Raw genomic sequence first — 52,981 nt, forward strand, 5'->3', positions numbered from 1 at the left:
GAGTGTCTCTTACCTTATTTTAAATCGTGCAATATATATTCTAATTGCTTTTGATCAACGATGCTAGAATTTCGACAGCACTGTAAAATATACAATAAAATGGATGTACCTAATTTATAATCAAAGCACGACCGTTTTTGTGTGAATCAATTCATTCAGTGTGAAACAGTTTTATTTTTTTGCAAATTTTGTTCACTCGTGCGGCGTGCTAAAAAAAACCACCTGTTAAAAATATTTGTAATATTTTATCACCTTTTATTCAATATGATTGGTAAGTATCTTATTTATGTTCAAATTGGGAAAACAAATATTTTTTCGTAAGTTCATATTTTACATAACTGTTTTTCTGTAAACTCCCTATATAAAAAAAAAACAAAGAGTAAACAGCAAAATATTTTCCTTTAATCAAACTGAACTGTTCGAGGGCTTCGGTACAGAAATTAGGATTGATTCTATCTATAGTATTGTGACTTAGGGTCACAAGCTTTTAAGGTCGCGAGCCGGGAGCCGGGAGTCGGGAGCCGGGAGTCGGGAGCCGGGAGCCGGGAGCCGGGAGCCGGGAGCCGGGAGTCGGGAGCCGGGAGCCGGGAGTCGGGAGTCGGGACTTGGATATTTGAGTACACGACGTGTGTTTTTCCTTTTTGGAATCGCTAAAATTTCGAGTCCCAGCTATAACGCTCAGCATCGGTTGGCCTAAAGTTTTCAACGGTACATTTTAGCAGATTAACGAGATAAATAATTTTGAAAGGAAAATAAATAGAATTATCTCGCGCTCCAATATTTCAAGGACTAAGATGGTAATTTACTTCTCAGTTGATGAGTCTTATACACAGGATATGCTATAATTTATTGTAGTAACGTATATAAAAATGTCTTTTTTTTCGCGAATTAATTGATTTTCAAGAATTGAAAAAAAAAACAGTGTTTGAGTAGAGATGTTACTGGTACATAATGCAGAATTACGCATTAATAAAGTTAACTTTTTTTTGCATTATTCTATTTTTCGTTGGGTATGACAAGCAAGGGAGAGGGTGCTGACTGGTTACAAAGATAACATACGTTTGTAACAACTTTCACACTTTATACAGTATACTCACAACAATGTAGCATAGAGGATACATTATTTACAGAAACAGTGCGTTATTTAATTGTACATTACTTAACTGTACAATACTTAACTGTACATAACTTAACTGTACATAACTTAACTGTACATAACTTAACTGTACATAACTTAACTGTACATTACTTAACTGTACATAACTTAACTGTACATTACTTAACTGTACATAACTCAACTGTACAATACTTAACTGTACATAACTTAACTGTACATAACTCAACTGTACATAACTTAACTGTACATAACTCAACTGTACAATACTTAATTGTATATAACTTAGCGGTACAATACTTTACTGTACATAACTTAACTGTACATAACTTAACTGTACATTACTTAACTGTACATAACTTTACTGTACAATACTTGATTGTATATAACGTAACTGTACAATACTTAATTGTATATAACTTAGCTGTACAATACTTTACTGTACATAAATTCACTGTACATTATTGAAACGTACATAACTTATCTGCACATTACTTTACTGTATATTACTTACATAAACGTATATTTCTTAGATGTACTTACCTAATTGCACACGTGTAAATTTTAGATATCAGGAGTATATTTATTTTGGGTATATTCCTTTAACTATTTGCTGCCCTGCAGTAGGGCGTAAGAATTGTACCTGCTGCCCCCATTGCATGATCGTAAGAGGCGACTAAATTTGGGATCTTATCTTTTCTCTTCTTTTCTCTTTATTATATACATCAATGATATAACTGATAACATTGAAAGTCTTTCTAAACTATTTGCAGACGACACCTCCTTATTATGTTCTGATAATTCTCTTTTGGCTGTCGAAACAAAAATTAATAATGACCTAGCAAAATTTCAAAGTTGGGCAGAAAAATGGCTTGTTAAGTTTAATCCTTTAAAAACGGAAGCTCTACTCATTTCCAACACTGAACACGATTATGCTATAGATATTAATTTTAATGATGTAAGTGTTGATTTTGTGGATCATCACAAGCACCTAGGAGTAACGTTAGATGAAAATTGTAAATGGAGTAAACATATCGAAAATATAGGTAAAAGCGTTGCAAAACAGATAAGTGTACTTCGTAAATTAAAATATGTATTAAACAAGCAAACTTTATTAAAGATTTACAAAGCTTATTGTCTACCACTATTTGAATATTGTTGTGAAGTTTGGGATGGTTGTTCTCTCAGTGATGCAGACAAACTCGAAAAGCTACAGTTAGAAGCTTCCAGAATTATAACTGGGTTACCATCGTATGCCAGCAGAGAATCCCTCTATTCAGAAAGTGGATTGGAACCATTGTGTAACAGACGTTCCAGAAGAAAAATTCAACTATTTTATAAAATTAAAAATCACTTGGTTCCAAAGTACTTATCGTCACTATTACCTCCTCCTGTTTCAGAAAACTCTCAATACAATCTGCGCGATTCACACAACTTTTCTCTTCCAAACTTCCGTTTACAATTAACTAACTCCTCTTTCTTTCCATCCTCCATTCGACAGTGGAACCAACTTGATCTTGAAATCAGAAATAGCGTGTCTTATCCATCCTTTAAAAAATCTCTCACAAACAGTTCTGTGGTTCCAAATTATTATTCTTTCGGTGATTGAAAATTAAATATATTGCATGCTAGACTAAGAAACAAATTCAGCACACTTAACAATGACCTGTATAGAGTAAATTTGATTAATTACCGTCAGTGCCAATGTGGACATCCAATTGAAGATGCATATCACTTTTTCTTTGATTGTAATGATTATGTGAACCAGAGAATAGCATTGTTTCGTGATCTGAATGACTATATTCCACTAGATCTGCAGTTACTTTTACACGGAAGAAATGATTTATTGCAAGATGAAAATTTAAGAATTTGTCAAGTCACTCAGATATACATCGCTAACTCAAATAGATTCTGATTTCTCTCCTACACCCATTTTAGATTTATATTTCATGTATATATTTACATATGGTATGTTATGTTTTTGTGTATGTATACATAAGTATGGGTGTATATATATATTATCAATTGATTATACTTATTCTTTTCCGTTGCCGACAACAAAAGAGAAACGGATATTCAAGGAAGTAAGGAGTGAAAGGAGAACGAAACATTGGCATGGGAAGTGATGAACATTAGTACCAGCAGCAAGCTTTGGAAAGCGCTTTGTGTATACTTCTGTTGTCGGCATCGGATTAGCTCTTATCTAAATTACTTGGGTGGATATATATAGATCTCTCTCTCTCTCTCTCTCTCTCTCTCTCTCTCTCTCTCTCTCTCTCTCAATTTAAATATGTAAATATGTAAATATGCCATCTTGTTGTAATGATTATGTATAATTATATCGGGAAAGGGCTTTATATAAGTTGTATAACTTGTGCCCAATCCCTTGTAAAGTTCAGTTACAAATAAAAATATGTTTAAATCAAAAAAAAATCTTCTTTCTAAACAACTTTCTTCTTCCTAATGTCTCCCTTGACAATGCCTCACTTTTGGTCTTTAGTTGAGCGTTCGCCCCTGTGAGGAAGGCTTTGGGTTCTGTCCCCTGGCCGAGACATACCAGAGTCATTAAAAATGGTAGTTGCTACTCCTGCTTAGCGCTCAGCATATAAGGAGTGGGACGACTGGTTCGCCCGTTGTCAGTATAATGTGACCGGGTGGGTTGTGCTGCTGGGTGTCTTCGGCAGTATGCGTCAGTGAGGTAGCACTATAAATCGGCAAAAGTTCCGGCCTATCACAAGGAGACTTAACACGAACATACCGCAGCCTCCCAAAACACACATACGCACTCGCCACACGCATGCATGTCGCACGCACGGGAGGCCGTCCTTAAATGACCTTAGCTGTTAATAGGACGTTAAACAAAATAAACCAAACCAAACCTTTAACTATTTATCTACGTCATCCCTTATACGTTAAGAGACATTAGATGCACCGAGATATACAAAGTTTTATTGTACCTAAAAAGATTATTTTACGTCAATCAAAGATAAACATAGAATTATAAGCCGAATTCGAGACAGTCATTCATTAGATAAATCTATTTATAACATAACCACGCCCGTTTCACTGACAAGCCACGTCAAAAAAAAATCGTTACCGTGTGTTATAGTTTTTGTTGGCACACCGCGATGTGTCATCATGGCAACTGATAAAACATTTCGTGTTAACACACTTACAAATGTGAAATACACTCATTGTTCATCACTCAAGTTCTGTTATCGAAACTTCAGTTATAGTTTTTCTAACGTTGATTAAGGAATTATGGGTAGATTGAGACGAAGAGTGGAATTATGGGTAGATTGAGACATATATCTAAGAAGAGTGGAATTATTGGTAGATTGAGACAGATATCTAAGAAGAGTGGATTTATGGGTAAATTGAGACATATATCTAAGAAGAGTGGATTTACCACGTTACAATAATAATTCAGGTAAAACAACGTGTTTCATATCATTTACACCTGTATTTTGTCTGAAGATGGATTACCTTGAACTATTTTAGTTAAGGTGGGTCCGTCACTATACCGTGAAATATGGATAGAAACATAATCAACATGTTTACCGTAAAAGTATGTACATATTTTTCACCATTTAACACGATCATGTCTTTCCAAATCTCATTCCTCGTCTGAATTTTTCAAGTTTGGAAATAAGTGATTTTGTCCTTTTCTAGCTTCTATAGATGAATTAAAACTCCTTTTTATATGATTACTCCCAGACCCTGACAATTTGTAGAGCGCTTTAAACATACATCTCTCAGTCCTGTCACAGACAAAAGATCATATCGATATCATTGTAGTCTGATACTACTACCAATTCACATGGCGTGGGGACACGTACCTGTATATGTATCTAAAAATGTTTGTCTGGGGAATGCTTCCAGAAAGGTCGTCATTCTGGACTGCACCGTTCTTAGAGTTATGTCCCTTACATCGTAGCTAGACAATGTTAAATTTCTTATCATAATTAGATGAAAGTAAAAGAAGAGTAAGAGCACTTCAACGGGGAGCCTATGCATCCCAACGTGACCAACTTCATCGAGATATCATGAATTTCTCTCAGAGGCACAGTAAGCTATTTTACAAACTAGTTAGATCGTCATGCTCCGCTAATACTAAAGTAAACAACGTCAACAACATTCTCTATTCTGAACCTTTGGAAATCCTAGAACAATGGCACAAACATTTCCAACAATTAGCCACACCACCACCGGACATTAATAACGACTTAACAAGAGAGCAGTTATCAAAAATACAAAATGAGGCCATCGTGGAAATTGAACTCTCAAAAGGCACTACGATCAAGCCTATATCGGAAACAGAAGTGGGGATTATTATAAAAAGCCTCAACTCCGGAAAGGCCATGGACGCAAACGGCATATCAGCAGAACATCTGAAATATGCAGGGGACGAATTAGCAGCTACCCTATCAAACATCTTCAATAAGTTACTGCAAAATCTGGACATAACCCAGCCGATGAAAGAAGGGATATTAACACCTATACTCAAAATGGGAAAGGATAAAACAATACCATCCAACTATAGAGGTATCACAGTCGCAAAAACGTTCTCCAAAGTCTTCGAGGCCGTCGTGAAATCCAGAATAACAAGCAAAATCCACTACAGAGAGGGTTTACGTCAGGAGCACAAAAAACCTTTGACACGGTGAACCATGAGATACTCTTCAACAAGATTTACCATGCAGGAGTCACGGGACCTCTCTGGATCCTATTGAGGAACATGTACGGGAATTCCTACATCAAAGTCAAATGGGAAGACAACCACGATGTATATCTCAAACAGGGTACCAAAAAGGGAGCCAAGCTCTCAATCACGCTCTATAAAGTCTATAATAACACCATACTGGACAGCATAACTAGCACCGCCATTGGAGACATCAATGTAGCCTACCCTACATACTCAGCCCTCCTTGCCAACAGTCACCATTAAATACAAGCATTGCTAGAGCTAACTGACCACCACACCACGCTGGATCGAGTCACCATCAATCCTCCAAAATCAGATCTAATTATATGCGGGAACAGTAAAAACCAGGAAATATCTCTAAACATTGGACAATCCAAAATTACATCAACTGCAGAAACAACGCAGCTGGTCATTACCCGTTCCAATTCTAATAAGACAAACACCAAAGAAAGGATAAATTGTGCGAGAAACACCATCTATGCAATCCTGGGAGCTGGTCTTTATGCAAAGAATGGAATGTCGCCAACAGACATACAAACTATGGCGATCACATGTTGTTCCACGCCTCATATATAGACTTGAAGTAATGACGCTCACTGCAACAGATAAAGATAAAATAGTAATTATGCACAGGAAAATCCTCAAACAGCTTCAAGGTCTGACAACTGCAACAGCAAGCACAGCTGTCTACATTCTAATCGCCGCTGAGCCAATCAGTATCACATTGGAAAAGAACAGCATGACATTCCTTGTAAACATTGCAAGAAACAAGGATACCATTGAAAATGCCATTGTCCGTAGATTGCTCCTGATGAGTAGCTCAACTCTTGCGGCACGTGCTTCACGGCTACTCGAGAAATACAAACTCCCCTCGGTATGGTCGATTCTTGAAAATCCACCAAAAACAGGGCCATGGAAAAGTATGCTGAAATCAGCTACATATGAACACTGGGGGGAAAAAAACAAAGAAAATCAAGAAAGACAATCCTCACTGCGCTTTCTTCAGATACAAGACGAACGCCTATGCCAAGCCCATAATATATGGGATAGTGCAGGATCATCTGTCAGAGATGTCAAAGCAGCAGACATCAAAGCTTGTTTGGTTACAAGCACCTATAATCTCAAATCCAAAGAGTTCAAATTTAGCAACAACAATCACGATCAGACATGTTTTTTTATGTAAACACTCATGACAAGACAAGACAATTGCCTCAAAATTATTACAATAGCTTTTCATTTTCACACTTGTTTGTTTATTCTTTGTAACAGAATGAAAGTTTCCAAAAATCCATCATTGAGGAAGGGGCAACGCCAACTATACTGTACCTGTACAACGGTTATATCATTGTTCTATAAATAGAACAACAGATATGTTTGCCGCCCCCCCCCCCCCCCCCCCCCCCCCCCCCCCTTGCTTCTATTTAATGTAATGTCACGAGAGAAATGATTCCTTATTAATCTAATGTCACGAGAGAAATGATTCCTTATTAATCTAATGTCACGAGAGAAATGATTCCTATTTATGTAATGTCAGGAGGGAAATGATTCATATTTATGTAATGTCATGTCGGGAGAGAAATGACTCCTATTTAATGTAATGTCAGGAGGGAAATGATTCCTATTTAATGTAATGTCAGGAGAGAAATGATTCCTATTTAATGTAATGTCAGGAGAGAAATGATTCATATTTAATGTAATGTCAGGAGAGAAATGATTCCTATTTAATGTAATGTCAGGAGAGAAATGATTCATATTTAATGTAATGTCAGGAGAGAAATGACTCCTATTTAATGTAATGTCAGGAGAGAAATGATTCCTATTCAATGTAATGTAAGGAGAGAAATGACTCCTATTCAATGTAATGTCAGGAGAGAAATGATTCATATTTAATGTAATGTCAGGAGAGAAATTATTTATATTTAATGTAATGTCAGGAGAGAAATGATTCCTATTCAATGTAATGTAAGGAGAGAAATGATTCCTTATTAATGTAATGTCACGAGAGAAATGATTCCTTATTAATCTAATGTCACGAGAGAAATGATTCCTATTTTTTGAGACTCGAGTTTATCTTTTAAAACATCCGCTGACACCTTCCTTGCTGGTATAAAGAAAGATTCAGGAACATGATCTACATGCTTAAGTGTTTACGTTCAGTTTACCGTATTTATCAAAACTATACTATTCATGGATAAAATAACGGACCAAGGTAAGTATATACTTGCCCGGGTGTATCTATGTTCGTAATCAAATCAAGTGTGTGTGAATGTCAAATCAACAAGGTTAAGATTGAAACTGGATCCTTCGCGTGCATGGACGAATATACATGTGCCACTAGAATTGTTCCTCTTAGGATAAGCTTTACCTCCGAGTCACGATAACTAAAGAAACGTTTGAGATTCCCATCCCAATCCTTTCTTTAGAACGGAGAGACGAACACAAATATACCTCTGAAGAACACGTGAGGTCTTTACTAGGATTTAGCTGTTGATATTCCCGCCCTATTACACGGCATACACATTTGCTTAGAATGAAAAATCTGACGAATAGGGTTGTTTTCATAATTGTCCCGGGGGTACTCCCTGACCTCGGGGCTACTCCCGGACTCCATGAGGGGTATTATCTGACTCTCAAAGACTTACCTGTATATCTTAACAAGGAAACTGGTGGTATTCCCACCCTGTGCCAAGTTATGGCAAATATGATTTGGCGCATGTAAATTCAATTCATAATTCAAAACAACAGATGATGATAAAGAAATGCATTTCGTATTAGTGTCAGCGAGTTTTTAAGTATGTAACACATACACATAAAATATTTTAAAGTCAAGTTCATAATCGAAACATGTTAAAATCTTCCGCTGGGTCTAATAAAAGTTTGCTCTTATTTGAATGTATTACAGTTTGTATCTAAGGTCAGCTCATTTCCAAGCAGTACTAATCTCAACGTAATATGCACATTTAAATAAAAAAAAGTTTAGCACGAGCATTTGCACATAGAAGAGCTGATACGTAAATTCGGATACTCGTGTTAAGACCTCGATCTATCATCAATTTAAAATATACATTTTCAACTTCTATAATATTTATATAGACTCTATTTTTATTTTGGATATAATGTTGATGAAAATATCAAAGTTTGATGTATATGTATATATATTTATTTATTTTTCATTATTTTTTATAAGTTTGAGTACAATTACGTCCGAAAGGCTCATATTTTTTAATTCGAGTTATCTCCCTTACCACATGGTGAGGTTAAATTTCAAAGGTCAGAGGTTATCTTGTGAGTAATCTACGGAATCCCCGACCTGCCCAATGTTGATATAGCTCGTCAAGCTATGTAGGATTTATTTTATGTAAATATCTTGACGTTTATTTAGCTGGTCAGTATGTTCAATAGCATTAAAAATATCTCAATTCGATCGTCTTTTTCCGCACGGCACTAATTACTAGTATCTTGAAAGCATAAATAACGATTTGATGACATTTTCTGGATAGTTGTGCTAGAATTATCATACCATGTTAAATTAGAATCGTGTTTATATAATTTACTGACTTCAGGCTGATTTACCTGATTTTACCTGATTTACTAATGTATATCATTTACCTAAATTAACTGATTTAGTACTTTTAACTTTAATACTTGTTTTTTTTAACTCCCCTTGTCCATTTTACGGTTAACTGAGGAGAAGATTATCATACAATAAAAGTGTGTTTTCAAGCTTATTCATATTCGAAGTTTACACAATATTGAATGTGAACGATTTATTCCATTAAAGTTGATAGCTATAATGAAAACCGTATTGTTTATATAGTATTGTCACATATTTATGAAGTATGTTTTTATAATTAATTATGATAAGATATTATATGTACAATGTGTTAGCATGCATATAATTAATTATGATAATAAAGTATGTATAATAAATTATGATAATACATTATGTATATGTACAATGTGTTAGTATGCATATAATTAATTATGAAATTAAAGTATGTATAATTAGTTTTGATAATACATTATGTATATGTACAAATTGTTAGTATGCATATAATTAATTATGAAAATAAAGTATGTATAATTAATTATGATAATACATTATGTATATGTACAATGTGTTCAATGATGAATAGGTTACCAGGTGTAACATACAGTTTCAAATGTCACTCTCCTGTCCAACTATCTTTCACGTTATTCTTTCATAATATAACACAAAAGGGCTTTCGGATGATAGAGAATCGGAATTTAAAAAAAAAAAAATCTGAATCCCTCTGGACTAGCATGCGGATGTGTGTGGTGTAGTGGAATTGGACTTGACTGAACGCCAGTGGTCATAGGGCCCACATGTTAAGCCGTCCGCCTTGAGTTTGAAGGTCAAGGGTTCGAGTTCCGGCCTGGTCATTGTATTTTCCCTCTCCTATTACATAAAACAGTCATATGATGTAGTTGTATTCATTGTCCTGCATATATCACTCAATTAATATCTAAATGTTTTATTCACATACATGTCTATCATATGTGCAACATAGAAACTTAAATCGAAATAAATACTAAAGATACAAAGCTTATATATATAAAAAAAAAATCTATGATGACATTTAGTAAACCTCACACAGAACTTTCTCGTGAAATGGACAATACTCGGTGAAAATTCAGGCCGTACGGCTCTCCATACACGAAAAAGATCACAAAGTAGGTCAATCAGCTGAGGTGAACTTGATGTGGCACATGTTTTGTCCCAGTAAAGTTTACAGGTAAGTAAATCTTGTCAACTACGGATGTTAAATGCAAAAGGACAATATCTCACATCTTTTGTTTTCATTACAATTAATATAAGTTTAGATGTTTTAATATGTTTATAGCAAGATCAGCGTTTCGCTCAGATTATGACCCAGATTTTGGCTGCATCTTAAGATAAGGGACGTGTCTCGTACATATACATATACTTACACGCGTATTTGTGTTATCGAGGAGAAAATGGACCTTCGAGACTTTCCATGGTCACAGCCTACTTTCTGTAAATTGAATTCGGATAATGGCCGGACATGTCATAAACTTTATATGTATGTGAAATAGATATCAAATCATATGTGAGGGGCTCGTTTGAGCATATACATGTACTCTGTTTGAATATAATATTGACGATATACATGTATGCATGTATGTATGGAGGGCCTATCGTAGACACAATGACATTATTTTAATTCATACGTCATGAAACATTGAGATTTTTTTTCTGCTGTCTTCAATACCTGTTAATCTTATCTGATCCTTCAATTATCAGTTTTTTTTCCGTGTTGATTTCATTTCCATCTTTTTGAAGTAGTGGTCGAACTGTCTACCACCTTTTTGAAGTTGTGGTCGAACTGTCTACCACATTTTGTTTGTTTTCCCCCGACGTTTCGCCCCTTCAATAAAATAAACCGTTAATAACAAAATAAAATTATTGAAATAAAAACTACCAGGTCTTTCAAAATAGTGCCTGGATAAGTATTTCCTCCTATTTCATTATAGTTGCTGTTACTGCAGTTAAATACGGGTGAGATTCGTTTCCCAAAGGATGCAAATCATGTTTTTTCTCTAGATCTAACAAGTTTTTTGAGAAAAACTTGATTACATCGCATGAAATCGCGGAAAGTCCCGAAATCAATTATTAAAATAAAAACATAAATATATATTAATTATTGATTTGTCGAATTATGAATATTCCGTTTTAACAAGATTGCGAACATCGATCTCAATATTATATTGATCTGTCTTTATACTGATAAATTCAATATTTTGGAAAGCATATAGACATAGCTATGTAGCTCAAAGAAGTCATTACATAAATAGAATGACACGCGTGAGTAATGCTCTCTTGATGTAGGGTGCATTCGATAAAGTTTAGACTGTTGCACAGTCAAGAAATTTCAACCACACGATATGGATAGTTCGCGAAAATCAATGCCTGATATGCTTTTGATTTTTACTGCACTACAACCAAACCAAGTTATGTGAATGATTTACTTATAGTATACTGAATATGTAAAAATGATTCAATGTAATTTATAGCTTATAGTTTTTTTAACTACCTTTACGTAAACATATATAAATGTAAAATTTCAATTTATTTCTATCAGATACCATTTAAAGAGTCCCCCCCCCCCCCCCCCAAAAAAAAACAAAACAAAAAAACCCCAAACAAACAAACAAACAAACAAACAAACAAACAAACAAACAAACAAACAAAACAAAACAAAACAACATAAGAACAAAAACAAACACAAAAAAATGTGTCGAATCAGCGGGTTTCCGTGACCAGACATGAGGTGATTATATATAGGCTGCTCAGGACGAGATTTGGGAATGCATACCAAGGATTATAGCTCTGTTGAAGGGACCAGATAAGGAAAAAAACTCTGTAGACAGGGAGAAGCTGTTCCATTTAGTGACCTACAAGTGTTCATAAACAACTGGCCCATGCAGTGAAGGTTTACTGAAAAGAACCATAACGTTGTAAATCTAATATCGCCGAGTACAAATGTGTTTGATTAATACCTCGACAATAGATCGGCATCGGGATTTTCTGTTTTGCGAGTTGCAAATATTTCATACATTGGCTTACAAACCATTCTAATTAGATAACATTACTTAACAGAAATGCAGCAGTATTAAATATTGTTCATTAAAAATAATGAATTGTCATCGCAACATACAGGACGGGTGTCTAGGGGGACACGTATGAGGACGGGTGCCAATGGGGACACGTATGAGGACGGGTGTCTAGGGTACACGTATGAGGACGGATGTCTAGGGGGACACGTATGAGGACGGGTGTCTAGGGGGACACGTATGAGGACGGTTGTCTAGGGGACACGTATGAGGACGGGTCTAGGGGGACACGTATGAGGACGGGTGTCTAGGGGACACGTATGATGACGGGTGTCTAGGGGACACGTATGAGGACGGGGGACACGATTGAGGACGAATGTGTTGGGGGACACGTATGAGGACGGAGGACACGTATGAGGACGGAGGATACGTATGAGGACGTGTGTCTAGGGGACACGAATGAGGACGAATGTGTTGGGGGGACACGTATGAGGACGGAGGACACGTATGAGGACGGGTGTCTAGGGGACACGTATGAGGACTGAGGACACGTATGAGGACGGGTGTCCAGGGGACACGTATGAGGACGGGGGACACGTATGAGGATGAATGTGTTGGGGGGGGGGACACGTATGAGGACTGATGTTTGGGGGGACACGTATGAGGACGGATGTCTAGCGGTACATGTATGAGGGCGGGTAACTAGGGGGACACGTATGAGGACGGGTGTCTAGGGGAAGTATGAGGACGGGTGTCTAGGGGGACACGTATCAGGACGGGGGACACGAATGAGGACGAATGTATTGGGGGGACACGTATGAGGACGGGTGTCTAGGGGACACGTATGAGGACGGAGGACACGTATGAGGACGTGTGTCTAGGGGGACACTTATGAGGACGGAGGACACGTATGAAGACGGGTGTCTAGGGGGACACGTATGAGGACGGAGGACACGTATGAGGACGGGTGTCTAGGGGACACGTATGAGGACGGGGGACACGTATGAGGACGAATGTGTTGGAGGGGAGGACACGTATGAGTACGGGTGTCTAGCGGTACGTGTATGAGGGCGGGTAACTAGGGGGACACGTATGAGGACGGGTGTCTAGAGGAAGTATGAGGACGGGTGTCTAGGGGACACGTATGAGGACGGGTGTCTAGGGGACACGAATGAGGACGAATGTGTTGGGAAGGGACACGTATAAGGACGGGTGTCTAGGGGACACGTATGAGGATGGGTGTCTAGGGGACACGTATGAGGACGGGTGTCTAGGGGACACGTATGATGACGGGTGTCTAGGGAACACGTATGAGGACGGATGTCTAGAGGGACACGTATGAGGACGGGTGTCTAAGAGGACACGTATGAGGACGGGTGTCTAGGGGACACGTATGAGGACAGGTGGCTAGGGGGAAACGTATGAGGAAGGGTGTCTAGGGGACACGTATGCGAACGTATGTCTACGGGGACACGTATGAGGACGGGTGTGTTGGGGGAGGGGGGGCACGTATGAGGACGGGTGTCTAGGGGGACACGTATGAGGACAGGGGACACGAATGAGGACGAATGTGTTGGGGAGGGACACGTATGAGGACGGATGTGTTGGTGGGGACACGTATGAGGACGGGTGTCAAGGGGACACGTATGAGGACGGGTGTTTAGGGGACACGCATGAGAACGGGTGTCTAGGGGGACACGTATGAGGACAGATGTCTAGGGGACACGTATGATGACGGGTGTCTAGGGGACACGTATGAGGACGGGTGTGTAGGGGAACACGTATGAGGACGGGGGACACGAAGGAGGACGAATGTGTTTGGGGGACACGTATGAGGACAGATGACACGTATGAGGACGGGTGTCTAGGGGACACGTATGAGGACGGAGGACACGTATGAGGACGAATGTGTTGGGCGGGGGAGGACACGTATGAGGACTGATGTTTGGGGGAGACGTATGAGGACGGGTGTCTAGCGGTACATGTATGAGGGCGGGTAACTAGGACACGTATGAGGACTGGTGTCTAGGGGGACACGTATGAGGACGGGGGACACGAATGAGGACGAATGTGTTGGGGGGACACGTATGAGGACGGAGGACACGTATGAGGACGGGTGTCTAGGGGACACGTATGAGGACCGGTGTCTAGGGGACACGTATGATGACGGGTGTCTAGGGAGACACGTATGATGACGGGTGTCTAGGGTACACGTATGAGGACGGATGTGTAGGGGGACACATATGAGAACGGGTGTCTAGGGGGACACGTATGAGGACGGGTGTCTAGGGGGACACGTATGAGGACGGGTCTAGGGGGACACGTATGAGGACGGGTGTCTAGGGGGACACGTATGAGGACGGGTGTCTAGGGGACACGTATAAGGACGGGTGTCTAGGGGGACACGTATGAGGACGGGTCTAGGGGGACACGTATGAGGACGGGTGTCTAGGGGGACACGTATGAGGACGGGTGTCTAGGGGACACGTATGAGGACGGGTGTCTAGGGGGACACGTATGAGGACGGGTGTCTAGGGGACACGTATGAGGACGGGTGTCTAGGGGGACACGTATGAGGACGGGTGTCTAGGGGACACGTACGTGGACGGTTGTGTAGGGGACATGTATGATGACGTGTGTCTAGGGGACACGTATGAGGACGGGTGTCTAGGGGGACACGTATGAGGTCGGGTGTCTAGCGGGACACGTATGAGGACGGGTATCTAGGGGACACGTATGAGGACGGGTGTCTAGGGGGACACGTATGAGGACGGGTGTCTAGGGGGACACGTATGAGGACGGGTGTCTAGGGGACACGTATGAGGACGGGTCTAGGGGGACATGTATGAGGACGGGTGTCTAGGGGACACGTATGAGGACGGATGTCTAGAGGGACACGTATGAGGACGGATGTGTTGGGGGGACACGTATGAGGACGGATGTGTTGGTGGGACACGTATGAGGACGGGTGTCTAGGAGGACACGTATGAGGATGGGTGTCTAGGGGGACATGTGTGAGAACGAGGGTGTTGGGGGGCGGGGACACGTACGTGGACGGTTGTGTAGGGGACATGTATGATGACGTGTGTCTAGGGGACACGGATGAGGACGGGTGTGTAGGGGACACGTATGAGGACGGGTGTCTAGGGGACACGTATGAGGACAGGTGTCTAGGGGGACACGTATGAGGACTGGTGTATAGAGGGACTCATGCCACAAAATATCACATTAAGTGAATTTGGTAATACATTTGCACTTGTCACTAGTTTTATATACGTTGAGACAGTTTTTATTGGCCGCTTCAGTCAGAAATCGATTGTGACGTCATAATATAGACAGTGACGTGATATTAGGAATTGTGAATAGCTCAACAAAATGGCTGCCTCTGCTTGAGTATGTCCTCTTCGTTTTGAATTTGATATCTGTCAAAATGTACCTTGTTCCAGTTATGTGATAAAAGTTTCTCAAATCTGTTTTCAATTTCCTATGAAATTTTTAATTAAGTCAAGTCGTGCAAAATATAAAATAAAACTTAAAATAAAACTCGTTTCATACAATATCATGTACATGATATTGTATGAAACGAGTTTTATTTTAAGTTTTATTTTATATGTATGAGACGAATGAAAAAACCATTAGATATCCTATATATAATATAGCTGTACATTTGTGGTAAAATATGACCAGACTAAAACACATAGAGCGGTTAGGTAGATCTATACACAGTTCTCTGTGCCATTGCATAAATTACACATAAATACCTGATCAAACATCCATGAGTGTCCCAAGCGGAATTTAACATTGTGATTCCTTATTCATACTGCCGATGAAGTTGTTATCAAATGTCGTTAATTTAAGCTTTTCAACTGACAAACCATTCTTTATTTTTTTTTTTATTTATTTATTTCATTTAAGAAATCATTGTGCCCTTTTTGTGAGTCGGCGGTTTGTAAGTTGTTTAACACATACAAAATTGTACCCTACCAATGGATAGATATTTATATACAAATTGTACCCTGCCAATGGATAGATATTTATATACAAAATTGTACCCTGCCAATGGATAGATATTTATATACAAATTGTACCCTGCCAATGGATAGATTATATATACAAATTGTACCCTGCCAATGGATAGATATTTATATACAAATTGTACCCTGCCAATGGATAGATATTTATATACAAATTGTACCCTGCCAATGGATAGATATTTATATACAAATTATACCCTGCCAATGGATAGATATTTATATACAAATTGTACCCTACCAATGGATAGATATTTATATACAAATTGTACCCTGCCAATGGATAGATATTTATATACAAATTGTACCCTGCCAATGGATAGATATTTATATACAAATTGTACCCTACCAATGGATAGATATTTATATACAAATTGTACCCTACCAATGGATAGATATTTATATACAAATTGTACCCTACCAATGGATAGATTATATATAAAAATTGTACCCTGCAAATGGATAGATATTTATATACAAATTGTACCCTGCCAATTGATAGATATTTATATACAAATTGTACCCTACCAATGGATAGATATTTATATACAAATTGTACCCTACCAATGGGTAGATATTAATATACAAATTGTACCCTACCAATGGATAGATATTTATATAAAAATTGTACCCTGCCAATGGATAGATATTTATATACAAATTGTACCCTGCCAATGGATAGATATTTATATACAAATTGTACCCTACCAATGGATAGATATTTATATAAAAATTGTACCCTGCCAATGGATAGATATTTATATACAAATTGTACCCTGCCAATGGATAGATATTTAGATGTGATATGATAGAAACGAAGTCGAGAATTCACAATTAATTATCTGGACAGCAGAAATATTGAGTTCCCGAAATGTAACGTATATATGAGATTGTTTGAATATGTCATTACTTCCAATATTCTATGTCCTTGCAACAAGAAAACGAGTAGCGTGCCTCCATCGGGGTTCGAACCTGCGATCCTCGATTTGCGAGTCCGCCGCTCTAGATCTACCAATCGTCCTGAAGGGAACCCTTTAGGGGAAGCGGGCAGGCTAAATGTTTACGTTCCTAGAAAGGAAGAATTTAAACTGGAAGGAACTTATATTCTCGAGATGGCATTAGACATTTTTCTCCTCCTCCTCCTCCTCCTCCTCCTCCTCCTCCTCCTCCTCCTTCTTCTTCTTTTTCTTCTTCTTCTTCTTCTTCTTCTTCTTCTTCTTCGCTGTTTCTGAGAATGTAAATATAAAACATTCTTGTTAATAACAAGCATTTTGTTTATTTATCTATTTATTTATTTTGTCTTGAAAATAGGTGTAGGATGGCGTTAAATCCAAAACTAATAAGAAGCTGCCAGAAGATAAAGATCCCACAAGGTATTTTGTCAAGACTCTGTACATCCGGGACTGTGTTCCTGGGAGATAAACGAGAACTCCACACGAAAGGACATTGTAGGACTTCATTAACATCCAAGGAACACAGATTTTTGAGGAAGACGGGTTCGATCTGTGTCCCTGTGAAGGAGTATTATGGCGGCACCAAATCCCAGGTTGTTTTTAAACAAAAGGATGGAGAGAATATCGTCACGAGTCCTTATGAGAATCAGGAGCTTCCAAATATCTCTTTTACAGAATTTGTTTTCTCACAGTTAGACGACCACAAGAGCCCGGTATCCATGGTAAGTAATAATAAAAGTGATTGTATGGAAGGCATCTACATGTAAACAGAATCACAGGGACTCGGCAAAAAGTCCCGACACACGATCAATATATATGCCTTATATGTACCATGTAGATTGACCGCGGCTTGGGAATTGTGCCAAGTCCCTGTGAACAGAATTTTGACCATTTTGTATATTAAATTTAAGTCAGATAATTAATGAATAAATATCGGTATCAGTTAAATAATTATCAAAAGTATTGGTACATGTATAAATCAAATAATGGATTAAAGTTTAGAGACTGGTAATTTATCAAGTTAGATCATTATCAAAAGTTCCAAAATAAGTCAAATAATTAATAAAGTTTCGGTAAAGGACAAATTATAGATTAAAGTTACGGTATAAGTCGAATGATGACGTTAATTTCACTCAATTTAGCATTGTCACCGCTCGTACCAGCTCATCTCTCAAGGGAACGTCATGAAACGTAAACTGTTATTATAATACGCCAATATCTCCAATGGGATTGAGTTTCAGTACCGACGCTCCCTAATTTACAGAGTTATTGCCCTTAGTTTAATTCACTCTTTATCTTTGTCAGCACTCTCTCAACGAAATTTCGTGAAACGTGATACATAACTTAGGTATGTCATTATCTTGGAAAAGTTCACATTTCTTGTCCGACACTCCCTTATTCACAGAGCTATTGTCCCAACTTTATTTCACTCAAATTTAACTTTTATCATCTCTCTTACCAGTACATTTCTCGACAAAATTTCATGAATCTTTGTAAATGGGTTTACTCCGTCGTTATCTCTGACAAGTTTGCTTTTCATAAGCCGAGCCTCTTATATACAGAGTTGTTGCCCTTAGTTTCTCACTGTCAAATCCAACTTTATCAGCGCTTGAAAGTTTATTTCTCAACATAATTTCTGTATATGGGGACGATGTGTCTTACCTACTACATAATTTCTGTATATGGGGACGATGTGTCTTATAGACATTTTCTAGTTGTTATTTTACCTTAAACATCTCAAACAGGATTAATTTTGCTTACGTATCAACGTTCTGTTTAGTGCGAGGGATTTTGTATCACTTATACCTTGTTATAGCCCATTTTTAAATATCTATTTATATGTACCTATCTATAGACAATAACATTTCTTCGAATTCAATTATGTTCCATTTGTAGAAATTAATATTTCGTTAACACGCAATATATTTTTTGACATCCATCCCTCTGTCCTACTTTCATAATTTATGATAAAATTAAATTAACTGACAGGTTGATTGTACAACCGGAAGGAAGCTATCGGCTGCCCAGTTAAAGGACATTTCTGTTCGCGTTGCAAGTGGACTGACGAAATTGGGATACAAAAAAGGAGATAAGATTCTAATATTTGCCAGAAATTGTATGGAGTACCCTTTAATGTTCCTTGCCTGTGGCGCTACGGGGATCGTACTGAGCACGGCCAACCCTGTGTATACCCCAAGTAAGTGTCCATCTGCAGAGACCTTTACAAACATATAGAGCTATCTCCCATCGTCGAGAACGCGACGAATTTTCATAAAACAAAAAACAAAAAGAATGAAAAGAATTCTTGCACTGAAATGTCCATTGATCAAAAATGTGGTTCAGATTTAAGGTTTGTGATTTTTTTTTTAAATAAAAACAAAAATTGTCTTTTTTATGGTTGAGATATAAAAATGAAAATAAATTCGGAAAATTGAGGGAAAGACTTAAGCAAATAAGAAAAGCGATCCGACATGAATCGTATTTAAGGTACGTCTTCATCTAAACAATTTGCTATATTATTTTTTTGATGGCGTTGTTTCAATCTCATTTTCGGCATGTGTTTTCTGTTCATTTTTAGGTGAACTTGCCCGTCAGTTAAAACATTCTGGATGCGTTGCTATAGTAACGTTACCGACGATGCTCGAGACTGTGCGGAAAGCTATGGAGTCAGATCCAGAGGTCAAACCAAACATAAAGGTCAGACTCATAGGTCATAGATCCATTATTATGATAATTATAGCACAGCATACATGTGTGAGAGTACGTGAGTGTATGTTTTGTGCGGATGTCTTTGTCATATATGTCTATTATTTAATATGTGAAAAATCGTCGAAAATTAAAAGAATTATGCAAAAAAAATATATAAAAAAATTGAAAATAAGAAAAAAAACAGTCCTAAAGATTGAAGTATGAAATATATATGTCATCTTCGCTAGCCAAGGCTTCTGATTACGTTACACTCCACGAACGTAATCAGAAGCCTTGGCTAGCGAAGATGTATATATGTGTGCTGATAGTAAACTCATTAATGTCAGTTTGTTCAAATTCACCCGTAATATTCGAATGAAATTGTTCAATGAATTGACGTAACTCCTCTGATAAAGCACTAGAAATATCTCCTCTGACATAGCACAAGAAATATCTCTTGTGACATAGCACAAGAAATATCTCTTCTGACATAGCACTAGAAATATCTCTTCTGACATAGCACTAGAAATATCTCTTCTGACATAGCACAAGAAATATCTCCTCTGACATAGCACAAGAAATATCTCCTTTGACATAGCACTAGTAATATCTCCTCTGACATAGTACCAAAATTTCTCCTCTGACATAACAACAGAAATATCTCCTTTGACATAGCACTAGAAATATCTCTTCTGACATAGCACTAGAAATATCTCTTCTGACATAGCACAAGAAATATCTCCTTTGACATAGCACTAGTAATATCTCTTCTGACATAGCACTAGAAATATCTCTTCTGACATAGCACAAGAAATATCTCCTCTGACATAGCACAAGAAATATCTCTTCTGACATAGCACTAGAAATATCTCCTCTGACATAGCACAAGAAATATCTCCTCTGACATAGCACAAGAAATATCTCCTCTGACATAGCACAAGAAATATCTCTTCTGACATAGCACTAGAAATATCTCTTCTGACATAGCACTAGAAATATCTCCTTTGACATAGCACTAGAAATATCTCCTCTGACATAGCACTAGAAATATCTCTTCTGACATAGCACTAGAAATATCTCCTTTGACATAGCACTAGAAATATCTCTTCCGACATAGCAATAGAAATATCTCTTCTGACATAGCACTAGAAATACTCCTCTGACAAAGCACTAGAAATATCTCCTCTAACAAAGCAACAGAAATATTTTCAAAATTAATCTATAGCTGTGTTTTAGTATACAATGCCAAACATTCTTAAAGAACCAAAACAACAAAATGACGTTTTCTGTTTATATTATGTTGAGCTATGTTTGATACAATAGATGGATTCTACAGCCATTACTATTTTTTTGTGTTATTTCAGCATGTGATATCAATTGGGGAGAGCGAGGGGTGTGTCCCATTTTCTCTACTGACAGAGGATGATGGGAAGGCATTTCCCGACAATATTGACATTGACCCAATGACTGATGTCCTGACCTTGCCCTACTCCAGTGGAACAACAGGGCTTCCAAAGGGAGTGGAACTCACTCATCACAACTTAGTGTCTAATCTCATCCAAACCATCAAGTATGTATCTCCCCCATCCCTACCCCCATCAGATCCTCAGTGTCTAATCTCATCCAAACCATCAAGTCTGTATCTCCCCCATCCTTACCCCCATCAGCTCCTCAGTGCCTAATCTCATCAAAGCCATCAAGTATGTGTCTCCCCCATCCTTACCCCCATCAGCTCCTCAGTGTCTAAACTCATCCAAGCCATCAAGTATGTATCTCCCCCATCCCTACCCCCATCAGATCCCCAGTGTCTAATCTCATTGAAGCCATCAAGTATGTATCTCCCCCATCCTTACCCCCATCAGCCCCTCAGTGTCTAATCTCATCCAAGCCATCAAGTATGTATCTCCCCCATCCCTACCCCCATCAGATCCTCAGTGTCTAATCTTATCCAAACCATCAAGTCTGTATCTCCCCCATCCCTACCCCCATCAGATCCCCAGTGTCTAATCTCATCCAAGCCATCAAGTATGTATCTCCCCCATCCCTACCCCCGTCAGCTCCTCAGTGTCTAATCTCATTGAAGCCATCAAGTATGTATCTCCCCCATCCTTACCCCCATCAGCCCCTCAGTGTCTAATCTCATCCAAGCCATCAAGTATGTATCTCCCCCATCCCTACCCCCATCAGATCCTCAGTGTCTAATCTTATCCAAACCATCAAGTCTGTATCTCCCCCATCCCTACCCCCATCAGATCCCCAGTGTCTAATCTCATCCAAGCCATCAAGTATGTATCTCCCCCATCCCTACCCCCGTCAGCTCCTCAGTGTCTAATCTCATTGAAGCCATCAAGTATGTATCTCCCCCATCCTTACCCCCATCAGCTCCTCAGTGTCTAATATCATCCAAGCCATCAAGTATGTATCTCCCCCATCCTTACCCCCATCATCTCCTCAGTGTCTAATCTCATCCAAACCATCAAGTATGTATCTCCCCCATCCTTACCCCCATCAGCTCCTCAGTGTCTAATCTCATCCAAACCATCAAGTATGTATCTCCCCCATCCTTACCTCCATCAGCTCCTCAGTGTCTAATCTCATCCAAGCCATCAAGTATGTCTCTCCCCCATCCCTACCCCCATCAGCTCCCCAGTGTCTAATCTCATTGAAGCCATCAAGTTTGTATCTCCCCCATCCTTACCCCCATCAGCCCCTCAGTGTCTAATCTCAAGCAATAAGTATGTTTCCCCCCCATCCCTACCCCCATCAGATCCCCAGTGTCTAATCTCATCCAAACCATCAAGTTTGTATCTCCCCCATCCCTACCCCCATCAGATTCCCTGTGCCTAATCTCATCCAAACCATCAAGTATGTTTCTCCCCCATCCTTACCCCCATTAGATCCTCATTGCTAATCTCATCCAAACCATCAAGTATGTATCTCCCCCATCCCTACCCCCATAGATCCTCAGTGTCTAATCTCATCCAAACCATCAAGTCTGTATCTCCCCCATCCTTACCCCCATCAGCTCCTCAGTGCCTAATCTCATCAAAGCCATCAAGTATGTGTCTCCCCCATCCCTACCCCCATCAGCTCCTCAGTGTCTAATCTCATTGAAGCCATCAAGTATGTATCTCCCCCATCCTTACCCCCATCAGCCCCTCAGTGTCTAATCTCATCCAAGCCATCAAGTATGTATCTCCCCCATCCCTACCCCCATCAGATCCTCAGTGTCTAATCTTATCCAAACCATCAAGTCTGTATCTCCCCCATCCCTACCCCCATCAGATCCCCAGTGTCTAATCTCATCCAAGCCATCAAGTATGTATCTCCCCCATCCCTACCCCCATCAGCTCCTCAGTGTCTAATCTCATCCAAGCCATCAAGTATGTATCTCCCCCATCCCTACCCCCATCATATCCTCAGTGTCTAATCTCATCCAAACCATCAAGTATGTATCTCCCCCATCCTTACCCCCATCAGCTCCTCAGTGTCTAATCTCATCCAAGCCATCAAGTATGTCTCTCCCCCATCCCTACCCCCATCAGCTCCCCAGTGTCTGATCTCATTGAAGCCATCAAGTTTGTATCTCCCCCATCCTTACCCCCATCAGCACCTCAGTGTCTAATCTCATCCAATAAGTATGTTTCCCCCCCATCCCTACCCCCATCAGATCCCCAGTGTCTAATCTCATCCAAACCATCAAGTTTGTATCTCCCCCATCCCTACCCCCATCAGATTCCCTGTGCCTAATCTCATCCAAACCATCAAGTATGTATCTCCCCCATCCTTACCCCCATTAGATCCTCATTGCTAATCTCATCCAAACCATCAAGTATGTATCTCCCCCATCCCTACCCCCATCATCTGCTCATTGTCTAATCTCATACAAACCATCAAGTTTGTATCTCCCCAATCCCTACCCCCATCAGATCCTCAGTGTCTAATCTCAACCAATTAAGTATGTCTCTCCCCCATCCCTACCCCCATCAGCTCCCCAGTGTCTAATCTCATTGAAGCCATCAAGTTTGTATCTCCCCCATCCCTACCCCCATCAGATCCCCAGTGTCTAATCTCATCCAAACCATCAAGTATGTATCTCCCCCATCCCTACCCCCATCAGATCCCCAGTGTCTAATCTCATCCAAACCATCAAGTATATATCTCCCCCATCCCTACCCCCATCAGATCCTCAGTGTCTAATCTCATCCAAACCATCAAGTATGTATCTCCCCCATCCCTACCCCCATCAGATCCCCTGTGCCTAATCTCATCCAAACCATCAAGTTTGTATCTCCCCCATCCTTACCCCAATCAGATCCTCAGTGTCTAATCTCATCCAAACCATCAAGTATGTATCTCCCCCATCCCTACCCCCATCAGATCCCCAGTGTCTAATCTCATCCAAACCATCAAGTATGTATCTCCCCCATCCCTACCCCCATCAGATCCCCAGTATCGAATCTCATCCAAACCATCAAGTTTGTATCTCTCCCATCCATACCCTCATCAGATCCTCAGTGTCTAATCTCATACAAACCATCAAGTATATATCTCCCCCATCCATACCCCCATCAGATCCTCAGTGTCTAATATCATCCAAACCATCACGTATGTATCTCCCCCATCCCTATCCCTATCAGCTCCTCAGTGTCTAATCTCATCCAAACCATCAAGTATATATCTCCCCCATCCTTACCCCCATCAGATCCCCAGTGTCTAATCTCATCCAAACCATCAAGTATATATCTCCCCCATCCCTACCCCCATCAGATCCCCAGTATCGAATCTCATCCAAGCCATCAAGTATGTATCTCCCCCATCCCTACCCCCATCAGATCCCCTGTGTCTAATCTCATCCAAGCCATCAAGTATGTATCTCCCCCATTCCTACCCCCATCAGATCCCCAGTGTCTAATCTCATCCAAGCCATCAAGTATGTATCTCCCCCATCCCTACCCCCATCAGATCCCCAGTGTCTAATCTCATACAAACCATCAAGTGTATGTCTCCCCCATCCCTACCCCCATCAGATCCTCAGTGTCTAATCTCATCCAAACCATCAAGTATGTGTCTCCCCCATCCTTACCCCCATCATCTCCTCATTGTCTTATCTCATACAAACCATCAAGATTGTATCTCCCCCATCCCTACCCCCATCAGATCCCCTGTGCCTAATCTCATCCAAACCATCAAGTATGTGTCTCCTCCATCCTTACCCCCATCATCTCCTCATTGTCTAATCTCATACAAACCATCAAGTTTGTATCTCCCCCATCCTTACCCCCATCAGATCCTCAGTGTCTAATATCATCCAAGCCATCAAGTATATATCTCCCCCATCCTTACCCCCATCATATCCCCAGTGTCTAATCTCATCCAAACCATCAAGTATGTGGCTCCCCCATCCCTACCCCCATCAGATCCTGAGTGTCTTAGCTCATCCAAACCATCAAGTGTATGTCTCCCCCATCCCTACCCCCATCAGATCCTCAGTGTCTAATCTCATCCAAACCATCAAGTATGTGTCTCCCCCATCCTTACCCCCATCATCTCCTCATTGTCTAATCTCATACAAACCATCAAGATTGTATCTCCCCCATCCCTACCCCCATCATATCCCCTGTGCCTAATCTCATCCAAACCATCAAGTTTGTATCTCCCCCATCCTTACCCCCATCAGATCCTCAGTGTCTAATATCATCCAAGCCATCAAGTATATATCTCCCCCATCCTTACCCCCATCATATCCCCAGTGCCTAATCTCATCCAAACCATCAAGTATGTTGCTCCCCCATCCCTACCCCCATCAGCTCCTCAGTGTCTAATCTCATCCAAGCCATCAAGTATGTATCTCCCCCATCCCTACCCCCATCATATCCTCAGTGTCTAATCTCATCCAAACCATCAAGTATGTATCTCCCCCATCCTTACCCCCATCAGCTCCTCAGTGTCTAATCTCATCCAAGCCATCAAGTATGTCTCTCCCCCATCCCTACCCCCATCAGCTCCCCAGTGTCTAATCTCATTGAAGCCATCAAGTTTGTATCTCCTCCATCCTTACCCCCATCAGCACCTCAGTGTCTAATCTCATCCAATAAGTATGTTTCCCCCCCCCCATCCCTACCCCCATCAGATCCCCAGTGTCTAATCTCATCCAAACCATCAAGTTTGTATCTCCCCCATCCCTACCCCCATCAGATTCCCTGTGCCTAATCTCATCCAAACCATCAAGTATGTATCTCCCCCATCCTTACCCCCATTAGATCCTCATTGCTAATCTCATCCAAACCATCAAGTATGTATCTCCCCCATCCCTACCCCCATCAGATCCCCAGTGTCTAATCTCATCCAAACCATCAAGTATATATCTCCCCCATCCCTACCCCCATCAGATCCTCAGTGTCTAATCTCATCCAAACCATCAAGTATGTATCTCCCCCATCCCTACCCCCATCAGATCCCCTGTGCCTAATCTCATCCAAACCATCAAGTTTGTATCTCCCCCATCCTTACCCCCATCAGATCCTCAGTGTCTAATCTCATCCAAACCATCAAGTATGTATCTCCCCCATCCCTACCCCCATCAGATCCCCAGTGTCTAATCTCATCCAAACCATCAAGTATGTATCTCCCCCATCCCTACCCCCATCAGATCCCCAGTATCGAATCTCATCCAAACCATCAAGTTTGTATCTCTCCCATCCATACCCTCATCAGATCCTCAGTGTCTAATCTCATACAAACCATCAAGTATATATCTCCCCCATCCATACCCCCATCAGATCCTCAGTGTCTAATATCATCCAAACCATCAAGTATGTATCTCCCCCATCCCTATCCCTATCAGCTCCTCAGTGTCTAATCTCATCCAAACCATCAAGTATATATCTCCCCCATCCTTACCCCCATCAGATCCCCAGTGTCTAATCTCATCCAAACCATCAAGTATATATCTCCCCCATCCCTACCCCCATCAGATCCCCAGTATCGAATCTCATCCAAGCCATCAAGTATGTATCTCCCCCATCCCTACCCCCCATCAGATCCCCTGTGTCTAATCTCATCCAAGCCATCAAGTATGTATCCCCCCCATCCCTACCCCCATCAGATCCCCTGTGTCTAATCTCATCCAAGCCATCAAGTATGTATCTCCCCCATCCCTACCCCCATCAGATCCCCAGTGTCTAATCTCATCCAAGCCATCAAGTATGTATCTCCCCCATCCCTACCCCCATCAGATCCCCAGTGTCTAATCTCATACAAACCATCAAGTGTATGTCTCCCCCATCCCTACCCCCATCAGATCCTCAGTGTCTAATCTCATCCAAACCATCAAGTATGTGTCTCCCCCATCCTTACCCCCATCATCTCCTCATTGTCTAATCTCATACAAACCATCAAGATTGTATCTCCCCCATCCCTACCCCCATCAGATCCCCTGTGCCTAATCTCATCCAAACCATCAAGTTTGTATCTCCCCCATCCTTACCCCCATCAGATCCTCAGTGTCTAATATCATCCAAGCCATCAAGTATATATCTCCCCCATCCTTACCCCCATCATATCCCCAGTGTCTAATCTCATCCAAACCATCAAGTATGTGGCTCCCCCATCCCTACCCCCATCAGATCCTGAGTGTCTTAGCTCATCCAAACCATCAAGTGTATGTCTCCCCCATCGCTACCCCCATCAGATCCTCAGTGTCTAATCTCATCCAAACCATCAAGTATGTGTTTCCCCCATCCTTACCCCCATCATCTCCTCATTGTCTAATCTCATACAAACCATCAAGATTGTATCTCCCCCATCCCTACCCCCATCAGATCCCCTGTGCCTAATCTCATCCAAACCATCAAATTTGTATCTCCCCCATCCTTACCCCCATCAGATCCTCAGTGTCTAATATCATCCAAGCCATCAAGTATATATCTCCCCCATCCTTACCCCCATCATATCCCCAGTGTCTAATCTCATCCAAACCATCAAGTATGTTGCTCCCCCATCCCTACCCCCATCAGATCCTAAGTGTCTTAGCTCATCCAAACCATCAAGTATGTATCTCCCCCATCCCTACCCCCATCAGATCCCCTGTGTCTAATCTCATCCCAGCCATCAAGTATTTATCTCCCCCATCCCTACCCCCATCAGATCCCCAGTGTCTAATCTCATCCAAACCATGAAGTCTGTATCTCCCCCATCCCTACCCCCATCAGATCCCCAGTATCGAATCTCATCCAAGCCATCAAGTCTGTATCTCCCCCATCCCTACCCCCATCAGATCCCCTGTGTCTAATCTCATCCAAGCCATCAAGTATGTATCTCCCCAATCCCTACCCCCATCAGATCCCCAGTGTCTAATCTCATCCAAACCATCAAGTATATATCTCCCCCATCCCTACCCCCATCAGATCCCCAGTATCGAATCTCATCCAAACCATCAAGTATGTATCTCCCCCATCCCTACCCCCATCAGATCCCCAGTATCGAATCACATCCAAACCATCAAGTTTGTTGCTCCCCCATCCCTACCCCCATCCCTACCCCCATCATCTCCTCATTGTCTAATCTCATACAAACCATTAAGTATGTATCTCCCCCATCCCTACCCCCATCAGCTCCCCAGTGTCTAATCTCATCCAAACCATCAAGTATGTATCTCCCCCATCCCTACCCCCATCAGCTCCCCAGTGTCTAATCTCATCCAAACCATCCAGTATGTATCTCCCCCATCCCTACCCCCATCAGATCCCCAGTGTCTAATCTCATCCAAGCCATCAAGTATATATCTCCCCCATCCCTACCCCCATCAGATCCCCAGTGTCTAATCTCATCCAAACCATCCAGTATGTATCTCCCCCATCCTTACCCCCATCAGATCCCCAGTGTCTAATCTCATCCAAACCATCAAGTATATATCTCCCCCATCCCTACCCCCATCAGATCCCCAGTATCGAATCTCATCCAAGCCATCAAGTATGTATTTCCCCCATCCCTACCCCCATCAGATCCCCTGTGTCTAATCTCATCCAAGCCATCAAGTATGTATCTCCCCCATCCCTACCCCCATCAGATCCCCAGTGTCTAATCTCATCCAAGCCATCAAGTATGTATCTCCCCCATCCCTACCCCCATCAGATCCCCAGTGTCTAATCTCATACAAACCATCAAGTGTATGTCTCCCCCATCCCTACCCCCATCAGATCCTCAGTGTCTAATCTCATCCAAACCATCAAGATTGTATCTCCCCCATCCCTACCCCCATCAGATCCCCTGTGCCTAATCTCATCCAAACCATCAAGTTTGTATCTCCCCCATCCTTACCCCCCATCAGATCCTCAGTGTCTAATATCATCCAAGCCATCAAGTATATATCTCCCCCATCCTTACCCCCATCATATCCCCAGTGTCTAATCTCATCCAAACCATCAAGTATGTTGCTCCCCCATCCCTACCCCCATCAGATCCTAAGTGTCTTAGCTCATCCAAACCATCAAGTGTATGTCTCCCCCATCCCTACCCCCATCAGATCCTCAGTGTCTAATCTCATCCAAACTATCAAGTATGTGTCTCCCCCATCCTTACCCCCATCATCTCCTCATTGTCTAATCTCATACAAACCATCAAGATTGTATCTCCCCCATCCCTACCCCCATCAGATCCCCTGTGCCTAATCTCATCCAAACCATCAAGTTTGTATCTCCCCCATCCTTACCCCCATCAGATCCTCAGTGTCTAATATCATCCAAGCCATCAAGTATATATCTCCCCCATCCTTACCCCCATCATATCCCCAGTGTCTAATCTCATCCAAACCATCAAGTATGTTGCTCCCCCATCCCTACCCCCATCAGATCCTAAGTGTCTTAGCTCATCCAAACCATCAAGTATGTATCTCCCCCATCCCTACCCCCATCAGATCCCCTGTGTCTAATCTCATCCAAGCCATCAAGTATGTATCTCCCCCATCCCTACCCCCATCAGATCCCCAGTGTCTAATCTCATCCAAACCATGAAGTCTGTATCTCCCCCATCCCTACCCCCATCAGATCCCCAGTATCGAATCTCATCCAAGCCATCAAGTCTGTATCTCCCCCATCCCTACCCCCATCAGATCACCTGTGTCTAATCGCATCCAAGCCATCAAGTATGTATCTCCCCCATCCCTACCCCCATCAGATCCCCAGTGTCTAATCTCATCCAAACCATCAAGTATATATCTCTCCCATCCCTACCCCCATAAGATCCCCAGTATCGAATCTCATCCAAACCATCAAGTATGTATCTCCCCCATCCCTACCCCCATCAGATCCCCAGTATCGAATCACATCCAAACCATCAAGTTTGTTGCTCCCCCATCCCTACCCCCATCATCTCCTCATTGTCTAATCTCATACAAACCATTAAGTATGTATCTCCCCCATCCCTACCCCCATCAGCTCCCCAGTGTCTAATCTCATCCAAACCATCAAGTATGTATCTCCCCCATCCCTACCCCCATCAGCTCCCCAGTGTCTAATCTCATCCAAACCATCAAGTATGTATCTCCCTCATCCCTACCCCCATCAGATCCCCAGTGTCTAATCTCATCCAAACCATCCAGTATGTATCTCCCCCATCCCTACCCCCATCAGATCCCCAGTGTCTAATCTCATCCAAGCCATCAAGTATATATCTCCCCCATCACTACCCCCATCAGATCCCCAGTGTCTAATCTCATCCAAACCATCCAGTATGTATCTCCCCCATCCCTACCCCCATCAGATCCCCAGTGTCTAATCTCATCCAAGCCATCAAGTATGTATCTTCCCCATCCCTACCCCCATCAGATCCCCAGTGTCTAATCTCATCCAAGCCATCAAGTATGTATCTCCCCCATCCCTACCCCCATCAGATCCCCAGTGTCTAATCTCATCCAAGCCATCAAGTATGTATCTTCCCCATCCCTACCCCCATCAGCTCCCCAGTGTCTAATCTCATCCAAACCATCAAGTATGTATCTCCCCCATCCCTACCCCCATCATCTCCACAGTGTCTAATCTCAACCAATTAAGTATGTGTCTCCCCCATCACTACCCCCCATCAGATCCCCAGTGTCTAATCTCATCCAAACCATCCAGTATGTATCTCCCCCATCCCTACCCCCATCAGATCCCCAGTGTCTAATCTCATCCAAGCCATCAAGTATATATCTCCCCCATCCCTACCCCCATCAGATCCCCAGTGTCTAATCTCATCCAAGCCATCAAGTATGTATCTTCCCCATCCCTACCCCCATCAGATCCCCAGTGTCTAATCTCATCCAAGCCATCAAGTATGTATCTTCCCCATCCCTACCCCCATCAGATCCCCAGTGTCTAATCTCATCCAAGCCATCAAGTATGTATCTTCCCCATCCCTACCCCCATCAGCTCCCCAGTGTCTAATCTCATCCAAACCATCAAGTATGTATCTCCCCCATCCCTACCCCCATCATCTCCACAGTGTCTAATCTCAACCAATTAAGTATGTGTCTCCCCCATCCCTACCCCCATCAGATCCTCAGTGTCTAATCTCATCCAAGCCATCAAGTATGTATCTCCCCCATCCTTACCCCCATCAGATCCCCAGTGTCTAATCTCATCCAAACCATCAAGTATGTGTCTCCCCTATCCTTACCCCCATCAACTCCTCAGTGTCTAATCTCATCCAAACCATCAAGTATGTATCTCCCCCATCCCTACCCCCATCAGATCCTCAGTGTCTAATCTCATCCAATAAGTATGTATCTCCCCCATCCCTACACCCATCAGATCCAGTAATTTAGTGATAATGTGAGCGCCTTAGGCCCGTCGGTAAATGAATATAGCAAATTTGCAATCATTCAGGATCAGGCGCGGATCCAGGATTTTCCGAGGTGGGTGGGGGCAGTAATTTAGTGATAATGCGAGCGCCGTAGCCTAATTTTTTTCCCATTTTTAAGGCTATAAAAAATGTCCTCCTCCGAAAAAAAGGGAAAATTTACCTAGAATAGGTATTCACTTTAAAAACTTATTATTTTTCCTTAATAATTGACAGGTTTTTAACTTTTCGAATCTGATAGAATGTGTATCTAAAGCGAACCCTATATGCTGCTAATTTGTCGACAACATATGCCAGTGCCGTTTCATGTTAAACGGTGTTTCCTCATTCGTACCTGTCGGTAATTAGTATCACTCTATTCACGTTAAAACCGCGCATTCTTATCCGTGTTGCGTTTCTGTCTTGCTCTCGTTATGAAATCAATCAACTTCACAAATTATCATCAACTTATCGAATCTATGTGATGAAGTTAAGCAAAATTTCGTATTAAGATATAAATATTGACTTACCAGGCTAGTGCAGACGACCGACACACAGGTCTGAGAATTGATATACTTGTACAAGATTAAGTTTTTACCGTTGCCTTCAAGAAAACATTTTCGGTTCGAAAATTTACAGATATTTATCGAAATGAATATAAAAATTCGCGACCATATCAATGACAACCTCTCAACAATAAACAAAAATCTCAAAGTAACAAGAAAGCCACATTCATTGAATTTCACCAAATTCATCCATGTTTTACAATGAGGTCATTATGCCCTATGGTCATATTGAAAATTATTTACTTATTGTGGCAAGAATAAAAAGAGAAAATTTAAATCGTACATGTCTTATTGTTTGCCGTAACTAACAGTGCTGATGAATTGCTAATCTGGTTTATCCATTTCTTTGACAGAGGCCCGATGAAGCTGGACCCTAGGACTGAATGTCTGATGGGTTTCCTCCCTTTTTACCACATCTACGGAATGGTCCCAGTCCAGTTTGGTGCCATATGCCTGGGAACTAAACTAGTCGTCATGCCAAAGTTTGAACAAGAAGAATTCCTCCGAGCCATACAGGAGCATAAGGTTAGCACAAACTAATGTGAACGAAATATTGTCTGTACACAGAATCTCCCGCTAATATTTGTGGCAGTTGTCACTATTTATACCTAGAATCCCCCTGTTCTTGTGGCCGCTATCACTGTCTATACAATGAGTATTCTCAAGTTGTCTTTTGCCATAATCAGTAGACTTGGGTGTCCATATGAATATGGCGTTGTTATGTTGCTCGAAAATGAACCACGTGGTTGCAGTATTGCATTGGTGTTTGAACTGTTAAATGTTTTTGTTTATTTTTGGTGAAATGCATTATATTTATATCCAGACGATATCACATGAATTGTAGTGTATTCGAAATTTTAAAATAACATCTGTGTCAAATTCTAATAACTTTTCAGGTGTCATACATGCATATCGTCCCACCCACTGCCTTGTTTCTGGCCAAAAGCCCCCTGGTGGATGAATTTGATGTCAGTAGTTTGAAGACTTTGGTGAGTGCCGCCGCGCCTCTAGGTGTAGGACTGACGGAGGAAACCAAGACCAGACTCAAGGTGGACATCACACAAGGTATCTGTAATGTAAACAAGGTGGACATCACACAAGGTATCTGTAATGTAAACAAGGTGGACATCACACAAGGTATCTGTAATGTAAACAAGATGGACATCACACAAGGTATCTGTAATGTAAACAAGGTGGACATCACACAAGGTATCTGTAATGTAAACAAGGTGGACATCACACAAGGTATCTGTAATGTAAACAAGGTGGACATCACACAAGGTATCTGTAATGTAAACAAGGTGGACATCACACAAGGTATCTGTAATGTAAACAAGATGGACATCACACAAGGTATCTGTAATGTAAACAAGGTGGACATCACACAAGGTATCTGTAATGTAAACAAGGTGGACATCACACAAGGTATCTGTAATGTAAACAAGATGGACATCACACAAGGTATCTGTAATGTAAACAAGGTGGACATCACACAAGGTATCTGTAATGTAAACTCATTCCACAACAATTGCAAAATAAGTTATATCAACTTAAATTAATCACGCTTGTTCGCCCGGATGGAAGCGCGCAGGGGGTTTTCTTTGGGAGGAAACCGGAGTACCCGGGAAAACCCACGTGTATCGGGCAGGTGACCCCATACCTTTTCACGTCCGGTCGGGGAATTGAACCCCGGCCGCCTAGGTGAATGGCAATTGTGTTACCACTGTGTCACCCGACCACCCTGTATCTGTATGGATTCGCTCTCACAACATCCATCATTAGAAAGATAAAGTAGTTGCGATCACAAGATACAATATTATAAATACTTGGTGTCTTGTGTATACGGTCTGACGGAGTGCTGTCCTTTATATATACATGGTGTATTCTATTGTAACATACGGTCTGACGGAGTGCTGTCCTTTATAAATACATGGTGTATTCTATTGTAACATACGGTCTGACGGAGTGCTGTCCTTTATATATACATGGTGTATTCTATTGTAACATACGGTCTGACGGAGTGCTGTCCTTTATATATACATTGTGTATTGTAACATACGGTCTGACGGAGTGCTGTCCTTTATAAATACATTGTGTATTCTATTGTAACATACGGTCTGACGGAGTGCTGTCCTTTATAAATACATGGTGTATTCTATTGTAACATACGGTCTGACGGAGTGCTGTCCTTTATATATACATGGTGTATTCTATTGTAACATACGGTCTGACGGAGTGCTGTCCTTTATAAATACATTGTGTATTCTATTGTAACATACGGTCTGACGGAGTGCTGTCCTTTATATATACATGGTGTATTCTATTGTAACATACGGTCTGACGGAGTGCTGTCCTTTATAAATACATGGTGTATTCTATTGTAACATACGGTCTGACGGAGTGCTGTCCTTTATAAATACATGGTGTATTCTATTGTAACATACGGTCTGACGGAGTGCTGTCCTTTATAAATACATTGTGTATTGTAACATACGGTCTGACGGAGTGCTGTCCTTTATAAATACATTGTGTATTCTATTGTAACATACGGTCTGACGGAGTGCTGTCCTTTATATATACATGGTGTATTCTATTGTAACATACGGTCTGACGGAGTCCTGTCCTTTATAAATACATGGTGTATTCTATTGTAACATACGGTCTGACGGAGTGCTGTCCTTTATATATACATGGTGTATTGTAACATACGGTCTGACGGAGTGCTGTCCTTTATATATACATGGTGTATTGTAACATACGGTCTGACGGAGTGCTGTCCTTTATAAATACATGGTGTATTCTATTGTAACATACGGTCTGACGGAGTGCTGTCCTTTATAAATACTTGGTGTCTTGTGTATACGGTCTGACGGAGTGCTGTCCTTTATATATACATTGTGTATTCTATTGTAACATACGGTCTGACGGAGTGCTGTCCTTTATAAATACATGGTGTATTCTATTGTAACATACGGTCTGACGGAGTGCTGTCCTTTATAAATACATGGTGTATTGTAACATACGGTCTGACGGAGTGCTGTCCTTTATATATACATTGTGTATTCTATTGTAACATACGGTCTGACGGAGTGCTGTCCTTTATATATACATGGTGTATTCTATTGTAACATACGGTCTGACGGAGTGCTGTCCTTTATATATACATGGTGTATTCTATTGTAACATACGGTCTGACGGAGTGCTGTCCTTTATATATACATTGTGTATTGTAACATACGGTCTGACGGAGTGCTGTCCTTTATATATACATTGTGTATTCTATTGTAACATACGGTCTGACGGAGTGCTGTCCTTTATATATACATGGTGTATTCTATTGTAACATACGGTCTGACGGAGTGCTGTCCTTTATATATACATTGTGTATTGTAACATACGGTCTGACGGAGTGCTGTCCTTTATAAATACATTGTGTATTCTATTGTAACATACGGTCTGACGGAGTGCTGTCCTTTATATATACATTGTGTATTCTATTGTAACATACGGTCTGACGGAGTGCTGTCCTTTATAATACATGGTGTATTCTATTGTAACATACGGTCTGACGGAGTGCTGTCCTTTATATATACATGGTGTATTCTATTGTAACATACGGTCTGACGGAGTGCTGTCCTTTATAATACATGGTGTATTCTATTGTAACATACGGTCTGACGGAGTGCTGTCCTTTATAATACATGGTGTATTCTATTGTAACATACGGTCTGACGGAGTGCTGTCCTTTATATATACATGGTGTATTCTATTGTAACATACGGTCTGACGGAGTGCTGTCCTTTATAAATACATGGTGTATTCTATTGTAACATACGGTCTGACGGAGTGCTGTCCTTTATATATACATGGTGTATTGTAACATACGGTCTGACGGAGTGCTGTCCTTTATATATACATGGTGTATTCTATTGTAACATACGGTCTGACGGAGTGCTGTCCTTTATAAATACATGGTGTATTCTATTGTAACATACGGTCTGACGGAGTGCTGTCCTTTATAATACATTGGTGTATTGTAACATACGGTCTGACGGAGTGCTGTCCTTTATAAATACATTGTGTATTCTATTGTAACATACGGTCTGACGGAGTGCTGTCCTTTATATATACATGGTGTATTCTATTGTAACATACGGTCTGACGGAGTGCTGTCCTTTATAAATACATGGTGTATTCTATTGTAACATACGGTCTGACGGAGTGCTGTCCTTTATATATACATGGTGTATTCTATTGTAACATACGGTCTGACGGAGTGCTGTCCTTTATAAATGCATGGTGTATTCTATTGTAACATACGGTCTGACGGAGTGCTGTCCTTTATAAATACATTGTGTATTCTATTGTAACATACGGTCTGACGGAGTGCTGTCCTTTATAAATACATGGTGTATTGTGTATACGGTTTGACGGAGTGCTGTCCTTTATAAATTCATTGTGTATTGTAACATACGGTCTGACGGAGTGCTGTCCTTTATAAATACATTGTGTATTGTAACATACGGTCTGAAGGAGTGCTGTCCTTTATATATACATGGTGTATTCTATTGTAACATACGGTCTGACGGAGTGCTGTCCTTTATAAATACATGGTGTATTCTATTGTAACATACGGTCTGACGGAGTGCTGTCCTTTATAAATACATTGTGTATTCTATTGTAACATACGGTCTGACGAAGAAGTTGATTTGGATACTCTTCTCGGGGATTATGAAGTGCCTAAAATAGACAATGAAACTAAATCAGAGTTAGATCGACCAATTACCATGAAAGAACTAGCTCATTCAGTTAAATGTCTTTAAAATGGCAAAAGTCCCGGCCCAGATGGGTTTACAACAGAATTCTATAAGTTCTTTTGGATTGATCTCAAGTTTTTTATCACGAAATCCTTAACTATGGGTATTCAAAAAGGCGAGTTATCACTTACACAAAAACAAGGTGTTGTATCTCTACTACCTAAGGGTAATAAACCTAGAGAACTCCTAAAAAATTGGAGACCAATATCTCTTCTTAATGTTTGCTATAAAATACTCTCTAATGCAGTTGCTTATCGATTAAAAGATGTTTTAAACAGTATAATACATGAAAATCAAAGGGGTTTTTTAAAAGGTAGATTTATTGGTGAAAATGTTAGACAAATTTATGACCTAATGCAATATGCAGAAGAGAAGGAGATACCTGGTTTATTATTATTAATAGATTTCGAAAAGGCCTTCGACTCTATTTCATGGAACTTCATAACAAAGGTTTTAACATATTTTAACTTTGGTAATTATTTCAAAAATGTTATCCATACTTTATTCCAAAAGGCATCTTTATGTGTTACACAACATGGTTTTTTCTCTCAATTTTTTAATATTGTTAGAGGATGTAGACAAGGCGATCCGCTGTCACCCTATCTTTTTATTATGTGTGTGGAGATACTTGGCATATTAATAAGAAATGATAAAGACATAAAAGGCATCAAAGTCGGTAATAAAGAATTCAAGTTATCACAGTATGCTGATGATACTGGTCTCACATTAGATGGCTCAGACAAAGCACTCAAGAAAACTTTAGATCTTCTTACTCAATACGCCAAATACTCTGGGTTAAAACCCAACATCGAAAAAACAAAGTGTATATGGTTTGGAACTAAAAAATTAAGTACGGATAGGATATGTGCTAATAATAACCTTTCTTGGTCAAATGAACCATTCACTTTCCTAGGAGTGAAATTTAGTCCGAATCTGTCAGAGCTTGCTGACTTGAATTACTGTGACAAACTTAAAGAAATTAAAACTCTCATTCACATATGGTCAAAGAGGTGTCTTAGTCCAATAGGTAGAATTACAGTTGTTAAAAGCATCATTCTTTGTAAATTAACACATTTATTTATAAGTATTCCAAGACCTGATAAGGACTTTGTAAAAATCCTAGAAAGACTTTTATACAATTTCATATGGGGCAGGAAAAACGACAGAATCTCGAGAAACCTGATAGTTCAAAATTACAAAGATGGCGGTCTTAAAATGGTTCAAATTGATGCTTTCATTAAATCCATGAAACTATCCTGGATAAAACGCCTGTTAACAAATGAGAATTCATGGACCTACCTTTTTGAAGAAGTGATTGGCGAATCAAAATTTACTATTATTTCATATGGGGCGGACTATTGGAGAAAAAAGTCGAAATCTATTAAAAATCTGTTCTGGAAAGAAGTCCTTGAAAATATACATTGTTTTTTGTACCTTCCATGCAACGAAGAAAGTGTTTTGTATCGTCCCTTGTGGCACAATCCAGAAATAAAGATTGATAACAAGACCTTACATTTTAAACAATGGTCACGAAAAGGGATATGTTATGTGTATGACTTATGTAATGACCAAGGTAAATTAATTGAAAACTATGAAGAATTTTGCGAAAAGGTTTCTTTTTCACCAATACTAACTCAGTTTTATGGCATCAGGAATACCATTCTGTCTAAATGGCCTTTTCTGAGAAATTATAATTCCACTATTATACTTCCACATTGTCAAAAGTACATTTATCACATCTTAACAAATAAACAACGAGGACTCTCGATATATAATATTTTTATTAAAGATTTAACTACAAATGATAAATACAAAGTCAAATGGTCACTTGAACTTGATATACATCAAAATCAATATTGGTGGGAAAAGATTAACTTTATAATATTTAAGTTAACCTCGGACTCAACACTTCAATGGTTCCAATACCGAATTACTCACAGAATCATTAGCACAAACAAATACCTGCGTATGATAGGTGTAATTAACTGGCCTGTATGCTCATTTTGTAAAGCAAATATAGAATCAATAATCCACTTGTTTTGGGAATGTACTCTTGTTACAAAATTTTGGCAAGAATTCACCACATGGGTAGAAAACAAAACCGGGAAAACTCTGAGTTTGATTAATTCAGATGTTATCCTTGGGAAAACGGACAACGAAATAAACAACATAAACTTAATTATTGTTTTAGCAAAATTACACATATACAAGCAAAAGTATAAAAATCATCTGCCTGCTCTATTTATATTCAAAATGGAACTGGAAAAACATTACAAAATTGAACAGTACATTCATAGGAAAAATATGACTGTCCAAAAATTTGAAAAACGATGGGTTGATTTGAAAGCACTTGTAACGTAACAAATCAAAAAAAGAAAAACTTGTTATTGTTTCTTTTAGAACTCTATTACTGTTAAAGTATGAGTCTGTGCATGTAAGAAGTCTTTATGTATGTTTTTTTTTTTTTTTTTTATATCTACATGTATAAAAAGTTTTCTTCTGAACTAATATGGCAATATCCTTACCTGAGGTATACCACAAATAGCTATAGCAACACAATAAATATATATATATATATATATATAAAAGAGCATGTTCTATCAGCCACATTACACAATGAGATAATATGATATCGTGATGAACACTTTCATTTTATACGATTGCACGATTTAATGTATTGGGACGAAACTGCATCTGAGGTATACTTCATGTATTGATGAGCGAATTTTTATTAAGCGTATGAAAAAGTGTAATTGTTGCAATTAAATATACACCAATATTATGTATTGCTACATGTATGCATATGTATGGAAGAAAATAAAAAATTTTGAAAGCTAAAAAAAAAAAACATACGGTCTGACGGAGCGCTGTCCTCTATAAATACATGGTGTATTGTGTATACGGTCTGACGGAGTGCTGTCCTTTATAAATACATGGTGTATTCTATTGTAACATACGGTCTGACGGAGTGCTGTCCTTTATAAATACATTGTGTATTCTATTGTAACATACGGCCTGACGGAGCGCTGTCCTTTATAAATACATTGTGTATTCTATTGTAACATACGGTCTGACGGAGTGCTGTCCTTTATAAATACATGGTGTATTCTATTGTAACATACGGTCTGACGGAGTCCTGTCCTTTATATATACATGGTGTATTCTATTGTAACATACGGTCTGACGGAGTGCTGTCCTTTATATATACATGGTGTATTCTATTGTAACATACGGCCTGACGGAGTGCTGTCCTTTATAAATACATGGTGTATTTAATTGTAACATACGGTCTGACGGAGTGCTGTCCTTTATATATACATGGTGTATTCTATTGTAACATACGGTCTGACGGAGTGCTGTCCTTTATAAATACATGGTGTATTCTATTGTAACATACGGTCTGACGGAGTGCTGTCCTTTATAAATACATGGTGTATTCTATTGTAACATACGGTCTGACGGAGTGCTGTCCTTTATAAATACATTGTGTATTCTATTGTAACATACGGTCTGACGGAGTGCTGCCCTTTATAAATACATGGTGTATTGTGTATACGGTTTGACGGAGTGCTGTCCTTTATAAATACATTGTGTATTGTAACATACGGTCTGACGGAGTGCTGTCCTTTATCAATACATTGTGTATTCTATTGTAACATACGGTCTGACGGAGTGCTGTCCTTTATATATACATTGTGTATTCTATTATAACATACGGTCTGACGGAGGTGTATTCTATTGTAACATACGGTCTGAAGGAGTGCTGTCCTTTATAAATACATGGTGTATTCTATTGTAACATACGGTCTGACGGAGTGCTGTCCTTTATAAATACATGGTGTATTCTATTGTAACATACGGCCTGACGGAGTGCCGTCCTTTATAAATACATGGTGTATTCTATTGTAACATACGGTCTGACGGAGTGCTGTCCTTTATATATACATGGTGTATTCTATTGTAACATACGGTCTGACGGAGTGCTGTCCTTTATAAATACATGGTGTATTCTATTGTAACATACGGTCTGACGGAGTGCTGTCCTTTATATATACATGGTGTATTGTAACATACGGTCTGACGGAGTGCTGTCCTTTATATATACATTGTGTATTGTAACATACGGTCTGACGGAGTGCTGTCCTTTATATATACATGGTGTATTCTATTGTAACATACGGTCTGACGGAGTGCTGTCCTTTATAATACATGGTGTATTCTTGTAACATACGGTCTGACGGAGTGCTGTCCTTTATATATACATTGGTGTCTATTGTATATACGGTCTGACGGAGTGCTGTCCTTTATATATACATGGTGTATTCTATTGTAACATACGGTCTGACGGAGTGCTGTCCTTTATAAATACATGGTGTATTCTATTGTAACATACGGTCTGACGGAGTGCTGTCCTTTATATAATACATGGTGTATTATTGTAACATACGGTCTGACGGAGTGCTGTCCTTTATAAATACATGGTGTATTCTATTGTAACATACGGTCTGACGGAGTGCTGTCCTTTATAAATACATTGTGTATTCTATTGTAACATACGGTCTGACGGAGTGCTGCCCTTTATAAATACATGGTGTATTGTGTATACGGTTTGACGGAGTGCTGTCCTTTATAAATACATTGTGTATTGTAACATACGGTCTGACGGAGTGCTGTCCTTTATCAATACATTGTGTATTCTATTGTAACATACGGTCTGACGGAGTGCTGTCCTTTATATATACATTGTGTATTCTGTTATAACATACGGTCTGACGGAGGTGTATTCTATTGTAACATACGGTCTGAAGGAGTGCTGTCCTTTATAAATACATGGTGTATTCTATTGTAACATACGGTCTGACGGAGTGCTGTCCTTTATAAATACATGGTGTATTCTATTGTAACATACGGCCTGACGGAGTGCCGTCCTTTATAAATACATGGTGTATTCTATTGTAACATACGGTCTGACGGAGTGCTGTCCTTTATATATACATTGTGTATTGTATTGTAACATACGGTCTGACGGAGTGCTGTCCTTTATATATACATGGTGTATTGTAACATACGGTCTGACGGAGTGCTGTCCTTTATATATACATGGTGTATTATATTGTAACATACGGCCTGACGGAGTGCTGTCCTTTATATCTACATGGTGTATTGTAACATACGGTCTGACGGAGTGCTGTCCTTTATATATACATGGTGTATTGTAACATACGGTCTGACGGAGTGCTGTCCTTTATATATACATGGTGTATTCTATTGTAACATACGGCCTGACGGAGTGCTGTCCTTTATATATACATGGTGTATTCTATTGTAACATACGGTCTGACGGAGTGTTGTCCTTTATATATACATGGTGTATTGTATTGTAACATACGGTCTGACGGAGTGCTGTCCTTTATATATACATTGTGTATTCTATTGTAACATACGGTCTGACGGAGTGCTGTCCTTTATATATACATGGTGTATTCTATTGTAACATACGGTCTGACGGAGTGCTGTCCTTTATATATACATGGTGTATTCTATTGTAACATACGGTCTGACGGAGTGCTGTCCTTTATAAATACATGGTGTATTGTAACATACGGTCTGACGGAGTGCTGTCCTTTATATATACATGGTGTATTCTATTGTAACATACGGTCTGACGGAGTGCTGTCCTTTATAAATACATGGTGTATTCTATTGTAACATACGGTCTGACGGAGTGCTGTCCTTTATAAATACATGGTGTATTCTATTGTAACATACGGTCTGACGGAGTGCTTGTCCTTTATAAATACATGGTGTATTGTAACATACGGTCTGACGGAGTGCTGTCCTTTATATATACATGGTGTATTGTGTATACGGTCTGACGGAGTGCTGTCCTTTATAAATACATGGTGTATTGTAACATACGGTCTGACGGAGTGCTGTCCTTTATATATACATGGTGTATTGTAACATACGGTCTGACGGAGTGCTGTCCTTTATAAATACATGGTGTATTGTAACATACGGTCTGACGGAGTGCTGTCCTTTATAAATACATGGTGTATTGTAACATACGGTCTGACGGAGTGCTGTCCTTTATATATACATGGTGTATTGTGTATACGGTCTGACGGAGTGCTGTCCTTTATAAATACATGGTGTATTGTAACATACGGTCTGACGGAGTGCTGTCCTTTATATATACATGGTGTATTCTATTGTAACATACGGTCTGACGGAGTGCTGTCCTTTATATATACATTGTGTATTCTATTGTAACATACGGTCTGACGGAGTGCTGTCCTTTATAAATACATGGTGTATTGTAACATACGGTCTGACGGAGTGCTGTCCTTTATATATACATGGTGTATTGTGTATACGGTCTGACGGAGTGCTGTCCTTTATAAATACATGGTGTATTGTAACATACGGTCTGACGGAGTGCTGTCCTTTATAAATACATGGTGTATTGTAACATACGGTCTGACGGAGTGCTGTCCTTTATATATACATGGTGTATTCTATTGTAACATACGGTCTGACGGAGTGCTGTCCTTTATATATACATGGTGTATTGTAACATACGGTCTGACGGAGTGCTGTCCTTTATATATACATGGTGTATTGTAACATACGGTCTGACGGAGTGCTGTCCTTTATATATACATGGTGTATTCTATTGTAACATACGGTCTGACGGAGTGCTGTCCTTTATATATACATGGTGTATTCTATTGTAACATACGGTCTGACGGAGTGCTGTCCTTTATATATACATTGTGTATTGTAACATACGGTCTGACGGAGTGCTGTCCTTTATATAATACATGTGTATTCTATTGTAACATACGGTCTGACGGAGTGCTGTCCTTTATATATACATGGTGTATTCTATTGTAACATACGGTCTGACGGAGTGCTGTCCTTTATAAATACATGGTGTATTCTATTGTAACATACGGTCTGACGGAGTGCTGTCCTTTATAAATACATGGTGTATTCTATTGTAACATACGGTCTGACGGAGTGCTGTCCTTTATATATACATGGTGTATTGTAACATACGGTCTGACGGAGTGCTGTCCTTTATAAATACATGGTGTATTCTATTGTAACATAAGGTCTGACGGAATGCTGTCCTTTATATATACATGGTGTATTCTATTGTAACATACGGTCTGACGGAGTGCCGTCCTTTATAAATACATGGTGTATTCTATTGTAACATACGGTCTGACGGAGTGCCGTCCTTTATAAATACATGGTGTATTCTATTGTAACATACGGTCTGACGGAGTGCTGTCCTTTATATATACATGGTGTAATCTGTTGTAGCCTACGGTCTGACGGAGTGCTGTCCTTTATAAATACATGGTGTAATCTGTTGTAGCATACGGTCTGACGGAGTGCTGTCCTTTATATATACATTGTGTATTCTATTGTAACATACGGTCTGACGGAGTGCTGTCCTTTATATATACATGGTGTATTCTATTGTAACATACGGTCTGACGGAGTGCTGTCCTTTATATATACATTGTGTATTGTAACATACGGTCTGACGGAGTGCTGTCCTTTATAAATACATGGTGTATTCTATTGTAACATACGGTCTGACGGAGTGCTGTCCTTTATATATACATGGTGTAATCTGTTGTAGCCTACGGTCTGACGGAGTGCTGTCCTTTATAAATACATGGTGTAATCTGTTGTAGCATACGGTCTGACGGAGTGCTGTCCTTTATATATACATGGTGTATTGTAACATACGGTCTGACGGAGTGCTGTCCTTTATATATACATGGTGTAATCTGTTGTAGCCTACGGTCTGACGGAGTGCAGTCCCTTGACTCACAGTGACAGCTATCCTGGGAAGGAGGGAACTATTGGACAACTTGTGCCAAACACGGAGGGGAAGGTAAATAAACATAAATATATATGTAAGTTACTGAGTTTCACCAATCCAAAAATATTGTCTGATGGTCATTATGGTTTATACAGGTACGGACAGTCCTGGAATCGCAATCCTTGCCTTGGGATTCAGTACCATATGCCTTTAATGTATTGGATTTGGCAAAAAAAATCCTTGAAAAGCATACCGGGATTTGTGTCTTTGGTGTTAAAATACACTTAAATAGTTCCCTTTCTTTGTGTTCATCAGTGTACTATGACAGCGACGGGAAATGTAACTATTTATTGAATGTTACATACCTAGTTCAATTTCACCAAACTTCGATCATTATTCTAGAAAAGTCTTTGAAAAGTCCATGAATGTAATAATAGATAGCCCAGGAAAAATCTTAGGAATTATCTGTGTTAACCATAGCTTAAGAAAATGGTCGTTACGAGCATGATACGAGAAACGGGATATCTTAGAAAATGAATTTATGATGTTATGCGAATAAAATTAGACTGGAATGTAAGCGTATTCTGTTTCAAGATAGATTCATACAATATCATGTTTTCAAAATGAAAACGGGAGCTGCTTATTTAAGAAAAGAAATAGAATATAAAGGTGAGATCAGTATGGCGTTAGTTCATATTGTCAGAGCCCCACTCGATTTGCACTCTTCTCAGAAGAGCAGCTTTCTAAGAAGATTGCATTCCGTTATATGTAAATCGAGTAAACCGGGAGATTATAACCCAGAATAAACAAGTTTTTAAGTTTTCTCAAACACTTTGACACAAACACGTGCATGTATGTGTCATAAATCCTTCTCTAGTGAAACTCATCACTCGCACACTTAAAACATGGTCGCCGCCATCTTGGAAGATAAATCTCCCAGCTTCGAGACGGAAGAGGTAGAAGATCCTCCAGAAGCAGAAGAGCTACAAATAGAGTGACCGGAAGATATATTCTAGAAGGAGAAGAGTGCAAATCGAGTGGGGCTCTGGGGGTCAGTCATCACTAGTGGCGAGAATCAAAATGTCGCGCTCCCCTTGGTTTGTGGAGTGGTTAAGATTCCAAGCTCCTTTTGACCTCCGATGGAAGGAAAGAGATGTACAGGAATGATTCGAGAAAAAATCTGGCCGTAACTCGCGCGAGCAAGAAGCTATCACTGAATGGACAGTCAAACATGATACCCGTTCACAACTTGGTCAATAGGCGAAATTTGGAGAAACAAAGTTAAAGGGCATTCGAAAATCAGTAGGCATAAGGTTCAAAGGTTAAAGGTGAAAGAATTTTTGCATACCACGTGAAAATTCCTATGAATAAGAACAGCAGATCTTGATATGCATACGTATACCATGCTCATTCTAAACTATTCCTGTCTAAAACAGATTACACCACCTCCTTCTTTATTTAGAATCTTCCTATTTTCTTATTTCACTTCTTGACATCCATATTTTTGGTTTCCGGAGAATGAACCAGCTGCATGGTAATCGTCAAATACTGCATTTTCCTAAATTCTTTTCCTTGTAAAATACATGTAACCGTTTTCATTTCATCAAACATGGACCTAAGGGATATATTGTATTTCTAACAGTCATTTAATATGGTTGCACATGTATTGTATGTAGAGTTGCTTGTACGATTACCACATCAACAAAACTTTCTGAGGAAAGAGACGGGAGGCCCGATTGAATCTTGCAACGTAAAACCATAAAGCCCCGACAGAGAGAGCTTGAAGGTTATCATATAGCTGAAACGTAAACAGTGATTCTCTAGTATGCTATCTAAATTGTCCGAATTGTATGTCCTCTTTTCAGGTAGTGGACATTGCGACTGGTCAGTCTTTATTGGAGGGACAAACCGGTGAGATCTTGGTGAGAGGACCACAGGTGATGAAAGGGTATCTCAACAACCAGAAGGCTACAGACGAAATGGTTGTGGATGGCTGGTTACACTCAGGTAAGAGTCACGGGTGATTGGTTACATTCAGGTAAGAGTCACGGGTGATTGGTTACACTCAGGTAAGAGTCACGGGTGATTGGTTACACTCAGGTAAGAGTCACGGGTGATTGGTAACATTCAGGTAAGAGTCACGGGTGATTGGTTACACTCAGGTAAGAGTCACGGGTGATTGGTTACACTCAGGTAAGAGTTACGTTGATTGTTAAAATTCAGGTAAGAGTCACGGTTGATTGGTTACATACAGCTAAACTTTAACATTCAGATTGAGGGTTATGTACAAAGGAGCCAAAGGTGAATTAAACCACATCTTGTTTCGCCACTAAAGCTCGTCAGTGATGCTAATGGCCTAAAGTGTTTTTACCAAGTATAGATTCCATTTATCGAGATAATATTATGTTGCCAAGTTAAATCGATTCCTTTTATTAAGATATTGAAACCGAGTATAAATAGACCCCTTTAATCGAGGTATTGATTGATCCTTTTATGGAGCTATTGCTATCAAATGTATTCCTTTTCCGTTAAGACTATAACTAATTCCGTCGTAGGTGATTTAACATATGAGTAAGACTGTGACATTTTTTATTACTTTTCAGGGGACATCGGTCACTATGACAACGAAGGATACTTTATTGTTTCCGACAGAATGAAGGAGCTCATCAAGTACAAAGGTTACCAGGTAATAAACTCGACTACCAAGTAATAAATCTGATTACCAGGTAATGAATTTGACTACAATACCAAGTAATGGACTTGACTACCAGATAATGAACTTGACTACAAACACTACTAGAATACATTCTACTGAAATCCTACTTATAATACATTATATACATACATCATTTTACATTTTATCATTTTCCTTCATTCTTACCCGCCAGGTGGCACCAGCAGAGCTAGAAGCCCTTATCTGTACCCACCCTAAGGTGGAGGACGTGGCGGTTATTGGAGTTGAGACAGGAGAGGGTCAAGGGGAGGTCCCTAGGGCGTTTGTTGTTCCAAAGTCCAACTGTCGGCTCACAGAAGATGATGTGTCAACGTTTGTACAAGGTATGGTGCTGATAGGGTAACTATGTTAACTTCCATAATCATTGGGTCATTCTGTGACTGATGTATATATAGTAAACCAAGATAATTGTCAGGTTGATAACAATGGGAACAGTCACCGCGAAAAGATACTTCATTAGTCCTGACCGCGAAAATAATTTTCTGTATTTTCAGTCATGATTACTTAAACATAAGCCCATACAAAATAGTCCGTTTTACAGAATAAGTTATTAACTTATAGAAAATGGTATGATTAAATCATCCTGATTACGCACCACTGAATGTTTTTTTCATATTTGATATCGGGATCTTTTGAATGTCACTTTTCTTTTCTTTTTTATTTGGAAGCATCCGCTTCCTAACATTAGGTTTTTTTGTTTTTGTTTTAATTCGAATAACATCAGTCGTGTTTTTTAATTTTTGTGTTACTTCATTGCTTCATGGTTTGAATATTTTTTGTTCTTTAACAGAGCATCTGTCACCCTACAAGTGGTTAAGAGGAGGCGTGGAATTGACTGACTCCATTCCAAAAACAGCCAGTGGGAAAATTCTTAGACGACAACTAAGAAAATAGTGAACATTTTGAAATATGAACTCAATTCTAGTCGTTTACATGCTACATATCTTACATATGTTGCCTTTGCAAGAGTCCCATGAACTGTGAATTTGCTTCAGTTTTAATTAATTAGTTAAAGAAAAAATAATTTGCATATCAGATTTTAGATGGATGTATCCGGAAGGCAGATTACTCAGTTGTGATACTATACGCATTAGAATACGGCATTTAAATATAATTTTAATTCTTTTGAGAAGAGCTTTTTAATTTTACAGCATGACATGTTGACAAGTGGATGATGCAAGCTTTTTTGGACCATGATTATATATATCTGATAGAATGGCCTGTTTCGTTGTTAAATTCAGTCTGTGGGCAGTTGTTATATGCAGGACTTAATCGACATGGTCAATAAAGCTATTGTTATTTGAAGAGAAAAGAATCGTTATTGTAGATGAAAAAAAGGACTTTGTAGGCCTCTGTTACTGATTCTGATAAGCGCTTCAAAACGAGCTAGCCAAGAGAGAGGCACCATTGTATATGCCGATAGTCTGATAGAAGATCATTCACCAATTGCACACTCAACGCAGATATTGTAGACAATTCAATTTAACGTATGTTTATCGAAATATACTCTGGATGATGTGGTTCACAGTCTTTGGGAACATTTTCTTCATGTTGGTGAAGAAAAGATGATAGAAGTTATATAACACAACCAATATGATATGTGACATTTCGATGCCTATACTGTCACCTTCATCAGACTAATGACCAATGTGAAGCATACTAGCAATGTCTTATGTAGCGTCCGAGTTGGTAAATGGTTCGATCTACTATAAAGGATGTTTCGTCTTTATCATGACCTCATTGACACCGTTCGAAAACAGTGTGACGAGATGGTAAAAATTAAATTGAATCATTCGACTACAGTACATCATACCATCTCGTACACTTGTTTGATTCAATTTTATTTTACCATCTCGTTAAATCCTTTAGAGTAGATATAATCTTTTACCATCTCGGACACTACATAAGACAGTACTAGTATGCTTAATATTGATCATTAGTCAGATGAAGGTGAATTGCAGTCATCGAAACGTCACACTCTTAAATATCATATTGGTTCACAGTCTGTTTGGTGAAAAGCTCTGTCACCACGCAATTTGTAATAACTTTTCAAATGTCATTATAAGTAATAAATAAGTATTTAATAGAATTAGGTCGAAACATGTACCAAGTGAAGATAATCTTTCCATCTTATGACAATTTATCCGGTAAAAACAACTTTGAATTTTTTATTACAAATTGCGTGGATGTGCACTACAACACGACGCAATTTGTAATAACTTTTCAAATGTCATTATAAGTAATAGCTAAGTATTTCTTAGATATAATTAGATCGAAACATGTACCAAGTAAAGATTATCTTTCCACTAGCCCTCCACCTCTGGGTTGCGAGTTCGAAACCTACGTGGGGCAGTTGCCAGGTACTGACTGTAGGCCGGTGGTTTTTCTCCGGGCACTCCGGCTTTCCTCCACCTCCAAAACCTGGCACGTCCTTAAATGACCCTGGCTGTTAATAGGACGTTAAACAAAAACAAACCAAACAAACCAAACTTTCCATCTGATGACAATTTATCCGGTAAAAATAACTTTGAATTTTTTATTACAAATTGCGTCGTTATTACAAATTGCGTGGTGACAAAGCTCTCATAAAAACAGGCCAAATGTGTTCATTATGTTTGGAAAAGTTGATTGTACTGTAATGAGTGGCCTATTGATCAAAACTTCTTTTATATCTTTAAAACTTCTATTCCACTTCTATATTAAACAGTGTCGTAAAAGAACTACAACCTGGACGTAATTGTTTTAAGAATGGTATTTAAAGTGTAGACTAAAGCTTAGCTGAAGTACAACAAATCGAGTCAGCAATAAAATGCTGTTGAAGGTTTCTTTTGAAGCTTAGGAATACAAACTAATGACATCAGAAGGGATTATTCACCGATGAGGGTTTATGAAATATGTAAATGGTTTTACCCGTTCGCTGGCATATATATTCTTCACGGAACCATAAGTATCTTGAAATTTGTATTCCACTTGAAGGGATATTCCGGATTTCATTCGATGCTTCTTATAAAATATGGAGAAAAAACATTAGAAACGATTGCAACCGATATATTTCACCAAAGCCTCCAATGTAGGGGCACATACTACCTTATCCTCCAAGTGCTTCCAGTCAACGACTGAACGCACGAAGAAGGAATTCTTGTATTGCTCATAGTTGTGTGCAGACACTGCGAGAGGCTTTGAATTTTTGATGACATTTCTTTCTGAACAATATTCGATGTGATGTAATTATCGAAATACTTAGCTTTGATGATATTTTTTATTCGTTTTTTGAGGTGTTCATCACGAGGTATATAGATGGCAGTATTCCCTCCGCCACTTCATACATGATTGTGACCTGTTGGGCACACCTGGTTTGAAGTGATGGTAGCTTCAGATCGTCCAACATCCATGTGACTCGCCCCTGTTCCCTTCTCTTATAGTCATTGGTAATAAATCTGGCTGCCAGTCTCTGCACTCTTTCAATTTTGTCTTTTTCGTTTTTGGTGAATGGGTCCAAAATTATGGCGCACGACGATTGGTAGTATTTTTGTGATGTTTAAGATGTGGATGTTCCATTTAAGGTCATCAGAAATTGTCAGTCCAAGATATGGGTTAATTTTCACGGGCTGGTCTTTGCTTGAATGTTCATAGCGTGACATTAATGTATATAACCTATGTCTCGCATATAACTTGCATGTTTTTATTTAATGTCGATGATGTAACACATTTCCGCGTTGAATTTCATTCCCGAATGATCTGATAAATTTGTTAGATTATGTAGGTCCTCTTGTAGCTGTTGGTGGTCGCTATTTGGTTTATTTCTCTGTAAAGGAGGCAGTCATCTGCAAAGAGTCGTGCTTTGGATTTTACAATCTGAAAGATCATTGATACGACAGGGGAATAAAAACGGTCCTAGTACTGTTCCATTGGGGACTCTCGCGAGGACTCTCCTTCAACTCTCATCTGACGCTGTGTCAAGAAAGTCGAGAGCCACTTTAGTAGATTTCCATTGATGCCGTATTGGTTCAGCTTGCGTAGGAGACTTTGGTGGGAAACAGTATTGAATCTCTTTGAGAAGTCGAGGATGACTATGTCGGTGTTTGTTTTTATTAAAAGATTTCAGAGATCGTCCATTTTGGCTGCTAGCTGTGTTTCGCAGGAGAATCTGGAACGAAATCCATGATTTAATGATGTTAATATATTGTTCTGCACTAGGTGGTCTAACATGTGTTTACATATGTGTTCTAACAACTAGCACGGTACTGATGTTAATGGTACCGGTCTGTAGATTTCTGCTGCATGACGGCCCCCTTTTTCTAAAGATGGAAGATATGTTTGCACTCAGCCAGTCAGATGGTAACAAGCCGGTGTTTAAAGAAGACTGAAATATTGCTGATAAACCTGGTGAATTTGTTCAGCGCAATCATTCATGACTCTGTTTGGGATGTTATCAGGTCAAGCCGCTTTAGATGAATTCACTTTACGTAGAAGCTTTGTTAGACCCTGTTTTGATAATTATATTTCCGATTTGGGATTTTGTTGTTTTGATCATTGATGGCATTGTGATTTAGTGAACACTGATTTGAACTGGTTCTATAGAATGTCTCCTTAACCTTTACTCTCAGTTGTTAATGTTCCTTTGTGTTCGAGTGGCGAGACTTCGATGTTGTATTGTCACTTTGATTTTATATATTTCCAGAATGACTTGTTGTTATTGTTCTCCAGGCCTCCTACGATAGTTTGGTTGATGTAATTCCGCTTTACTTTTCTCGGTTGTCGTTTGCATTCTTTCTGAACGCATCTGTAATGTATAACCGTTGTTTTCTTGTTAACATTTTTTTGGTGGTGTCGTTGACCCATTATCCATCTATTATAAGTCGGGAAGAAATTGGCTTAAGAGTACAAAGCAATTGACCGGGTTACTTTTGTATTAAAAGGTGATATGTTAGCCGGAGCGTAATTTGCTTGCAGATTATTGTTGGCGATTTCGATTTTCAAAAATTGTCTTAAGTATTGTATTTCCCTATTCAATAGATTAGAGAGTCAATTTCGACTCAATAATGCACACGTGCGGCTTGACAGTAAGTGTATTTCTACTTTATATTTATGTTTCTGATTCTGATCAGCAATTGAA

General features: G+C 39.7%; 2 protein-coding genes across 2 annotated transcripts; both read left to right on the forward strand.

Annotated features, from left to right (window-relative positions):
- The first annotated feature begins 5,160 nt into the window (after positions 1–5,160).
- Positions 5,161–5,781, forward strand: LOC117336543. Its single transcript, XM_033897155.1, has one exon. It carries the CDS (start codon positions 5,161–5,163, stop codon positions 5,779–5,781), a length of 621 nt encoding a protein of 206 aa, XP_033753046.1.
- A 4,724-nt stretch (positions 5,782–10,505) lies between these two features.
- Positions 10,506–50,582, forward strand: LOC117336091 (probable 4-coumarate--CoA ligase 1). The gene is made up of 12 exons (XM_033896468.1): positions 10,506–10,576; positions 17,759–18,122; positions 19,390–19,597; positions 19,979–20,097; positions 21,453–21,658; positions 32,825–32,996; positions 33,368–33,536; positions 45,106–45,203; positions 46,997–47,138; positions 47,735–47,817; positions 48,020–48,188; positions 48,656–50,582. The coding sequence occupies exons 1-12, from the start codon at positions 10,542–10,544 to the stop codon at positions 48,757–48,759; spliced, it is 1,869 nt and encodes a 622-aa protein (XP_033752359.1). The 5' UTR covers positions 10,506–10,541; the 3' UTR covers positions 48,760–50,582.
- The last annotated feature ends 2,399 nt before the right edge of the window (positions 50,583–52,981 follow it).

The sequence above is a fragment of the Pecten maximus genome, chromosome 10 (assembly GCF_902652985.1).
Source record: "Pecten maximus chromosome 10, xPecMax1.1, whole genome shotgun sequence".
Taxonomy (NCBI): Eukaryota; Metazoa; Mollusca; class Bivalvia; order Pectinida; family Pectinidae; genus Pecten; species Pecten maximus.

Bases quoted from the DNA above. Each gene is read 5' to 3' on its own strand.
- LOC117336091 (XM_033896468.1), top strand. From the start codon at position 10,542: ATGTGGCACATGTTTTGTCCCAGTAAAGTTTACAG. The intron at 18,123-19,389 runs GTAAGTAATAAT...ATTAACTGACAG, and splicing joins ACAAGAGCCCGGTATCCATG to GTTGATTGTACAACCGGAAG. The intron at 32,997-33,367 runs GTTAGCACAAAC...ATAACTTTTCAG, and splicing joins GAGCCATACAGGAGCATAAG to GTGTCATACATGCATATCGT.
- LOC117336543 (XM_033897155.1), top strand. From the start codon at position 5,161: ATGAATTTCTCTCAGAGGCACAGTAAGCTATTTTACAAACTAGTTAGA.